Source organism: Salarias fasciatus, chromosome 1 (assembly GCF_902148845.1).
Source record: "Salarias fasciatus chromosome 1, fSalaFa1.1, whole genome shotgun sequence".
Classification (NCBI taxonomy): Eukaryota; Metazoa; Chordata; class Actinopteri; order Blenniiformes; family Blenniidae; genus Salarias; species Salarias fasciatus.
The window spans coordinates 11507882-11579970 of NC_043745.1; the positions used below are offsets into that span (position 1 = coordinate 11507882).

The window sequence follows — 72089 nt, forward strand, 5'->3', positions numbered from 1 at the left end:
CATCTTGCGTTATCTGCTGTTCACTCTACTCTATCCATGTTGAAGGTCTGTCGGTTCCCAGGGTCCTGGCTTCAGCTCGCCCTTCATAGCGTTTCTGTTGAACACTTTTAAGCTTTTTATTTTTTGTATATTGTTGCTTATTTGCTTATGCTATTAGTTTGTTCACACATCATTATCCTCCTGCTCTGACTTTGAATGATATCAGCCCAACTGAATATCTGTTTCTAGTTTGATGTGATATATGGTATAGTCAGGCCCACCTCTACCTAGACGGCTCATTGGGCTGTCGTCACTCGTCAGCAGTGTCCAACTGCAACATAAGGACATTTGAATTGAGGACAATGATGTCTGATAATTCTTGGTAATAAAAAGGAATTTATTTTTTTCTGTTAATTTCATTTTATATGCTTATACTAGTCATTGTTTACACTTAGATATTCATTTTCAATGTAATTTATTTAATTTTTTTCTTATTGTCATTTAACTTTCTTTTTCTCTTTATCATGGGTGTTCGATTGTGTGTGGAGCAAAGCTGCAAAAATATCTTTCTGGGATTAATAAAGTATTTCTTTTCTATTCTATCTAGAATATCTATTTTTTTGCAAAAAAAAAAAAAAAAAATCCCAGTCCATTTCCCATTACCTTTAAAGGTTTTACTATTGATTGTGAAAAGCTTCCTACACTCCGTCCTCCTGAAACCTTTGCAGTGTGATGTGTTTTCTGTTTTTCTTCCATTATGGTTACACTAAACACCAGAGGTCTCCGTGAGTTTTGTCCTCTGATTGGTTCATATCTGTGGGAGTCATGACTGATGACCATTTAAATTGGTGAAAATTTATGGTAGCTAATGGTGAAAAAAAATTGCTAAAGTTAATTATTGCAATTCCAAATAAGTAATCAAAACTAGGCTATTTTTACAGAAGACTGAGGTTGATGTCTTGATCTCAAGATTTGTTTCGTCATTACAGTCTTACCGTGCCAGGCTGTGTGCTTTGCCACGAAATGGCATTACTAAAATTCATGAGGATTTTTGTGTGTGTGTGTATTTGCACATTGTAATGTACAGTGGTTGAAATACTCTACGTCAGCAGAAACGAGCCAGTGAAGAATTAATGTTGCTTTTATAGCTTTTCTTCTAAAATGGCCTCGCTGCTCCCTCACTGAGCATACAGGGTGAATTCTTTGGGGTTGGCCTTGAGCCAGCTCAGAAATGTTTTATTGTTGTGGAAAAATTATTTTAAGCACTTGCTTTATGATGCTGCTGGAGGCATGCCCCTTTCTGCTGACAGCCCTCTGCAGCTTTTCTCTGGTTAAATGATATGCTTTACAAGATTTTCCTGAGTAAACACCCAAAAAGAGTACAGGCGTCAAGAAATGTTTGGTTTGGACTCTGTCTCCATACTCAGCTTCTTGTAATTCTCTGTGAAGTCACAAATGCATGAATCTTTGACTGCACCTGATCACTCCTTTCCAAAGCGCAATAATCTGGGACATTTTATGTAGAAATATTTGAATTAGTCGAGTATGTTGAGGAATTTTCTCAGAGACATCTTTTTCTCCTTGGTTGTTTGCTTGGATTAAGATGATCCACACAGAAGTCAAGGAATACATTTAGGCTTTGCACTGAACCCATTCAGTTCATTTTTTCAACACTTCACATCTCTGTGATGCTGTGGCGGGATGGCGGATCTGTAGGTGAAAGGTCATGGGCCTGTGGACAGGAAGCGTCCTTGCAACAAGACTCTCGCTGTGCGACACCCACAGCCTCTTCACTGGGGAAAGTGCTGCAAAATATTTGGGTAAAGCCTGCCATTGTTTTCCTGCTCGGGCCTCGGTCTCGCTCCTCGAGTCTAACGCCCAAAAGATGATACAGTCCTCTACTCGGTGCAATATAACCATAGTCTCTGTGACTGAACCTGAGCAGAGAGGGCAATTTCAAAGCTTGCTAAAACTATTCAAAACACCAGCGGCCCGTAAACGGCCCGGGATAATGAATTCCATGGCACTGAGGGGCTCTATGTGTGGGGAGACTTGGAGCTTAGCTAAATAAACCTTGTCTGGCTGAGTGGCCCCACTGGTGCCCGGCCCTATGGGGACGGGAGCGGCCCGGTCTCTCACAGGTCACTGGACGGACTCAGTGTAATGACAGTCTCATTTACCCTAAACTCACCGTGACATCCACTCGCAACATCCCACAAGTCACACCTCTTCTCCGTCACAAAGGATAGGCTACTGTTGGCAAGGGCATTGTTAGCGGCTCAGCTTGAAATGACAAACTGCGTCTGCAGAGGGTTCACAGGAGTTGTGCTGGTTGAGGCTGATAGCGGAGATCACTCGTCTTCCCCGTGGTGGCAGTGACAGGCTCTGATTTTTTTCCCCTTCTCTCTTCATTAACTATTCACATTTGCACCTTATGTGCAGATCACCATCGCCACTCGACATGAGTCCAAGCAGTTCAAAGGCAGAGTTGCTTGGAAGTGTGTGTGCCACCCCAGGAGTCGCCGGGCCCTGGACGCCTGCAGAGTGGTGGGTGCTGAGAGCTTGGGCGTGTTTGGATCAGGGACTGAATTTTCCTCTGAAGATGAGGAAAAGGTTTATGGCACGCTCCCATGAGAGTGTCTCCTGCTCTTTGAAGCTCCTGTCTTGGTGGCTGCTCTTATCTTTGGGAAAGGATTATTTTATCTCCCCCTGTTCCTTTCTTTTTCTTCTCCTTCTCCTTCTTCCCTTCCTCCCTCTTGCTTTCCATCAGCTCAGGTTTTTGTGTGTGAATCTCTTAGGAGATCTTCTCCTTGCCCTTGCTCTTTCACTCCGCTCATTTCCAATTTCCCCTGTTTCAGAGCACACCCACCCTTCTCCCCACCACCTCCAACCCCCACTCTCTTCTTTTTACTTCCTCTGTTGCACCCCACTCTCTTTTTCTTTCTCTCTATCTCCCCATTCTACCCTTCCAACACATGACAGACTGTGTAATTAATGAGCATCATAAACCTCTCTTTCTATTAGCTACCCATTAGTAAACCTGGCAAGCCTGTCATTTTGGACAAAAACACACAGCTCCTTCATTTGATCCCCACATCAAAGGGGGAACCCCACTGTTTTCGGCTGAATACACTAATTGTGTCCTCGTTCTGGATGGGGCTACACCCCCACCGCTTCAAAAAAGCAGCCAGTGCTGGGTGCAGATAGTAAAGAGAAGTACAGAAGCAGAAAGTATTGATTATAAAGGCCTAAATTTGGAGAGCTTTTGACGTTGGAAAAATTACCAGTCATTCAGCGGCGCGCCGGAAAGTCTGCACGTGCGTGTTTGTTTGCACACCACGCCGGCTCTCTTCTTCCACTGCCTCAGTGTGGACATATTTTGCCAAAAAAAAAAAAAAGAGAGAAAGAAATGTCAGTGGGCTACTGGCTCTGTTAGAGGTATTTTATATGCCGCTGTTAAGATAAAAGGAATTTTTAAGCAGGATGGTAAGGATTCCCCTATTTTACACTACAAACCAATGATGGAAAGTACGAGATCAGCAATCTTAAAAAGATAAGTCTTAGAAGATCCCATTTTGAAGATTTTTTTTGCACATAACTTGTATGTTTGCATATAGTGTTTCACTACCGACTATTTCTTTTTCGTAGTTTCATAAGATTTTATGCTGCATTGATTAAACTAACATTCACCCGTTTAATGCCAATGATTCTGTTTTGAGTGAATGTGTGTGCATCTGCCTGGAACCTCATTGATTAACAATAGTGGAGGGTGCTGAGCATTTGTACTCGAGTAGCTACCACTGTAGTTACAGTCCCTGCATTCTTTTCAACTGCAGGTAAAGTAGTGTTGTTATAAATATTCTTCTGAAAGTTCAAACTGTTTAATTGAAAAGCTTCTCATAGTCATGATACTTTTAGATAGAGTCGCGATTGATTGCATTGTCATCGCCAGATGTTGAGTGAAATGTGTCTGTCCTGAATATCCATATAAATAGGACCTTTCTCAGAAAATAAAGGATACCGATAATTGTGGAAAAAAACAATGCTGATCAAAACAATGCAATTCGTGTGCATTAGAGTCGTAGCACCTATCATCTATGAGTTTTAAAGTAGGGAAATAGATCACAAGGTGTAAACTGTTCTTAACTAATACTACTATTCCATGGTTATCCAAAAATAATACCTAATTATAATAAATTGGAGTATTTTAGACCAGTAGTGGAGTCGTGCTACGCTCACCTGATCACCTCATCATCAAGCACTGCAGAAGATGAATGGAGTATTCATGTAGCTTCCACCTTTACCTAAATATACATCACTGTCAAAAAATAAGACTGAGAGTCATTAATTGGAAAGGAGGCTATAAATTCTGTGTATGTACTGAGACACTGTATTTGATGACCATGTTCATGAGCAAGGCATTTTTTAATTCTGTAGCTTTGCAGTTCCCAACCGCAGTTTAGTTTCTGTCCTCAGACAAGGCAGATCTTTGCATCTTGGAAGCCACACAACAGATAAAAATGCTGAGGAATCTGTGGAAAGTTGTCAGATGTCAGAAAACAAGTTTGTCATTGAGCCTTTAAAGAGACAGGCACGAAGGAGCCTGTTTTCACTGGAGCTCCAGGAAGAAATGCCAGAGATGTAAAACTATGTTTTGATGTTTTTATATTGTAAAAGCTATGAAAATATCTTATAGATACCAAGTCTTCAAATAAAACATCAAGAGTAATTTTATAAAGAACTGTTTATACGGAATATATGCTTTCAGTGATTTTTCATGCCTTCCTAAAATGTTTTTATACATTTAGTGACAAATCTTAGTGCCACCTGCCATGTAATCTTAGATTAATGTGTGTAGCCATATTCTATGTCTGGGTTATTTGCATTGCTTCCCGTTTGCAGAAATGCAAACACATGCAAGGCTGTATTTCCCTCCCCGCAGACCCTTTGCCTGACACATCACACGCTGGGCCGCCACAATGGGCTAAGTCACCAGCGCTGCAGGAATCAACACTGTACTTCGGTCCCGATTGTCTTCTGCCCTTCACAACATCTACACCCTTTTGTTGCTCTAGATAAAGGCAACAGTCACATGTTCGAGCTTTAAGCGGCCAGCAGCTGCTCCTCTCTGCGTCTATATGATTCACATCCCCCTCTTCACCACCAGGCAGTATTCCCTCCGGTGGGCTCTCCAGGCATCAGGCCCCTAACATTGTTACAAGGACATAAACATGGACACACCATTAGATCCTCCTGAATTCGGCTGTCTGAATGCCCCCCATTATGCCTGTTTCCAAGGAGAATGCCCAGTTTTATGGTGGAATGAGCCAGCATTGGCCACCAAGGTAGGCACTCCCCCAGGCCAGTAAATACCTACATCAATCAGGCAGGTGTGTAAAGAATTTAGCTTTGTTCTGAGAGGCTGTTTCACAGTGACAAAGGACTATGCAGGAGCCAGTAGATATTTTTTTCCCCCCTGAATTTGACAAATGCCTCAATAAAACTCAAAAATCAAAATATCAATCAAAAAAAATGTACTTCATTTATTAACAGATTTGATAAAATGTCAGGCTAAAACAACTGCATCCTACGCTAATGGGGATTGATTGGAGGTTTGGGGGTTCATGTCCATGAAATGGCTTTAAACCCCCGCCACCTCCTCTCTCACAGGCATCAAAGAAGAAGCTTGGAAATAGGGCCCGCAAAGCCATCTCTCCGTTGGCCTCTTCAAAGGACAGGAAGTGTGTCAGAGGGACAGGCCTTCTTTTCCCAGCAAATTCAGGCGAGTTGCTATAATAACAAGCTCATCTGTGTGTCTGTGGCAGTCTAGTTCAAAGAGGAGCCTGATTCCTCTTGGTAAAACATGTGATGATAGAGTCAGGATGCGGAAACCACTGACTAGTAGAAATGTAGCTGGAGGACTGCTGTGGGGACATGTGTCCAGCGCAGAGTCATCCCCAAAGATGTTGAAGATCTTTCCCAGAAAAATGAGGCCAAATATACATTTTTGATCTTAGCATTGCCACAAAGCTCCTCAACCCAGATATCGTATCTGCAGATGGTATCTGTGGCAATTAGCTGCTTAGCCACAAATTTTAATGAATCTGTTTTATGACCAGCTGGTTTATTAAAATCTCACATTGCTACAGCGGTAAAAATAACTTGTGTCGCTGAATTGTGGTTCGAAAAAAACTGAAATAGCCATGTAAACAGGTAGATCAATTAAAAACGCGTTTCGATTTACAATGGGAACCTGGCATAAGCTAGAAAAAAACAAGACAGTCAAAAAAAAAACAAAACAAAAAAATAACAGCTAGACCCAACCATGGTAGACTGAAAAATGAAAAGACATGGAACAACACAACACACAAAATAATGAGGAAGTTAGACAATAAGGAAACACAACGGGAGAGCATATACGCCATGAAGATACAAAACAAGGCAAGATTCAACAAGCAAAAAGACCCTTGCTATGACAGTGCTGTGGAAATTGTGACAGTATAATGTTAAGAAATACTGCAAAATAGCTACGTTTTTTAAAATGAGGACCAAAGAAAGGCATCACAACGACATTGTTGTTTCAGCTTTTCAGACACCACTGAAGATGACACATCTCTGTTTCTTCTTCCCACAATGCAGAATATTCCGAATACAAGCTGTGCCATTTTTGCTGTCACGAGGAACCAGGGTTTCTGCAGTGCCATGGTATTTAACACATGGCATCACTCATCCCATCATGTTTCCAGTCAAGAATATCATAATAATCTGCACTTTGTAATCTATCCTGCGATCATCAGAAGGAAGGAATTAATTGAACTAAATTACAAGTACTTTTGATGAGCTGTTCTCATTTTAATCATGTAATAGAGTCTAACGGTGAAAGAAACATGAAACATAGTGTTCTAGAAGTTAATTTGATTAAACAAATGAAGTAGCACTGATAATAAATTCGGTTGTTTCATTCCAACTACTGAGTGTCGACTACAATTAAGTGTTCATGATTGCCACCAGTGAAACAAAGAGATATTCTATGTGATTTAACAGAAATCATCATCTTGTCTTGAATCTAATCAAATAATTTGGGTGATGTACCAATCACATGTGGGTCCACAGTGCTTCCTTGGAGTTGATGGTGGTCCCCATTTCTCAATATCTATTGAACAAATAAGTTCTGACATCTGTCATTCCTTTGAGGCTGATACTATTGGAAGTGGGGGCTGGTTAAAGGTCATACGATGCTTTCAGTGTGAATGGAGCATACTGATACTGAAGACAACAGGGAAGCAATTGTGGTTTAATCATTAACTCTGAAGGAAGGATCTTAAAACCAGATTTCTGCTTGTGAGATCTCATTGTGATGTTTTCTTTTCTTTTCTTTTCTTTTCTTTCTTTTTTTGTGGGAAATGACGCAAGGCACAGCATAAGTTTATTCTTTGAGACTCCAGTTCTATACATAGTTTGCATTTGCTCTAAGTCAAAAAATGCCAAGAATGTCAAATAAACAAGAATGTCTTGGTATGAACAAGTAAAGTCTAACAGGTGCGAAGTAGAGGCAGTGGTCAACAATACAATGATTTTAATTGTTCAGACTCTGGGCTGATATGTCCTTTCTTGGCTGCATGTTCTCCCTCTGCTTCAGTGGTCAAACTGTTTAAAGAACGCATGTAAGATAAAACTATGACTCTAAAGTGTTCATAGGCGTAAGTGTGTCAGACTGGGTGATTGAGTGTCTGTTTCATACAGAGCTTCAGGCCTTTTTGGTATTGGTTTAATTTTGGGTATGTCACTTTTGGGGGTGCCACTTGTTGGCCTAAACCTCAACCAAAACCTTTTTCTCAACACAGCAATTTATTTGTGACCCGAAATAATTGTGAGCTCACCTACTTCAATAAAACCTGTCTGCAGATGTTCTGCATGTTTTTTTTCCTGGTTCTTCTTTTTGTCATATAGAAAGAAATGTGTTTCTGACAAGAGCAGGTCTAATACTGAGTTCTGCATAAATGCTGAATATTGCATTCCCTGAGTTTAATGAAGACTGATTAACTCAAAAAGATTGCCAAAAAAATTGTCTTTCTGACAATTTAATTACTTACTTTGAAGAAAGAAGAGAAAGAAGTGTCTGTTTTTATGACTACGTACAGTGTGTTACAGCAGCACTACTGTGGTAATTGGTGCTGTTTTGCTCAGCCTTTGCCTTGTTTTCATGTTGTTTCTCTCATAGTTCCTCACATTTCAGATCCATGCCATAGCATCATGTTCCATATCTGTGTTTTTGTCTCCTGATCACTGGTTGTCTCTTTACATTCTCTGCTCTCCTCTTTACATTCTCTCACATAACACCTTCCTCCTGTTCTCTTCTGATTCTTTTATGCTTCTGCAGCCTACCCTTGTTGATTGGCCACACCCCTGATTGTTGTCAGCTATGCTTTATGTACTCGCAGATTGTGTTTATGCACCATCCTCAGCCTTGACAGTGTCAGGTTCATCTCTTTGTTTTGTGATCCATCATGTGATCTTTGTGTTTAGTTTACTTGTAACTCTTAATGTTCGCCACCTTGATTTAGGTATCAATCTTTTCAGGTTTTGGAATAATATTGCCAATAAAAAATGTTTTCCCCCCTCGAAATCCCTGTCAGCGTTTTGGACTCTGTCTACAAAAAGCATATATCAACAATAATACAACTATCTGCACGTCATTGCAGCTTACTTGATTTAAAGAGACAGTTCAAATGAATGATTTTTCAAAGTCCTACTTTTATTTTAACTAAGTAGCAAAGCAGAATAAACAGCTTTTAACTTTGAATAATGTACATAGCACTGTTTACAAACCCATTCAAATAAAAATGGGAACAGAAGTCAGATATAAAACATAACGCTGAGGCTGTACTTTACTTCCCTCTTGTTGTGTTTCACCAGTTTTAAAAGGCAGCACTCTGACTTGACTTCAAGTGTTTTGAGTTTTTTTTTTTTCTTTCCTCCAAGTGTCTTTGCTTCTGCGCAGTTTTAGAAATCCTGTAAAATTCTGAGTTGGATCAAAGGAGAAAGACAAAGATGTGAAGTGTGCACAAAACAAAATCAGGTTGTCTTCTGGGCTGTGTCATCTCAATGAATGAACTACATATTCCAGTATTTCAACTTGTGTGCACTCTACTTCCTGGTGTGCTGCAGACACAGTCGTACATAAAACCTGAACAGCAACCTTAAACATGCAGTCGTGTCTCCTGACTTCCTGACTGCAGGGGCCAGAGGTAATTTAGAGCACATTAAGAGCGCTTCAGCTTCAAGGTACATCTCTTTTCAGCATTATGTCTTAAAATTAAACAGCGCTCCCCCTCTTTTAGACATGAAAGGCCAAATACACCATGACACAGAAATGACAAGCAAAGACTAAATATAGATATTCTGCATTTGAATAAACACACACGCACACACACACACACACACACACATATACATACGCACAACCAGAAGCCAACCCTTAGACAACCCCTTTGATTCTGAGTGTGGATTATTCATATGTATGTAAGTGCCGGGTGTCAGGTGAAACCTTCATTCATAAAACTGAATTATAGCACATCGCCCACTTGCTTCTTGTCATTATTTCTCCCCATGTAACTCATCCAGTTACACATTCCAGTACACACTAGTTTTGTAAAAATAACCACGTCTGTATTTAAACCCATGCAGTTATTATTGAACTTTAACGATTCCCCATGTGTCAAAGGTTTGTCTATTTCTATGTTTTTTAGGTTGTGCAAACTCGATCCAAGAAAACATGTTCAGTTGTCACTTCTGTCTTTTGTAGAGCTAGCTGACGCAAGAAGAAAGCTTGCTCCCTGTCTTTTCAGAGTTATTTTTCTCAACAAATAAACAGCTAAGTTAGTAAAATTACAGGACAGGTTCAGTTTTGATCCATTCCAGAGAAAAAGATGTTGCCAATTACAGATATCTCATTACACAGTCTATGGGTTTAATTAGGAGAAAATTCCTAAATATTTCAACAATGTGGTCGATATCAGAGTTTGGTTGACAGCGATGTACATTCTTGCAGGAGAATTTCTGGACTTTCACTGTTGCTTTCTCACAAGATGTCACCCACTGTGTGTTATATTACTGTCACAGTGAGCTACTGGCAGCCAAATGGTGCAGTGGCTTCTGTTTGAAGACATCAAAAGAATCTTAGCTCGCCTTCATCTGCTGCCTCTGTCCAATGAGACCCTTTTTCTTATGACAGAAACCCCAAACAGGCAGGCAGAGCCACATACAGCATGATTTTGCCTTGATGAAGAAGCACATGCAGGGGATAATTGCAGGTTTATTATTAAAACGAACAGGGAGTTGTTGGTCAAGAGGGAATACAAACGCTCACTTCATGCTGTGTCAAAAACGCTCCTTCTAAATCATCGAAAAGATCTTTTAGTTGCAGCTCAGTGATGTTGGATGTTGGAATGCTTTGAGACATGCTAACCCGACAACGATGTTTAAAAAAGTAAATATTACAACCTATCATAATTTGCTTGTTCAGTTCTCACTGAAGTAAAACATCAGATACTCTACAAGGTTTATATCCTATGATTTCACTTTGTTTCCTCCCACAATCTAAATACATATATTTTAATTGCTATCAAACCACAGCTATGTGTGTGAGTGATGTCTTTGTATTAGCAGGGAACTTGTTTACTGTGTCTTTTGTCTTTCCTTTTATTGTAGACAGGCTAAAACTCCTATCAAGGCTGTTTATGCAGAATAGTTGAAATGCTGCTTTGTGGTGAAATATTTAATTACTCCATCTCAAAAAGCTTTAGCTTCAGAAATACAAACGAAATCTGAAATATTTCAGTCTTGACTCTTTTGCCAATCAAAACAGTCAACCCTGATATCATTATGTGAATAAAATTATCCACTCACTTTTTTGTAGTTACAAATACATCATTTTATTAGTATAATTAATAATATCACTGAAATAGAAAAAAAGGTTTTTTCCCCATATATATATTCTTTAAACCTTTTCATTCAAACTATGCAAGTTGTTCAAATTATAAGACATACTGAAATTAATCTATTTATGTCCATGTTATAAATTATATGTAGAAGTCATGAAAATTCAAAACAATGTATGAAACATGAAAGTGTTCTGTGAGATCTGAGGTTCTTCCACATTTGTTTTCCAGAGGAGATGATAATTACATCAATTAAGAAAAATCATAGCTGTATTTGCTTAAACGCCATTAATTTAGACAAAACAATTATATCTGAAATAACAGTAGGTTTTTATTAGTTTTAATCAGCTAAAAAATCGTAATAGTGACACATTTTTGCAGACTTTAAAGCGAAACATGAGCGGGAAAAGTGAAGAGTTGTGAAGGCATAAAAGTGAGCACACTTCCTGTAGAGATTAAAAGATCACCGTTTCTTTTTTAATTGAAACGAGAATGTTAGTTATTTCCGGCTTGTAAGACCAAAATCTTAGATTTATTTTAACAGTGTTTCAAACATAATTAAAATTACTGCTTGTATGATTTATTTATTTATTTATTTATTTATTTATTTTTTGTAGTTTTACAATTGATTATTTAAAGGTCTGTCAATGTTGAGGATGTCTACTTTTATGGTATGGGGGAGATATTTTTTCATTTTTCAACGCACTATTTTTCTTTTTAATGGAACTGTGTACTTTCGTGCATTTTTCTGGCTTTGACCGCGCCTCTTGGGCTCTTATTGTGAAGGAGCAAACCGGAAGTAGCTGCAGCTGTATCGGTGCCTTGACGTCGCGCGCCGGATCAAAGGCTCGCTCGCGGCTCGAGCGGCTCGAGCAGTCCTGTGCGGAGCGCAGTCTGCCCTCAGTCTCTACGGACGCTGCTCTGTCTGGATATCTCCGCCCGCACGTCTCTCGTCCTTCTCCTCTCTGGATTATACTCATCTGATGCTTTTTAACTCCAACTCGATGCATAGAAATGGGTAAACTGCACTCAAAACATGGTAAGCTTTCTTATTCCCAAGAGAGAAAAAAATCTCTGCTATAGTTGTTCTGCTGCTGCGATACTTTCGAGTAACAGATTCATTGTCTCCTGTGTGTTTTCTCTTCCACTCAAGCCGCTATTTGTAAACCGAGGGAGAGTCCAGAAGGTAGGCGCACTTTTGCTCCTTCCTCCTCGCCTGTTTTGTTGCATGTATTTGTGGAGATTCTCCCAGTTTGTGGAGTCAGTTCGGACTCTTTGAAGATGGAGCGCTCATGGAAAACATGAGTGCCGCCGGAGGAGGAAAAAGCCGTCGCTCCTCCGCCGCTAATAACGCGCCTGTTGTGTGTTCCAGGCGACAGTTTTGTAGTCAATGCTTGCTTGGCGAGGAAGGGGATCGACGACTGGCTCGTCAAGCAGAAATACTACTGCACGGGCTCGCGCCTGGAGCAACAGGACTGTCACCACAAGAATAACTGCGGCTTGACTGCACGGGTGAGTGTCTGACCGCCACCTCCACTTATTTATAGTGGAGCAGCCAGAAGGGAATGCTCGTTAAAACTCTTTGAAAAGTGGAGTTTCTACTATCCCTGGCGCTTTACTTTACCTGGTTCACCTCTCAGCACGAGGATGGACATTATTAGTCCTTGAAATTTACTCGTCCAAACTTTCTCGCTGGTGCATGAACTCTTTCTACAGCGGTGAAGGAAAGATGCACAAATATTTTGATTTTAATCTGCAACACTTGTCAAGATGTAGTCATATCTATCTCCCTTCTATTCTGTTGTCATTTTTTTGTCCCTCTGTGACAACATGAAACACTAGGTATCTTTACAAGCGTCACATTTCTTCAGTTGATCAGAACTTTCAGTACTGGCCATGAAGCCCATATTCATGCACCAAGCATTTAATGAAATTACAATATTTTGACAAGGGCAGAGTTGTGTAATTTTGTAGTGATATCAGAGAGTGATATCTTGTTGTAAACAAACGTCAGATCATGTAGACTTGTTAGTTTACTTCCCTTGTCTTTTGCTTTTTTCCTCATAATTGAGCCTCACATTCATGAAGTAATAGTTTGGTTTCTACTGCTATCACCAATACATACTGCTCCCGTGTTTGAGAACATTTTTCAGTTTGTCAATAGTTTGAATTCATCCTTCAGCTTTTACAAATTGGTGTTACTAACCTTATGACCATCAAGACGCTTAACAATCCAGAAATCTTGAAGATTCTAAAATAACGTATTTTTTGCAAACCACTTGGATTTGCTCTGGCCATGTCCGCTGCCAGTGTGGAAATGTGTCACATGGTTTTTCGGCAGACATGCTGTCAGGTTAATTTGATCCCGACTAGAGAATCATGATTGGTTTGTACGTAGACTTCGGCATGATGATATTCGTAAACCGCTCTTCTGATATGGAAATTTCTTTCTGAATCATCTCCTCGGATCACAATATTTCAGTCGACGTATTCACATGAAATATTTCCATTCCGATCAGGTTATTAACACAGCTAATGATTTGCTGATACTGCTTTTGGCGTTCCTCTCATCTGCTCACGTCGGGGACAGAGATTGATCTGTCAGCCTGGGCATGGATCTGGTGATCGGTTGTCTTTGTTTTTTCTTGGGGAGGTAACAATAGATCAAGCCTGAGTTGAAAGCATTGCCGTATGACAGTCTGGTGACAAGTGTGGATTGTAAAAGCTGAGGAGAAATGTTGGGGAGGTCACGCTTGTTTTGTATTTTGGCAGTGTCGTAAACGCAGCCTGTTGTTGTCAAGTGGGGAAATCCTTTGGAATTGCTTTAGAGGAGCCTTAAGCCTCTTTGGTTAGCAATGCCTTCCTCAAAGGCGGCATGTTTGAGGAACTGGAGCCCATCAAGACAAAAAGAAAAAAGAAGAGAAAATCACTTCCTCCACCCACGATCCAGATACTTTGAGCAGAACAACACTGTTCTATTGAATGCAGCCCAAAATACAGGAGCTGCCACATTTCGGAGCGCCTACCGTCGTGCAACGGTACGATGATCTGTGGTGTGAATTTCTTTTTGAAATACGCGACACTTGCTTTGGCGGTTTTGATGAACTCTAATCCTCTCATCAGTGACGTGTGGCTGCTTTGGTGTCGTAAACAGTCCCTTTTATTTTCCCTCCTCGTTGCCGTTCGTCTGCCTTTCATCAAGAAATTCCTGCTCCATTAGCACTCCGCGGTTCATGTGCAGAGTTCACCTTGTGCCATGCCTTCGAACCGAAGACACAACCGCATTCTTGGGAAAATGAGCCCTCGGTATGAGGAGCCATCAACACATGGGTTAGCAGTAGGCAAACAGAGAAATCAAGGGAGTCTCAGGCAACATAAATATCTGCTGCTTCCCGCTCTTCGCTGGGTCTAAAGTCCACCATTGTTTTTACGTCTGCCAGACAAATGTTTTTGATAGCGTTGTATTGCAGGATGGCTTATTTATGGTGGAGAGCAGAGGTAGAAATGTGAGACTTTGGACAATTGCCTACATGTTGCTGATCCTGACATGATTGTGAAGGCGGTAAACACGGTGTAAGTCTTCATGAAGTAGCAAGGCAATTCTTCCATCGGGCCCCCTGTCTACAAGATGTTTGTTGGGGAATGGCTTTACGAGAAATACTTAAATCCGTGTTTCTTTTCGAGAGCGCTAAGACGCTGCAGCAGCAGAAAATCCAACCAATTTACATTGTTGCCCATGTGTTGAGTGGGGTGCAAGCGCTTTGGGCAATTTAAGCATTTAAAACCACATCATTACCATGCAATTACCATAAATTATTACCATAAAAACAAACATTCATTACTTTGTTCCTCGAAAATTTCACCTACTCCTTTTTCCCAGCGATGGCGGCGTGTGTGAAGGTTTGGCCGTGACCGAAAGGGGCCCCTGCTGAATGGGTTGGATGTTTTTGAACAATTTCGAGTTAGCAGGGTTCAGCTTGTATAAATAATTCAAGTCTGGGCGCTTAATATCTTCTCATAACTCAGAAGAGAGAGGGGGGAAAAGGACAAAGGAGCAAAGGTGTTTCCACATTATTGTAGTAGATCATTTTCTTTTTGGTTTTGTGATTCCTGCAATGTTTATATTTCGAAAAAGAATTTATACTTGCACTTATTTATGTTTTAGCATTGACCATATTTCCACACATTTATATAGTTAGTAGTTTCACATCCAATTTAATGCTGCTCGGTTAGATGGCTTTTTAACATTTTAATGCGTCTTCTACAAAAATGGTACAAAGTGCCAACCTTTCCAGTGTGCTGACAGAATTGTACATTTTACACAGTAGAAAGGATTAATGATAAAAGTGATTTCTAATGTGAAAATTTGAATCATCACTCATTTGTGGTTTATTAGTATTTAATAAACAAAATAATTAAACATTTTGCCATTTTTATGGCGTGATAAAGTCTAAAAGGTGACTCCTGTGCTGTTTTCATATAAAACCCTTTACTTGAGAGAATCTGTCATCTCTCTTTGCTCCAAAAGTTGTCTTTATTGTGCAGGATACCTGGTGAGATAGTTATTTATAGCCGCTGTCTCTTAAAGCCCCCCTCCCAGCTGAACCAGGGTCCAGGATAATGCGGGTCGGGTGTCAGCAGTGGGGAGTCCACGCCTGGAATTCTTTTGATCCGATTTTTTCCAAACCAAATTCGTTGTGGTAACAATGCGGATTTTCAAGAAGTCATTGTATTAAAGAAGCGCTCACTTCAGTGGTTAGTTTTAATCGCTGGTGTTTTTAGCTACTATTATGCTTAAGAGCGCATTGAGAGATGGAGGTGTGAGGCGCTGCTCTGGGACTTAATGATGTCCCCCGTGTGCAACGCTGCGCTCATTCATGTGTTCTGTATTGAGATGCAGGGTTGGTCAAGCTGGAAGGGCAGCGAGCGAGCGAGTGAGCGAGTGAGTGGTGTGGGCAGGTGGACCTCCGTGTCTCAACATTTCAGATCGGGTCATGTGAGCCTCGGCACACTTTCTCCCCAGTGTACGGCACGGTGTCTACACCCAGCCGTAAATCTGATCTGTTATGTGGAGCCTGCAGTATTCTGCCGCTGACACACACACACACCAATCGGGTAAAAAGATTTTCACAACTTAGGACTTGGAAGTTCAAGTTTCTGGTGGCGGGTTGATCGGGTTGCTCGGCTTGGCGTGGATGGTTACATGTCAGGAGTGACTTAGAAAATGATCTCTTTTAATGGCTTTCATCACAAGTCACTCTTTCTACTCCTAACCCTCCACCCACCCTCCCCTGCTCTTGTTGGATCCTCCCCCCTCGCAGCCTCTCTCCCTTCCTATTCCCCATCTGCTGGCTGCGTTTACCCAGTGGCCCTGCGCTGGTTGTGGCTGATGAAATGGGACTGTGTTTGAAGTGGGCCACGCAGGGAGGTGTTTGACGTGACACCAGTGGCTCCTCCTTCTCTGCGAAGCCCAACCCTGTTTGTAGTATTTATATATTTAAAAAAAAAAAGACCCCCTCCTCCTCCAGTCTTCCCAAGCTGCCACTCTTACGTTTCCAAAAAGCTTTGGATTTTTCTTTTCCTTCAACTGAGCTTCCATCAGTTTGTATGCAACGTCGACAAAAAGCAAAGGTACATCTGACGACAGAGCCCGACTCAAAAGTGAATCACAGTGGAACGCCTGCCCCCAACCCCCTTGTCTCACAGTTGGCTGCTAGGTCTTTGATTTTTTTCTTCCTTTTTTTTTTTTTTTTAAAGTAGAAAGGTTTTTTTTTTGGAAATAGGCCTAAAGCTTTTAAACGCATTCCCTCAGCCTCCAAGTCTGATAAAAGACATGGCAGGTTTTGCGCCCCCTTCGTCTTCACTTGTGCTGTTGTGCTTTTTCTTTCCTTGTCGTTTCCACAAAGCGAAGGCTCTTGTCTGGAAGCTGAAAGCACCTTTCAAATGCAGACTCCTCTTCCTCTTTCTCTCCCCTCTTTCTGGCTTCTCCATGTGCGTTTTCTTTTCCCACCGGCTGGCCTCATGTGCGTGCTGCTGTGTGACGTATGCCCCCATCGGGCTCTACCCCCTCTGTGCTCCCAAGGGACCAAGGGCCTGTTGTTGCTCTTTGAAGAGGCTGGGAGAAAAAGTTTGGAGCCACACTCTAAAGAGAAGAAAAGCCCCTTGCCTCTGGGAGGAGGGGCAGCACCTGGCCATAGAGGGGCTCTGTGATTTTTCCTTTTTTTTTTTTTTCCCATGAGAAGATGCGGTTCAAGTCTTAGGCTGACATCAGTGTCGCTGGGGGACTGGGAGGTGGCTTTAATGTCACATTAGGCGTCATATGTCACATAAAGCTGGAGGAGTTTCTCCCGTGTGACAAAGCAGAGCGGGTAACCCTCAATTGTTAAGAACGGTGCCTTCGGTGAAAGAATGAAAGTGTTTTGGAGTAAGTAAAAGCTCCAGTGGCATGCAGATATTTGATTAGGTCTATCCCAATGTCCTTTTCTGGTTTGAGCTCAAGCATTTTCTTTTCTTTCCCACTGGCTTGTCTCTGTCACATACCAGTTTATTCACAATCACAAGACTGGACTGAATTACATGCAGAAGAAGTCTCTTAACAGTTTTTACACTGGTATCAGCAATGATCGCTGGCAAGCGCAGGTGTCATTAGAAATCAAGCAGTGTGTTTGGCAAATTAATAAGCCTGAATGAAATGCTCATGTGTGTGCATACCCGCCCATGCGTGTGCACGCAAGTGTGCAGAACGTCTGGAGTCAGCTGTCCGGATGCACTCCAGAGATCAAAGGCTTCTACGGGAATGTGCTCTGAATCTCAGGGGATTAGCAGCTGAGATTGTGCTTTGTTTCCCCAAATATATGCTCAGTTTAGAGCAGCGGATAGCTGTTGATCAAAGTGTCTCTCTGGCTGCAGGGTTTTGTTCCCCACTTGAGGGTGGCATTTGTATCGCAACTCTAAAGAATAGAGAGATTGAGAGGATGCTCAGGCTTCTTCTTTTTCCATTGTTTCCAAACTGGACTGGATTGAAATGATAAGCATATGCTTCACTCAAAGTAAAGACAGCGCAATGCTTTGAGCTGAGATCCATCTAAATATAGATCTTTTTCTTTTTTTCTCCTGACATCATCACCATCCTTGCGGTAATGGTCTTACATCTTTCGACAAACCTTTTGATGGCTGGATATGCCTTGCACATACTAATGTCTCTTAAAACCACCGTAAACATTTTCTCTATTTTTGACTCAAAGGAGAGCAATTAAGTGTAAATATTATAGTTGGTAGATAATTGCAGGCTGCGCGAAGGAACTAAAATTTGTGCGTGAGAGGAAAAGGAACCATTTGCAATCGGTTTGCATTGTCCCATGTGACAGCATTTCTCGATTGCACTGTGCTGTCATGGCTGGTAGCGTGTTAGTGGGTCTGAGAGGAACGTGAGGCGGCTGGGGCCCCTGTGACATTGGTTCAGAGCTTTCCTTTGGAGCTCACTGCCTTCTTTTAATCACCCACTCTAAAGACTCTGCTGAAGTGGGTGTTTAAGTGTTTAAACTCGGAATAATTCTCTGTTGTTTGTTTATCGGGTTCCCCCTGCGGGTTGTGCTTTGGCCCATGCAGTAAGTGCTGAATAATTTGACTGAGCGCTCAACAGTGGCTCTCGAGTAGCGCAAGATCAACATCTGCATAAAACTGCTATCAAGCTCTCATGAGATGCACATGCACGGGGAGCGTGCGCAGAGATATATACAAATGCACGTTACCCGTGTGCTTAGTCTAATATGTGAATTAATTTATCACTGCCAACGCAGTCCCAGCATGCTTCCCTTCCTCTTGTTTGTCTTACAAACTGGATCTCGGGAAATGCCAGTGATGGACTCCACAGCCTCCCCGAGCCCCGCTGGTGTGTTCATCCCCCTTGTGTTTGCGCGCTTCGGTGACCAGGGCTCTAAGGCCACCTGAGGTGGGGAGAATGGAGGAAGTAGATTTAGGTAAACAGAGGTGGGAGAGCATTGTGCCTCTCGCCGACATAGGTTCCAGGGCTCTTCGACTCTTCCTGTGGCGCCAGGGCTGAAGGAGGTCTGGATTGTCTGTTAGGGGATGTTTTTAGTGGAAGGAAAGCTAAACAGAAGATCAGCCTCGCTGAAAGGAAAGCTGTCCTACCCCGGTGTGTTTATGCTCCACAGGTGCCAGAACCTTAAAGAGGACCTCACCCTGTAGGTTTTTCAGCAGAGCAGACCAAACCCTGCGTTCTCCATCTGGCCTGTCTGTCAAACACATCGCTCCTTCGCTGTATTGCAGACGAGTTTCAGGAAAAGTGTGCGCATGAGCTTGATGTGGCATTGTAACTTCTTTTGGTTCACAACCCTGTCTGATGATATTTTCTCTTGTGTCGGTAAATAATGAAGCACAAACCTTCTCAACATGTGTCCATATTGTCATAATACGACATTTTAACACTTTCCTCATGTTTTTAGCTGTGTAGCAACTCATGATGCTTGATTTTTAGACTGCTTCACGGTTTTGAATTACACTTATTTTCTTGTTGTTGCTCATGTGAGAAAATTGAACAAGTTGAACTAAGTCTGGCTGAACTGTGAGTGAATCTGTCAAAATTTTATTTAAGTTCTAAATTAAGATCATTAGTATTCTTAAAATGAAAACTGAAATTTGTGGCGTCTGGCCAATTATTAATTTGTCTTTATTGGACTTCAGCACCCTCATCACCCATAACTGAATGTATCTCTAAATTCCTAAAGCTGATTTTTTTGTTTTTGGTTTTTGTTTTGAGTGCGACACTGGCAATAAAATTGTGTTTAACTGTCAAAAAGAACCTTCATAAGTAATTGCAATGAATTATTTGTGCTTTCACATGAAAATAACACTTACAGGGTAATCTAAATTCTTTCTCACTATATCTTTGCAAAATTTATAAATCCAGTTAGTTCTTGACGTTTGCAGATGATGCAGTTATTTTACACATAATGATGGAGGAAGTACAACGTTCAGCTGTTGACTAATTTTAAGAGCTGAGGTCAGAAAGACAGAAAACTCTGACATTGGGCAGTCTTTTTAAATCAATTGTTTCCTCTTCTTGTTGATTCAGTGTATTTACCTTTGACTTCAGATTTCCGTATTAGTTTTCCAATGGTGTAACCTGGCGAGTTCATTATGGTGAGCAGTGACACAAGCCACTAATTCCAGTCAGCTATGAATAGAAACCTGCCTCTGGCACCAGTGCACTTGTATATAGTAGTTGACGTGTCTATTTCTGCTGCTGTGTTTACTTGCAAAGTTGAAACACTCTCTGTAATTACCAAGATTTTAAGTCCACAGTTAAAAGGTCAGATTTGAGGGATGTTATGAGGTAGTGGCTTGTGGCTTGCAGGATGTCTGCTGCAAACAAGCTGTGTGTATGCGTGTGTTTCTTTGAGGGTTAGTGTGTGTATGGGGGCGTCACGGTGTATGGATTCATGTGTGCACAGGCAGAAAAGAAGAATGCGGCCACCTTGGTGTTGAGGTCGGTCCCATCTGGTGAACATGCACACGTCAGAGGTTTTCACAGCAGCCACCTACCACATGGAGATACTCTGCTGATTGCAGCAGCAAAGTCTGAGTCAGCATCACCAACAGCAGGCATCTGCAGAAATGGCAGAAACCGAATTCACAAAATGACATTTCAGGAATTTCCCCATCTACAGGTCTGTGAAGTAGGGATGAGTGCCAGCTAGACAGTTATACGGTTAAATGCCTGCTGCCATGTAAGTTGGTTAGTATTTTATTCATGTTCAAGGCATCTCTTAACAAAAAAAACCCTGCCATTAGTTGGTGTTGCTGCGCTGACGAGCCTTCATCGAGAAAGTAAAAACTGGCGAGCATGTAGCAGAAAAAGAAATGGCATAAAATGACTCCACTGGAGCAATCACAACCATTTTCAGCTCAAGTGTTTGTGCATGGAAAGGCAGCTGCTGCTGCTAGCAGTGATAATCATGCTCAGCTTAATTTGTAATTGTTTAGGCTCCTACCCTTATGGTCTGAGAAGATGCAGGTGATTGCTCCAATGCCCTTACAAAAAAGATTAAAACAGAAACATTTTATTGTATAGAGCAATCCCCTTTTGAACTGTAACAAGTGGATCAGAGGGTTCAAAAAAAAAAGAAACATCAAAGACAAAATTGTGATTGGAAGCAGATGACTACCTTTTTTAAATGAAGATGAAGATTCGGCAGTTTGTTCAGCAGATCAAATCATTCACATTTTCAATGCACCTCTGTCCATTGTGGGATCCTGCCGGATTAGTGGCGTCGCGGTGATTGTTTGCTCCTCTCTGAGAGCCATACTTAAAGTGCAGCCACTGACATGACAGGAGGTGTCTCTTCTCGTTTGGCCCCGGTAAAAGGCTGAAGTGCCTGTCACTTTCCTGCTCCCCTCAGGGTAGACTTCCTGACTAAAACCCGGTCCCTCCTACACTTTGCAGCACTTGAGACCGGCGTCTGAAGCCACCCAGACGACTGAAGTGCTGCCTTTCCTCAAAGAGCGCGTTGACTAATTACCAAGAACCTCCAGACACGGCGTAGCGCGCTGACTGTGACTCTCCGTCGTGGAAGCGGGCGCGTTGCCAGCCGTTTGTCTTGAAAGCGCACGCCGTGAGAGTCTGAGAGTGATGATCGACACACGTGCACACACTCTGTAAGCTCATGTCACCCCAGCGGGGCTGCTCTGCCTTGTTTGCCAAGGAAGTTCGAGGTTCCAGAGCAAACTAATTCCCTTTGGCGAGTGTGATATCCAGTTGCCATCCTCACCACACAAGCTTTTGGAGATGAAGTTTGTCATTTTGCGCAGGACACCCTCCCCTCTCACGCGCTCCCTTTCCTCTGTTTTTTTTTTTTTTTTTTTTTTTTTTTCTTTTTCTCGTGGACCCTGGCTTTGCTCTGAATTCTGAGGGCCATAATGTTGTGATTTGTTACTCTTGGCAGGCGTTGACCACCTGTAAATCAAGGCCAAGCGACAGGCTGTCTCCATTCCCTTCCAAACCATAGCGTCCATTTTCGGAATGCAAGTTCCCAAAACGAAGCTAGTTGATTGGTGTGGAGCATGTTTCTTAAGGTGGGGAATTCACCTGGTGCTGTTTGGTGGCTTGTAAGGAAAACGCCGTCTTCCCTTGATGCCTGACTGTAACTGTTTATGAGCGCCGTTATCTACGTGCTGAACTGCAGTCATCTCGGCGGATGAAGACTCAACGTGGCAATAATTAACACACAGTGAGAATAGTCGTGTTGTTCTTCAAGAGTTCTTCTCACTGCTGCGAGTTCAGAGCAATCTTTTGAAAAATCCCGTCTTTCACATTTGTTCTGTGCGTCAAAGAATAATGCCTTCCTGTTTTTCCCACTCAGGTGTCTCAACTTAATTTTTAGAAAAAGTGAGAAAACTTCTGAACGCGGCCTCACGGTTTTGTAGTTGTAGAAAATGAAATGAAAGCACTCTCAGCGATGGGGTTCTGGAAATCGCTGGAGGGGCGATCACGCCGTCAGACTCTTGATCTTGACACCTTGTATCCTCCCTCCCTCTCCTCTCTGGTGAGATACGGCTTTGATAAACAGTGTGATAAATGTTAATTGCTGTGGTTACATATTTTTCAAAAGCTAATAAAGTCGGGTACCTTGAGTAACAGGTAGAGTTTAGTGCCCGAGGGGGCTGGCTGAGTTGTAAAAGCTTATCTTTGCAGGTGTAAAAGTTTTGTAAATGGGTCATTAAAGTGTTGGCCAACTTCACACATAGAGCACAAAAAGAGCAGAGAGGGGGAGGGAGATTACTTCAGATCAGCATGTTTCTGAAGCATAGAGATGAGGGCTGTAAATCTCTGCTAATATTCCACTGAGCCTTTCAGGAGGCAGCCTTTGATGTGGGTGAGGTAATGTGACCAGCAGTGTTTGCAATGTTAATCTGACGTGGAGAAATGACTGGTGGCTGCGCACTATCGCTCTACAAAGAGGGAGGCGTGCAATCGCGGCATTTATTTGTCCTGTAAAAAAAAAAAAAAAAGAATAAAAGCGCTAACAACAAGAGATAAAGCAGCCTTGTATCCAGCAGTCTTCACATACGTGGAATTTAACTTCATATGCAGATATTTTTTTCAGCATGTGTGTGTGCTAGTGATGCCAACGTTAACGCGTTAACCCTCTGGCATGCGCTTCCAGCTTTGTGTGTTTGCTGACCACGCACACTTTAATCACAGAGCTGTTTCCTCCAACCTGCCTGCCGATGGATCCCCACTCCACGGTTATGATTTCTTTCCTGGGGTGCAGAAAGAGAGAGAGAGAGAGAGCGAGATTGGTGGGTGTGTCGTGAGCGAAGGGTTGTCAGGCGTGGGGCCGCTGAGTCTGCACCGAAGGTGTCTGTCTTCAAAGCGCTCTCTCAAGATGTCAAATTACATGTTGGCACTATTTCAGGACTTAAAATTGTCCAGTTATTCATCCAGTTTGTTTTCCACCCAGCTCAAGTATTTGTTTTTCTTTAGGTGGGGGCAGATGAGGAGGTTGAGGAGGCGTTTTATTGGGCAGTGTTTCCACAGAAAGATTTAATGTGTATCCTAAATGCACAGCTGGGTATTTCAGAGAAAAAGTGCACACATGCTGCACGTGGAAGGCCCAACATGTGTGACCTCCGGAAAAGCAGCGAGTTTTCTTATCACAGGCATTAAATTGCATTGTAAAACAGCATCCTCCACCCGGTCATGAGTTTTGCGCATTCGTTTCGCTCGTTGTAAAAAGTTTTTAGACAGCCCAAGTGTCTGTCCTGCTGGAGGGAATTCAAACAACTCCCTTAGTGTGTCATATAATGATGAGCCTGATAGCCGCATGGTTCAAACAAAACAGTCTTATCTGGTTTGGCTGGACAGAAACGCAGAGACATTCATTTGCCATGGCTCTCCGGTCTGCACTGGAGGTGCCGTCTGAAATTGGCCCCGTCTACCCCCGTCCTCCATAAACGGGACCGTCTCGCGTTAGCTTTGCTGTGCCATATGATTATCTGAGATCTTTATTTCATGTGTGAAAACCGATCCCCTTTGAAGCCTCAGTCAGAGGCAGCGCGGCGCTTCACTACCTCACATCAACACCCCTCTATCTTGGCTCCATCTCGGGGGCGTCGTGTTTTACTGCTACGTGCTGCTTCGAATGAGCCTGTTAAACGCTGCTGGAAGGTGGAGAGCACTCCCAGCACAAAAACTGAAAGGGAAACTCGGACCTGAGTCTAAGCTGCTGTTTGATGATGAGTGGTGGTCCATTTTTTGGTGTTTTCTTCTTCTTTTTTTTCCCCCTCACGCTCGTCAGGCTACACCGCATACACTTCACACTCATCGCAGGATAGGTGCTGCTCCAGATTCCAAGAGTTGTGCAGCTCTTTCCTTTGAAACTGCCTCCAGTGTATCTCAGTTTACTCTTCGGGATGGTGGAGGGGGATGGGTATTTCCTCTCTTGTGGTCTTCTGCGAGTAACACTACACCTATAAGCTAATTTGCAGCTCTAAAACTAATAACACTTTTTTGTTGTTCCTGGTTTTTAGCTTTGGGGCCATATGTGTGTGTGCATGTGAGTGTGTACTGTGGATTTTTTTTTTTTTTTTTTTTGGAAATTTCCAAGCTTTACAGCTGTTTCCACTATTAGTTATTCATAAACTTTTGCTGATGGCTTCAGTCCAGGTTAGATGCAATCATTCATAATCATTTCATCTGCCAAGTGCGCCAGATGTATGGGACAAAGTGCAAATACGTGCTGACAGCTCTGGTCTGTCTGAACACACTTGGTTTGAAAGCATTCATGTGTCACATGTTTTGCATTGCTTTTCTGTTTTTTGAGGAATCTCTGTGTTTTCCAATCCAGAGAATAATGCATTTTATAGATATGTCGCACTTGAATAGAAGATGCAAAAAACACATCACAGTGAAGGAAAATGCAGTCGCATTGGTTAATAAGACACTTTCTTTTTTCCTACCCTGACGTAACTGTACCATCGATAAACTTCGGCCAGCAGCTGCTGTTGGATAATTCGTCTGAGAATTTGTTCCTCCAGTTTTCTTAACTGTGGTTTAGACTCACGATTAGCCTTTGTTGTTTTCTCGTCACACAGCAGTTTCTCCGCTTTGCTCCAGTCTCTCCGAATGTCAAACTTTTCTGCTGCTATGGTCACTTTTTTTTTGTTTTTGATTGTTTGTTTCAATTTTGCAATGGAGCTTGATCTTTTTGGTGACATTTTGTAAATGATCTCACTTAAAAATTGCACTAATTGAAGTTTTTCTCTTGTATTGTAGCAGTTTTCTGTTGTGCCATCTAGTGGTCTGAAATGGTTCATGTTGGGTTTTTTTTGACATGTAAGTTGATTCTTAATTGAAAAAAAAAAGTACCATGGCCAGAGCTCAACTAAAATAAATACAGTCTGGGACATACTGTATTTGCTCTGGTTTCCCCAGGTTCATTCCCAGTTTATTACAAACTTGACTCGACTACTGGTCTTAAATTGACCCCTTATTGGGCTTCAATATCAGGGTTTTTTTTTTCCCATGTCCACTCGGTGAACAGAAATATCACTGTCTCTACATAGTTCTCAGTGGCACCACCTGTTGTCAACAAAAAACGTCAAGACCTTTGCCTCCTTGTGCTCCGTCAGATCCATTCCCGTCCAGCAGCAGTGGCATGCTGAGTATCTCTGCCATGCAGCAAACAGGGACTGAATGATGGAAGTTGATAGGCTAATAAAAGTGAAATCAGCTCCACGCTTCATACTGTCGGTGCTCTGATCACAAAATGAGCTCAAAGTGTAAAAAAACATAAAAACCTTCATCGGAAATGTTGCCCACTGTGTCTGACAAACTTTCAGAGGAGGTCCTGATGTAAAGGCCGTTACGTCCCAGTGAGAGCAGGCAGACTCGGAGGAGGTTCGCCGCTCGTTCCCACTCTGCCTCGCTCTTCCCGTGTCACTGCTCGCTGTCATGGCGGCACGGCCGCGCCGAGTCCCGCAGTGCCCAAGGTGTTTTCTCACAGCGGCGGGGGGACGGGACGGAGCAGGAGGCGCCCAGCCGCAGTTCTAATGAGATTTTTCCTGGGTTTTGATGGAGTGCCAGTAGTGCAGCCATCGCTCTGGAGGCCTGCCTCCGCTGAGCTCTGGCGTGCGATCAGGGGGAGCTGTCGTCGGCCGCATAAATTGTCAGCCTGTGCGGTGGGTCATGGAGGCAGACAGCGCAGAGACCAAGAGGCCTTGTGGGACTTTCCCACAATCACATACAAGTGCGTATTACTTGCACTCTAATGTACCCTTTCATTCAAACACAGACACTGTAAAAAACAAAAAACAAAAAGAAAAACAACAAAGCATAAAAAAACCACAAAAAAAAAAAAAAAAACAGCCCAGCGGGTTTACTGTATGTGTGAGGATGACGCTAACGGCAACTTTCTGTCTCAACTCACCAAGTCACTTCAGTGCCAGCGTGTGCTCCAAGTCGCTCTTACTCGTACTCAGTCTCCTGCTGCTTTCAGGGGAATGAGACGAAAACACAACAAGAGATGCCAAATTGAATGTCAAAAACTCTTCATAACCTACGTTGCCTCAGTGGTGCCCTCACTGAGTGGAGCACTGCTTCAGAGCTCATCATTTCATGATCCATGCTTATCAGATTGAATATTTAACGTTATTCCAAGCAGTTGTACTGTGTTGTTCGGGCGTCTGCCTTTCAGCGTGAGCCAAGATGGGGAAATTCCATGCTCTTTGTGCCACCGACTCTAAAATTGATGGCAATATAATTCACAGCTTTATTCATTTATTGGCCAATTTTATGAAGGTCTGTCGAGAAAGCAAGACTCGGAATTCCCAAACTCGCAGGATGCTACTTCCTTATGAAGAAAAGTTTATTAGGTAACAAACACTAAGGACACGTCCAATATAGCTCTTTGTGTTTCAGCAAATAAACACATTAAACCAAATTTAATGATAAAAATGGGACTTCAGATGCACAGGCAACACAGTAGCAGAGCTGCATGAACTCTGTTAAGTCACTGAAATGATGGGAAAACGTGTACATGCTGTGAAAACAACTATATGCCAAAGTCTCACAGTATTACTTCCACCCCACATCACTGAAAATACCATGAAAACACACGGATTTAACCATTTTAGCATTGATGCAAAAAGACACGCTACTTTTTTTTCATTCATCAAGAACTGTTGGTTAGATTACTGAAAAAAAAAAAAAACATCCTTCTCCATCACGTCAGTGAGCGGATAGTTTTGTGAAGAAGTCCACCACCTTAAGAGGGGTTGACTGGTTACAGTTCTGAGAGAAAATGTGCCGTATTTATCCAATAAATGTTATTATTGTTTTAAATGTGCACATCTGAATCCATATTTCCAAAGTCGCCATTGATGAGGTTTGCCGAACGGCTCCCATGGCCAAGCTAAACAAGGCTTGAGGCTGGCGGGCCGCGTCGATGGGATGTTGTAATGAGGCCAGCACACTATGTTCTGTGTTACAGTCTGGTAATAAATCACTTTCCGTGAAGGGGATTGAACAACTTTAAAACACACTGGGGCCGTGCAATTCCTTGTCCTGAAGGCCCGTCGAAGAAGCTCTGAAGGGTCTGGCTGCGATTGAAAGCAAAACGCTTCATGCTTTGGTTTCCACAGAACATTTAACATCATGTCTGGAAAATTATTTTAGCCAGTTCCCGAGTGAAGGCGAGAGATGCTTGTTTGTGCCTGGAGGCCTGCGCCCCTGACCGTGTCCTGCAGGGCCGCGGGGAAGTGACTCCTCACTGTAGCTTTCAGCAGGTCGGACCTCAGGCTGCGAGGGCGAAGAACAAAATGACCAAACTCCGCGGCAGCCAGTGCCGAGTGGAGTCAATCGGCAGTACAGCTCTGTCACAAAGGGTTGCTTTTATAGTGGCGGCATTGTCTCCACGTTTGCCACCACACAAGTTGCAGTGGAGTCAGTGGGGGTAGAAGGCCGAGGTGGCCTCCCCTCCTTCCAGAGCTCTCCCACAGTGACCTCTGACCTCTGCATTAGCGGGAGTCACATAGAAACCCCTCAGTGACTCTTGCAGGGTGAGAAAAAAAACAAAGAAAAGCTGGATGGCCCTTTTGTGGTTGCCGTTTTACATGCACATAGTTCTGAGGATCACTGTGGACACGTACCCTGTGTGCCAGGCTTTAATGAGAGGCGGGTTTTCTCATTTCTCTCCCTCTCAAAGCTAAGTGTTTGTAAATGTTGCGTCAGTCCGGCCTCGTCTCCACTCATTAGTGGAGGAATGACTCTAGACGGAGATGACCAGCCACACAGTTTTGGGCAAGTCCATGCTGAGCGTTTCCATTTCAAGCTAAACTGAAGGGAACGATAACAAGGCTTTTATTCTCTGTGGCTCAACAAGCTGGACTGGTTTCCTTTCGTGTCTTAAGATCAGCCACAACTGCTTTATCTGTAATACTATGCCGAAGATTTTCACTGGTCTTTTTTATCAGTCCACCCAACTGATTAGTGTGTGTGTTGAAAATCACATTAGGCCTGTCAAACATTCTTAATTTGAAATGATAACTATGTGAAGAAATATGTTTCTTTCCTGTTAGTCATGCTGTCTTCAATGAACCCAAGTTTTTAGCATTTTAGTGGAGTTATTCATTCAGATCCTGAGTGAGAGCTGGATCTAGCAGGGAATCAGTTACTCAACTAAACAAGGAAATAATCTAGTGTTTTGTTTTTAATTTAGACAGGATTGAAGATTTATATTTTTCTTGTAGCTGTGAATAGTAAGTCCAAAAATATTGTTTTCGTTATTAGAAACCCTTATTATTCTTCACCATCACACACAAAAAAAAACGTTCATTCATCAATCGTTTCATTGTCTTGGACCAGTTGGCTGCTGGGAAAAGCAGGAAACTGCTTATTTTTAGAACTTGTTCAGACTGTTTTGTTGATCTGATCAATCACTGCCAAAGCATGAAACAAAAACGCCGCGCTCAAAAGTGTGTGTGACATTTTGCATGACGAGGGAAAGTGGGCCTACAAGGAACGATGAGAAATAGTTGTTTTGTTTTCCAGCATAAGAACAATTCCACTGACTTTTTTTTTTTTGCTGTTGTGTATATCTATTACCGTGTGGTAGTCAGTCTCTTCATCAAGGGAGGAAGTGTGTGTATGTGTATGTGTGTGTGTGTGTGTGTGTGCGTGCGTGATGAAAAAAGAAAAGGAAGCATGGGATACTTTCTTCATAACACTGACCAGAGCAAATCCCAGAGTGACTCCGGCGTGCTAATAATACGGCTCTCATCCATCACCACAGACAACAACCAATTAGTACATTCCTCTTCCCCCGTTTTCTCATGTTCTTGGCTAACCCCTCAATAATTTTGGACCATTCATCAAAAAAAACTGAAACACGGTCCAGAGTGTGTGTGTGTGTGTGTGTGTGTGTGTGGAATCAAAGGAATGTTTATTATGGAGCGATTGTATTTTCTGTTGGGCTCAGTGGAAAAAAGAAGAGGCCAGTGTCAGCGATACCATGATTTAATTTACACACTGATGGATGATGTCCGGGATGTGTCAGAGCGGGTCGGCACGCAGCAGCAGCAGCAGACAACGACTCCCCTCCGTGACTTTCCTTCTGATCCGGCGTGGAAAGAAAAGTGAGCTGGTGTATTGACAGGAAGGGAAGACGACGAGATGGAACTTTGAGTAACTTTATCCAATAATTACGCCATGTTGTTCTCTGTAATTCTTGGGTTTACTGTATCAGTGCAGCATTGACAACTAGTGATTAACCTGTGACAGCTGCCTCCAACAAGAACCTAAACTATGCGTCGGCAAAGCCTTTCCCCAAGAAAACAACATTTTACAAAGCTTATATTTACTTTTTCATCACAGTTTCCATCACAAATGTGGGCTTTTAAAGAAAACTGCTGAAAGTTTTCACCACTGTGCATCAACATGGTCGGGACCATTACAAGGGCTTGTAAAAGCAGCCGCCTTCTGTTTAACTTTGAGGACTTTTCAACCTGTGGAGGAGTCAGTTAGGCCGGTAAATGAAGTCCTGCTTAAATTAAAGGTGCATTGTCAAAACAAATCATCTGTTCATTTTTGGCTTTAATAACTAGCATAATCTTTCAGGTTTTTTCCTCCAGTAGGTGTGAGGGGTAGCGGAGTTCTGGAGGGTGGTTTAACAAGGTTGTATGTGCAAGTTCACTGGTATTGTCAAGTCAGCACTCTGAGTCCCTGAGCAAGTCAACAGTGCACCTGAATGTCTCTTCTTTAACCACATAGGTGGAGCACTGGCTGCTGCTTGCGCTGATAAATGTGGCAATAGCACCAAAACATGATTGAGGCTCTCGGCTGAGTGATCTTTCCTGCTCAGATGAGTAAACGCGTGAATGTAGTGAACACAGATTATATCACGCTTGTTTTATGATGTTTTGGCCGCCTCAGGCACTGCTTATTGTTGTAGATGGTCGATGTTATCACATCGACAAGTTAGAAGATTTACATTGAGGTCATGTTAGAAACCAGAGCAGTATCTTTATGACAAATGTGACATGGAGCATAGCTCTTCTTTTGTTTGTGAGCTTGTGGATCTGGTATCTTTTTTTCTTGAGTCTGTTCCTGAGGCGCTCTGGTGACCCTTTTATCACTCGGAAGCCGAGCAGTGGCAGACCTGCCATTAAGCCATATTGGAATGCGTGTTGACCCGTTTACACTATCAGCAACCACAGGTTTATCTCGGGGTTCCTGTTTTTGGGCATCAGTCTGGCAGTTTGCTGTATTCTCTTCCCGGGGCCACCCACAGCGTCGCAGTGGGGTTGAGGAGGGAAGGATCACGCCATCTGACCTTCTACCTCTGTGGATTACACTAAGACCCCCTCTCATGCTTCCAGAGCCTTGCTTCTGACACTTTCATGACCACACTTTTGTGTATGAGTAATAAAAACGTATGCTCTCTACTCAGCCGTCCACAAGAAGACGCTCTGTGACATTAACCATCACCAGTCATATGTTCTGTCTCTGCAGGATCTGTGCTGTTTGTCTTGTTTTGGACTCTTGGAAATTCTTTCCCAGTAGTTTGCGTACAGTGGAAAAGTTGTGGGTGGGTCTGTGAATGCGTGTGTATGTGTTGGACCGTGTGTGTGTGTGTGTGTGTGTGCGTGTGTGTGCGGATGTGTGCATGTATGTGTGATTGTCAGTCTGTGAGTAATGGTTTTTCAGCCAGATGAATGTCATGCCACATGGATACCTGAGCCAGACTTTTTCCGTGGCGGGGCTGGGGATCACATGTCCCTGCAGTCTCTGTGGTATGCACTAACAGACAGGGCTGCCAGGAGAGGGGTCCCGGGTGAAAACGGCCTGGGATTAAAAAAGAAGAAAAAAGAAAACATGCCTCTGGGTGTATAACTTCAGCGACAGAAAATAGCGCCACTACAGACCATCTTTGCCCGAATCTGCTCCTCAGCTGGGGGCAGTCATTTAGATTTTTCCTTTCATAGTCTCAAATCTGACCGTCTGTCGTCTGCTTAGTGTGTCGCTATCCTGCAATTACAGTCCCTTTAAAGTCTCTGCTGCAGTTTGAGCTCGGCGCACAGTTGTCAAACTTCATATATAGATGTATAAACACTGTAATTTCAACTCAAGCTTGTCACACTGCGCTGCACAGCAACGGTGTGGATTTGCATCGTTAAACATGTTTGTTTTTATGTGACAAGAATACGATGATCTCTCTTTTATGTGACTTGAAATTGATATACTGTATGTGACTTATTTTCTCTCTTTTTTTCTGCTCGCAGGACTCTATGGATGACACATGTGCTCAGGGGATTGGAGCAGAGCATTATCGCCTGGAAGGTAGACCCGGTGCCTTTTTATCCATTTTCCTTCTTGATGAAATGATCGAATCTGTTGCTTCATTTGAAAAACATTTGGAATCAGTCGTAATGTGTATGTGTGGCTCTTTGATTTAGCGGTTCATCCTCTCCCTTCAGTTCCACGCCCACTCTAAGCCCCAGCAATGTGCTGATGAGGTCCCCTTTACCTTCCCTCCCACATCCCTGCCTTCTTCATCTCTCATCCGCCGACCCCCCCCTCCCAGCGGTGCTCTGCAAAGTGCCTCCATTCCCCCATGTCTTCCCCCCAATGTGATGTGATCCTGGATTAAGAGCTCTGGAAGGAGAAAGTCTCTCCCTCCCTTTTAAAGACAGGATTGGACGTGAGGTGCAGGCAGAAATAGGGAGTAAAAGGAGATCAGCCAAGAATTTAGGAGGAAAAATGACTTATATATTTTTTTTTTGCATGAACTGATAATATCGGAGTGGAGTTGATTTTCGGTCCCTGGGCTGAGCCAAAGTATGGGCCAAGTGTTTGCTAATCAGACCGATTTTCTGTTGATTCACTGTGATTAACTGGCAGAAGCTTAAATAACTTGCCTCAATGGGAGATTAACTGGTGAATGAGTGAATAGTTTGACAATCCTACTCAGGAAATGCTGCTTTTGATGAGTTTGGCCTGAGGGTAGGCACATGTGAGTGTTGGTTATCCAGCTCAAGTTGTTTCCTTATTTTTCCTTGAGGATGTTGCTGCGGTCATGTCTCATTGAGATAAGACAGTCTTAATTCAGGAAGGCGTTTTGTACGTCCTCGGGCAAACTCAGTCCCAAATGAAGACAGCTGTGGGGGATTTATGACGTCCCCTGGCATCGGCTGCTCTCGGCTCTCTGATAGATCTGTTGTCCGCAGATCCCCACAAATGGAGGAAAAGTATCCGAGAGGAAACAGGAAAGGGCAAACAAAGTATCACAGCCAACACAGATGAAAGCCGTGTTTCGTCTGTGTGTATAGACACACATCCAAATATGTTGTGTGGGATTGAAAGTCATTTTACTGCAAACATTTTGGAAGCGTAAAGAAGAGCTTGACGGTGATGGAGAGTTGATGTAAATAAGGAAGTAATCTAACTCAACAGCTTTACCATCAGTGCCTCGTGTGGTTGCAGTGATGGGGCAATAACAGCCACTCTGCTAAATACTAACTACCCCCCTGCTTATTGTGCTGGTCAAACTGTTTGATGACAGCCAAAGCAGCCCTCGGGTCAATCTGGAAAAGCTTTTTGATGCTCCCAGCAGGCAGCTGGTTTTCTTCCACAAGTGTAATCGGAGCTGAAAGTGTGTCTGTGGAATCTGATCCCCACTACTATTAATTATTTTAGGTGCGTGTGCTGTTTGTGAGTGAAGTTATTTATGCTGAAGTAGTAGAAAACATTACCTTCATCCACACAGACGGTCCCATCCTGAAATCACTCGGGCATCCGGCGTTTTGTTGTGAAGCGGAGACGGGCCCAGTTATGTGTAATACAGTATCCTCGCTAAGCCGGGTGTGATTGCTCGCAGTGTGTGGCAGCTTTCCCAACCTGTGTGTGTGTGTGTGTGTGTGTGTGTGTGTGTGTGTGTGTGTGTGTGTGTGTGTGTGTGTGTATACAGTGTCTGCCTGCACGTGTGTAGCAAGGCTGCTGGAACAGGCCTGGCATGAAGGGTGCCAGCCTCGGCTGCCCTCGTCTTGCCCCTCAGATCTGATGTGCAGCCAAGCCCCTGGCGGCGGCTTCACTCATAAAGAGCCGGCTTATGTCTGCGATGGGGAGGGGGTCAGAGGGGGAGGAGGGTGATAGCAGATTACTGTTACTCCTCCCGGCATTTCATTAGCTCCGAGATAAGCATCTCCCCACCATATTGAGCCTGCTACGGAACAGATTTGCCCTCGCACACAATGTTCCCTTTGAGCACCTCAGATGATCAAACAGCGGGACCCCGAATGCTGCTCCTCTCCAAAAAGTTGGTAAAAGCTCCCTGGGATGATGCCTTTCATTTCTGGCATTTTCCCCTGCCCAGGGATGAGACAGGTCCGCTTTGATCTGCTTTGGATCGGGAGGAAAGAAATTGGGCTGTTGTGTCTGCTCCGTTGGCGAGCAAACAAACACTGTTTCAGATTTGACTTGGCTTAATTAATTAGTGATTCTGTTTTACAGCCGGTCTGATCCTCTTCCAAAAGGTTTGAGAATGGAACTTCAAAGTGTGGCGGGAGGAGAGCGGAGCGAGGAGGGGAGGGGGGAGGAGAGGAAGAAGAGGGGTGTGGTCTGTGTGGCTTTGTGGGTGTGTGCAGCCTGCAGGACTTTGATTGGATTTGGGGAGTAGTGGGGGGATAGCGATGAAAGCTAAACGACCAGAGGTGAAACACGGCGGAGGGGGCGGGGGTGGGATGAGGCAAGAAGACGCTCCACCGAAAAAATAATTCACAAGCGGCGACGTGTCGGGGTAACTGTAACTCACCGTGGCTTGTAAAGGAGCCGCCGCGAACACCTCCCAAATCTCAGACGCATGTTTGCGTGTATCTGCGGTCTCGAGTGTCAAACAAATGCTGGATTTCAAAGCAGAGAAGGATATCCGCTGGCATTAGATCTGGGCCTTCATCCAGCTGTGAAACTGAAACATCCAACCAGACAGCGACAGCTATTTATGTCCTGAAGGGTGGGCAAGCCTATGAAATAGAGCAATCCTAAAAACACGCCACTTTTAGCTGTGACCGCCAACCATGTGATTTCAACAATATCTAATATACACACAACTCCTTCACACATTCCAACTTTTAATCTTTCTAAAATAGTAGTTTATGCTTGACAGTTGTAACAAATTCTTCCTAAGGAAGGTAGAAGTACTTGTAGCTCAGTACCTGCCATCTATGAATATTGCGTACGCCTACAGTGCTTCATTGTGATTGATATTTTCTATTTTACTAATATTTTTCTTCTTTCTTGAGTGATTTTACTTCTTTTCGTATCTCAAGCCTTTTTCTCCATTTTGGTAGGGCAGATAGATCTTAGATATCAGGACATCATTCTCACTTTGAAGCTTGTTTTGGAAAACCGGTGTTCAGTTTATGGAAACAACGATGAATGAAATCCACAGGAGTGGATGTGGCCGTCACTTTAAAGGGGTAAAAAGTGCATGTGGCAGAATAGATCTCCTGGCGGACTTCCTGGCGGCGCTGTACGTCTGGATGGTAATGTACGGTGAATGTCATTCCAATGAAAAGATGAGCTCTGCTGCACTGCGCCGCCGACTCGAGGGCCTCCTATAGACCTTTTGATGTTCACATGCTGTTTCAGTTCCACCACTTATATTCGAAAGCCAATTGCCATATTCCGTCATGTTTTAGGCATGTTAAACCTTTCAGATTCGTGTTTGACATCCCCGCTCTGTGAGAGCCCATTGGGATGTGCACATAATAGCTTTCAGCTCCAAACCGCTACGATGGAGCAGCTTTTGTCATTAGAGAATTAGTGCTGTCACAGAATCAGAGGTATTTCTCTACACTGCATTGACACCTTGATTTCAGTTTCTGCCTTGAAGTTGCTGGTTTGATTTTATTGTTTCTGCTCTCTGGAATATAATGCAGAGATGATCGGATTTTTATTTGTTAAGCTTAAATCCTTTTATGGTTAAGTTTTCAGAATGTCACCATGTACCTCAGCAAAATGTCTTTTTTAAATTCTTTTTTAAAAAAATTTTAAGTGTGGGAGTGCGTTGCCACGTTCACCCTCTGTACGCCCAGACAGTAAATAGAAGAAAAATAAAAAAAAAAACAATAAATGGATCCAAAATCTAAATTATGACTTGTGATGTGCAAAGCAGTGATGCTTTATCGCTTACACTGAACTTATCAGCCTCTGTGTGATATACTGTTGCGCTTAAAGATGTTAAAACAATTCCAAAAACGCAATTTCAGAGTGAGGAAAACGAGCGAATGTGATCATTTCCATCCAGAACCACTAGAATGTGTAACATGTCTTAATTGCGTCTGCCAAACCGGGAAGTCAGGGCTTACAAGAAACACTTGAAGGCGACGTCGTATCCTCAGGTTATGACTGCACCCAGTGTTTCCATCCTCAGGCTCTCTCTTTTATCTTTCTGTGTGTGTGCGTGTGCGTGCGCGTGTGTGCGTGTGTCGCTGCAGTGGCTTTACCCCCGGAGAAGACAGACAGCTGCTGTGTGGAGGAGAAGATGCAGGAGAGGGACAGCCAATCCCCCGCAGGGCCGCAGAAGCAGCTCCAGTTTGAAGTGAGTGTCAACACAGAACGGGACGTTTATTACACCCCCTCCTCCCCCGCCCCCGCCCCCCTCCCGCCGGGTGAAAGTAGGCCAGTGGTCGGATAAGCAGGAGACACACACACACACACTCTCCCACGCGCGGCGTGACGCCGGGATCACTGTGCTGTTTCAGGAGCTGGAGTGCGCCGTGTCCGTGGAGGAGGACAACCGACAGGAGTGGACCTTCACCCTCTACGACTTTGACAACAGTGGAAAAGTCACCAGAGAGGTAATCACCATCTGCTCCCAGCAGGGATGAAACTGAAATGAGCTAGAAAAAAAAAGATTAAATGAACAATAAAAAGCATAATAGAAATCAGTCACCACAGCTTGTTTTACATTGTATTACTGTTGGTTGGATTTGCATCAAGGCTCCACAGTAAATGTGAAAAGATTAATAACTACAATGAGTTATTCACAAATAAATACCGAGCATGAACAGAGACAGTTTATTCCAGTCCATGTTCAAGGTAAGATGACACAAGTTGCTCAAACACTTTGAATGAAGATTTTACTGTCACGGGTGGATTTGTCCGTTCATAAGGGACAGTTAACGTCAAAAATGGTTTTCTAGATACTTTTTGTTTTTTAGCAGGGAGAAAGTCTGAAAAAAAAGTTGAACGAAAGTTGTATCTTGTAGTGCCAGTAGCAACAGTAGCTGCTAAAAAGGATCATGAAGTGTATGAGTATCAGTATATATCCGTATATATATTTGTAATTTTTAGTGCTGTCAGTTTTAATCGCATTGATCACAATTTAATCGCATTGATCGCAATTTAATCGCATTGATCGCAATTAATCGTGATTAATTCATGGAAAACTGTCAACAATTAACTTTTTTTAAAGTAGAGATTAATCGCAATGAAGAATCTAATCCTCATAAATCAGTCCCAATGTCAGGAAAAACACTATTATCCTCTAGTTCTTTTCTTTGACCCAATTGGCAGACCTCAATGGATTAATCGCGATTAAAACTGACAGCACTAGTAATTTTACATTTGTGAGGAAATATTTTTGATATTTTGTGTTTGTCCAGTGACATATCCTCTCAGCAGATCCTGGCATAGCCAAATCTAGCTAAATACACATGTTGCCCCTTAGACGTTTCTCAAACTCCGCCTATAAGATGCACTGGAAAATGGATTGGATCCAGTGGAACAGTTAAAAAAAACACATTGACTATTTTTCAGTTGCAAGATTGCAGGTTCGATCCAAGACACTGAATTGAAGTAGCATGTTGGTTCACTTTCTCAGGTAAAACAGATTGAAATAATATCCAGAAAAAGTTGGTGAAGAATAAACTCAGTTTGTGTGTGTTTGTGTGACGACGGTGTTTGAAGTACATTTTCCACGGTACAGTGGAGCAACCTCCTGCCATCCTCTGGAAAAGAATCGGTAACTTTCCCGTTTGTTTCTTCTGGTTTGGCCACACCCAGAAGAAGAGCAGAGTAGCAAAAGCTCCCACGCCAATCTCGCTCATTCGGAACCGAATCCAGCAGCGCCGGTGCATTTCCGCTCCTGCGAGGCACCTTGTGGCTTGTGTCTGCCTGGTACAGATCTGAGGAAACATCCAATGTTTTTTTGAGAACAACTTGAAACGGCTGAAAAGAGACTGGAGCTGTCCTCTGTGTGGTTGGCAGTGCAAGTTTTTTTGGCGTTGCCTGCGGCTCCGCGGCTCATGAGACGGCAGGCGGCGGCGGCTTGGAGTGGGGGGCGGGGGGGAAGAAAAGCTTTCTTCTCCAACTTCTTCTTCTTTTTTTTTAAATCTCTTCTCACAAATAAAAAGAGGAAAACCAAAAATGACACAGGAAGCTTTTATTTTATTTTATTTTTTAATTTTTTTTTTCCCCCCCCCCTTACTGTTCGTCTGCGTCTAAAAGCGGTATGTGGAACCAGTCCCCGAAGAATTCATAATAGTCCCCCTTTTATGAGTCAGAGTGGTAAAAGTGTGTAAAAATCCTGCTGTTGCGTTTGTGTGGCTCGGGCTTAATTCTTCTGTCAAAGGAGCTCTTATGGCGGCACTGTGCTACTTCCAGAGGTAAACCACCCAGGACAGCTGAGATACAGTACATGACATGAGTCAGTGCTTTCCACTTCCATACCTGCTGAACTTTTTATGGGCAATTAGAGTTTGATTTGTTATGAAAAGACCCAGAGCATTAGCTGGTAGTCAGGAGGGGCTCGTAAGCTCGGCGCGGCGCAGAAAAAACACTCATCGGTGCAGAATGTGGCTTCGAAACGGCCACAAGAGACGAAACATAGACTGCCCTCACTGATTGGAGGCTGAGGTACCAAACCTGGACGATTCAGCAGAAAACACACTCCATTCTCTGCTCTGGGTTCACTTGTCTTTGTTCCTCTCCATTTATTGACGGTGCAATTCCAGATATTCAGTAGAGATTGGGGGATTCATTGGAGAAAGTTCAGAGCTCACCGCTGTAAGCATGAGTCCTATCAGGCCTGGCAGCTCTGCCGTCCTCCTGTGCTGCTACACACACGTTTGTTTTTATGGATTTATAAGTTTACGCCCCGTCTGATTGCTGATGTCGGTGTTCCTCTGTTCACTGTTCTCTGAGTCACTTCTCTAAATTCCTCGCGAGCACGCCATTCATTATGCATGCTTTTAATGCATAAAACGGCAGATTCTAGGACTCATGGAGGGTACTCACGACAGTACTCTCCCTTTCTTTTTACTCTATTCTTTTTCAGTGCTTCAGTTCAGTGCTTTAATGTCAGTGAACATCTGAAGAACTGCGATACTTTGTCCATGCACTAGATAGTGAAGCTTCTCAAACATGAAGATAAAGAATGTAAAGTAGTCTTTCTTGGAATAATTAAATAAAAATCTGCAAATGGGTTAACATTTAAATAAATAAGGACTTTTAAGTAATAAGAGATCTATAAATTAGCTCCAAAATCTCAATTTTGAAGTGTGAAGAAGGTGTGATGTGAAGGAGGGATTAGCTGCTCAGCTCTAATTTAGTCTTTACTAAGCTACTCTACCGATGGATCACGCCAGAATTAGTCAAGTATTTTGTTCATCTTTAAAGTCTTCCTTTGCATTTTTCCAGCAACGTATTTCTTACTTGAAGAAGATTACAAATAAAGTCTTTTTTTTATGTAAACAGAGGTAAAAGCTGAGGTTTTATGGTCCATCAAGTGTCTATTCAAATGCTCAAATTGATCTTGCCAACCCAAAAAAGAACTCACGACTTCTTCTCTATTTTTTTTTTGTATGCGCACAGAAAAATAAATATCTCGGTGAACAAGAAGGGATAAAAAAACGTAGTATGATTCCAACATTGTGGCTGAAATATTGCATTGGCCTCTGCATGGCTTTTTCTTTCATAATGATGTTTTCCACTCAATTATGTTTCTTTTCTGCCAAAATCGAGTAAATGCCACACAGGCATTTGCACGATCGAGTGGATGGCACTCATTTTGTGGTGATACGCATTCCTTTTTTTAAATTTTTTTTTTTTTTTTTTCTTCGGACTGGAGGAATGAACTCAAATGACTTTTTAGATATTCTGGTGCACGCTGAAACATTCTCACTCATTTTCCCTTTTTGAGGTAAATTTGAAGAAATGGTTAACAGAAGGTTCTGGAAACTCTTGCCAAGGTTTCAGGTGAAGCGGGATGCTGTGCTCACCTCCTCTCCTCTGCCCTGCAGGACATCACCAGCCTGCTCCACACCATCTACGAGGTTGTGGACGCCTCCGTCAACCACTCGCCCGGCAGCAGCAAGACGCTGCGGGTCAAGCTCTCCGTGGCGCCCGACTCCAGCCAGCGGTGGAGGAGCTGCACGCAGGGCGCGGCAGGTAGAGCCAGCGTCGTCGCCGCCGCCGTGGGTGGGAGCGGAGGAAGGGGCGGGGGGGGCCGAGGGCACTCGGGGGTCCCTCTTGTGTTGCCTGCTGTCAGCTCACCCAGAGACGTGTTTGTTGTCGTGCAGAAAGGCGCCTGCTTCAGGCCTGTCACAGCTTTGTTCCTCGCAGTCTCGGCGTCGCTCCATCTCTCCCACTCAATGGGGTTCATTTTTAATGATGGGGGGTGTGACAGAGCCAAGAGAGGGGGTCCCCCCCTCCCCTCTCCCTCAGCGCCTTCAAATAGTCTGAAAGAAACCTTAAGAGATGTGCCGAGTCCTTTTGATAACCACAGCCATTTTTCTTTTCTCCAAAGTTTCCTTTTCTTCCCCCCTCTACTCTTCATCCCCCTCCCTTCTCAGAGCTGCCGGGAAAATATAGCTGCGTTCAACTTAACTTTTCTCACTGACGACTTGGTAAACAAGTAGTCAGGGAAAAATATCTCAAAAAGTATATATTCCTGCGTGTTTGGATCCTATTGTTTTGGCTATAAATATCTGTCAAGAGATTCAGACAGAGCAGGCTTTGAAAGTATTGCTGGTTGCCTTCATGCTAATTTCAAACTGCATCAGATCTCACGTCCTTAATGAACTATTTCTGAAGTCTGCATGTTTTTTATTTCATTCTGCTCCTTATAAGAGGCTGAGAGTTGAAAATAGAATAAATGAAGCATTGTTGTTTTTCTTTTTCTATAGATCTTCAAAGTAAAACCCCAAAACAAAGGTTGCTTTCTTCTGAGTCTGGAGCGACTGTTGTCGTGCATGCCTGCGTGCACGGGTGTGTGTGTGTGTGTGTGTGTGCGCATGTGTGACTCCTCTGTGTTGCTCTCTTTGATAATAGCCTCCTGTCTTTCACACATACGCAGACTTGCCCCACCCCAGGGAGAAAAATGACAAGTGCATCGAAGACCTCAAGACTGCAGACAAGAAGTCTCGAGCACTCCTAAGGTAAACCCGCCTCCTCTGTACACTCCAGTCTCTGTTGTGTGTGTGTGTGTGTGTGTGTGTGTGTGTGTGTGTGTGTGTGTGTGTGTGTGTGTGTGTGGTGCATGCCTGCAAAAGCGTGTTATTTTTCAGTTTTATGTCACATTCACTCTTTTTTAGCAGGAAAAAATAGATACTTGCTGTTAAAATGTGTCAGCGGCGGCGGCGGCAGTTGTTTAAGGAAGAATTCACACTTGGGTTTTGTAATAGTCTCTCCGTCTTTAATTAGCTTCGACCAGCTTGACCTCCGCGGCACTCAGGAGGAGTAAACTCGAGGGAGCGAGTCTGATCTCTCGCCGGCTCGCCGTGCTGCGGGAGCTCTCCCAGCCTGTGATTTTCCAATCACGCTCGCACTCCTCAATTACAATTACTCGGCCACTGCGTGATCATAAGGAACACTTGTTTTACTTTCTCCAAACACTGCCGTAGCGACGCTCGCCGGCCCGGACCGCTACCTAATGAGAGGTGCCGCTTGTGTCCGCAGGCGCCACCACAGCGACCACCACACCCAGCCTGGCTGCCAGCGCCACTGTGTGGATGAGAACCTGGAACGCAGGAACCACTACTTGGACCTGGCAGGGATCGAGAACTACAGTTCCCGTTTCGGAGCCGGTGAGTGGACCGGGGCCAGCGGGGAGGGAGGCTCGCAGACCGGGGCCCCTTTGAAGCCGCGTCCAGGGGCCCTCATTACTGCGGCACCTGCTTGTAGCCCATTAGGAGGAACTACCGGCCCACTGCGGCGCTTGCCAGTACAAACATCTGGGCTCAGGCGAGCACAATACATCAAGTGTTCGAAGCTAAAGCCCCATCAACAGAACAGCCTGTTGTGAAGTGAAATATTAGGTCTAATAAGCAGCAGCCTTGATCTGGTGCTCCGTGATGACATGTTATGGTTTTAATGTTGCTTTTGTCAGGAAAGTGCGAACAGAGATCTGTTATCTGGGTTATCTGCCTCGGAGAAAGATGCTAAAATGAGTCTGGTGGTGTCGTCACATCCAGGCTTCGAATAAAACTTTATTCAAGAGTTGTTGGTTTACTAGTTTGCTTAACTTTCAGGTTTTGGCTTTTTCCCCTTTAGTAAGATAATGATTACAATATGTGTAGCATCTTATCCAGCTCAAGGTCATGAGGTGCTGGAGTCAATCCCAGCTCTCTGTGGAGGCAAACGAAGGTCACCAGTCCATCAACCTCATACATTCACACCTCCAGACTATATCAAGTGGTTTAGACTGTGAAGAAGCAAATACAACCTCACATTCACGCCGTCTGTACGGCAGTTTTAGAGTCACAATGATTTACATGATTGTTATTAATATAATCTTATTCATCAAACGATCATCACAAGGGTTTCTCTGCTTGTAATCTGCTCCCCAGGATCAGTTTTGAGGATAAAAGCCCTCCGCTCTGCAGCCGTCTGTTGTTTTAAACATGCACCTGTGTCTCCCTCACAGCGACGACAGCCGAGCCGGCTAAAGCGGAGCCTCAGACGCGCTCGTCCAACCAGACACGTTCTCGCTCCCATGAGCCGGAAAACGGCCACTCCCATTCCCACCACCGCCGCCTGCAGCCTGCTGCGGATGCCGGCGCCACCGACGGCCCCCACCCGGTCCGGCTACGAGGTCAAGACTCAGGGAAACACGGCCTGCGCTCGCCCAAGAACCACAGCCGCACGCCTCCGGCGCAGATCAGCAGCAGCAGGGTGATGAGGAGTCGGGGTGCCCCCCCTCCTCCCGCCCTTCCCAGCCAGACCCCGCCCCATCAGTCCGCGGCGCCCTACCGCAAACACAAGCAGCGCTCCAAGGAGAGCCAGGGCTACCGGGCCTTGGGCTCCCTGGCCGCCGCAGGACCCGTGGTGGAGAAGGAGCAGGTGAGGGACCTGCCGAGCGTGCTGCTCTACGAGGGGGGGCTGGCGCAGGTGGTGCAGCGGCACGAGCACCACCACCACCACGAACACCATCACCACTACCACCACTTCTACCAGTCCTGAATGTCCACCCTGCCTGGGACAGCCCGGCACTGCTGCAGCCCCCCCAACACACACACACACACACACACACACACACCCACCCAGCACACGCTGACCGCAGGACGACTCCTCCACAAACTCTGTGCAGTGGCATTGAAGAGGACACGGCCCGGAGGAGGGGAGGATCATGGGAAGGGGGTGGGGTCAGAAAGCAGTGTGTGCAGCGGGGCTCGGGATCACAGTGACACTGGAGAGGAGGCGCAGAAGGATGAACGCTGCGGAGCGCCCTCCCCTCGCTGACTCCGTGATCCTCGGCCCGGTGAAGTCCACGGCTCCAAAGCAGCTCCGCAACACTCAGCCAGAAGGTTTCCACGGAGGCTGGAGGAACACGAGGAATCAGACTGTGATGTGCAGAAGAAAAAAAAAAACACATGAAGGAATCCAGATGATAGAAGAGCAGCGTGTGAGGTGTATGTATAAACAAAAAAAAACAACTAAAAAGGTGTGAATGTGTGAGCGTAGCAAAGATGTAGGTGCGTGTGCGTCTGAGTGTCACGACACTGGTGTCTGTGGAAAACCACTTGAAGTGCGCTCGTGGGTGCATGAGTATTTAAAGCAGGATGTCAGGCGGGCTTTTGAAGATGAAAATGAAGATTCAAGCACACAATACCCCATCAGCAAAAATGGGAAAACGAATAAAAAAATGACATGAAAGTACATGAAAAAAGAAAAAAATCAAAACAATAGAAGAGAGATCCCAAATCCGCTGCTACCTCTAATTTTATCCTAATTGTTGTTGTAATGGTGACTTTGAGAGGTTATTTTGAAATTACTTCTAATTCTGCAGTACTGAAACATTGAAAAGCTCCATAGACATTTATTGACTAACATTTTCTGTACATAAGGTATATATTGTTATCAATTTTATAAGCTTTATTGATAATGTGATATCTTTGTATTCACCATCTGAAAGCAGTTTTGTTTTGTTTGTTTTTTTCCTCACGGCCGCATTTATATAAAGACCACTAGGAGCCTCATTTGTACCTTAAAGGACACACACACACTCCTTCATTTCAGCTTTCTCACGTCAGTGTGACGGAGTGACTCAATGACTGAATGAACCCAGCAGTGCTGCTCAGTCGCTCCGCTTCATTCATCAACATCACAAAAACGGTGGTGATTGTATATTTTTAACAGCGTGGGTTAATCCGTTTCATATGGCGTATATCCGTCGTCTTTTTCTTCTGGAAGAAGCTTCTGCAACATGTCTGGTTTGTGTTTGTAGTAAAGGTCCCTTTTCTCCATAATGCTCCAACCACCAAACTGCCACATGGCCTCAGTCCCCTGACGTTGCTCTGAAGACAGTGAGACGTGTTTCATTGGTCCAAAGCGTGTGGCACAAGTGCATCTAACATGTCCAAAGTTAATTTTCCTTTCTTATTTTTAGTTTAACGGCATCTTTTCTCTCTCTCAATCTACCTTACACCTCCTAATGTTCTCCTAATGAGGGTTTGCCAGTTGGTGGAACACAGAAACAAAGAAACTGAGGTTTAGAAACTGAATTTTAGATCCAGCCTGGTGGAGGTTGCCGTGGTCGTTCATCATAAACACAGTTTGGCCTTTAGGAAACCTTTTGTTTAACTGTAATTTATGTTGGGAGATGTTTCGCTGAGCGTGCAGGTCATTTCCTCCTCTATGCTTGTTCTCGCGTTGAGGTGCTGCCGCCTCGTTTCTTTTACGCACTTTTTGTTGTTGCTCTGCTCGTAGCTGCTCTGTTGTCCTGGCTCAGCATCAGAGGGTTGCTCCCTCGGTTTCCATGGCATCTTCCCATCCCCCCCCTCCACCCCACCCGCCCCAGCTGTCAGCAGGTCTTTCACCGTGCCGCCATGTGGCCTCAGCGCTCAGCCAACACGGCTCTGTCTGTGGTGCGGCAGGGGCCAGGGCTCCTTTCAGCTGTCTCATTCCTCCGGTGCTGGATGACACTGGGCCCGGCCGGCCGTCTCCACCGGACCCATAACTCACCGCCCGCCGCCGCTCTCCTGCCAGAGACCGTCCCGGCCAGGGGATCCAGGGGAGGTCGGCTCGAGAACGCGCCTGCCTAACAGCACTGTGGTGTCACTTCAACCTGCCCTTGTGCAGCTGTAGTCTTCTCTAAGTGCCTTGCTCAAGGGCAGTCTGTCTAGAGGAAGTGAGCTGTCAGTATGTGGACCGTGGGCCCATCTTTGATTGCGTTGGTCCTTGATGAGGAGGAATGCAGCGCATGCCGGCCCCGGCCCCGCGCCGTCCCCCCTTCGCAGCTGCAGGCACCAGTCAGCCTGGACGCGTCGCCGGGCCCGGCGGGGAACCCGGCGTCGTTCCCCGAGGAGAGAGGGTGAGGAGGGGTCACAGCTGCGCTCCATACCTCGACTTCCTCCGGCTGACGCGACCGAGGGCGGCCCTCACAACGCGCCTTTTTGTGGCTGCGTTCACCTCGGAGAGCAGCCTGCGGGCGGAGAAAGGCGGCGTTGTGTCAACGGACGGCGAGCGAGGGACTGCCGGTCCTGCAGGGTGGTCTCTGAAGGAAGCTCCGTGGACCCTCGGCCTGCGGCGGTTCTCAAACTTGTTTCCCTTTTAAGCAGCTTTTCTGAACACAGAGAGTTACAATTCATTACACCTTTCCAGACTTTCCTGAAAGTCCTACTGCGAACCTGAAACCTGCTCCGTGGAGAACACCTCCGCAGCGTCAGCTGAGGGTTGGGAGAGCAATTCCTCCTCTCTTTTGTTCCATAGCCTTTTCGTAAAGGCGCACGCCGGATTCAAAAAAACCCTCATCCTGTTTCCGCTGTCTCTTCCATCTTTTACCTCAGTAATATTCAGTTTTTTTATGAGCAGTAAAAATAATCTCAGTGCTTCTTTTTGTCACTTTGACAGCAGCGCAGTCATCAACAATCCCTCTGAAACCACCAGAATTTATTTTTGTATTTGTCTATCTGGCAGGTTTTTATGTGAGCTTCAGCATAACCTTAACATTTTCAAACTATCACCCTCTGTCCTGTTGTAGAGGATTATCAGTATTCACCTCTCCATGTTATTTCAGTATCTAATGCACCACTAATTTGCTGTGTAAAACCCATTTATTATTATGTTGTTATTGGTTTTTTGTTTTTTTTTTAATCTGATGTATATAGTTGACTGCAGAAAGATTAAACCAGCATCATGTAGAAAGAATATAAGGCTTATTTATAATGAAATAACTTGTCGAGCTATCTAACTTCGCCTCCTGTCAGCTAGCATCCGCCACGCCGGTCTTCTCTTAGCAGGGAGGAGTAATGATCTGTCTCTTCACACACGCAGACACACAGTGTTTGTTGTGAACCTGTTCTCCTCCTTATCCTGCTCCCGCTCCCTGTTTCCATGACTTTTGTTTAGTTTATATTAGATTGTATTTGATTAATTGCTTTATTTATTTGATAGCAGATCTGTGCCAAGGGAAAATGCCCTTTTATTAAAGTATGAACCTGTTCCTTAAAAACCGGTTTCTGGTGTCATTATTCGATAACGGGAGGTGTGGAGGATCGTATGAACAGGACTTTTACAATAAATTCTTGTTCAATTATGGTGACATTTTGCTACTTTTGAACTTGAAGTAGGGACTAGAATTTTCACGATGAGAGACTGAGCCTTTTCAAAAGACTTCCAGAAATGGTAAGGTGCCTTTCTTTAAATGATATTACATATTCTAATGAAATGCCAGTTAATCATAATTGCACATCACTGCCGATTATTTTTATTCCTTCTTTTGAGTTGTCACCAGTCCTGATCCCACTGACTCAGCTGATTCGACTTGCTTGTAACTTTATTTTCTGAGACGGAGCTCAGGCTGATGGGACAGCGGCTGGACACCGAGGAGGAGATGAGATCCAGCAGGCATCGCTGACGGTGCTTGACACACTGAGGAAAAAATTACTTTGAGAGAAAGGGAAAATACGGTGAAAGAAATAACAGCAAAACTTTGATCAGTTTTCTATTTTTTTCCTTCTATTTCATGGGTGTGTCCTCAAACTTCTTGATTGCACCACATAAGTCAGTAATTTTTTTTTCTTTTATTGCACATTTCACAGATTAAAATCAAAACGTGCTTCACAATAAGACGCAATACAACAAAAAGTAAGTTCATTAAAAGCTCTTCTGAATAAATTGTCTTCAGCTACTTTTTTGAAATAGTAGTCTGTTCTGTGTCGAGACAGAGAGAGAGAATTCCTCCTGAAACACTGGCTGGCCATGACTTTTAAACCGAATGTGTTGTACTAATGGCAACTTCTGATCTGTTGACCACAGAGCAGAAGAAGAAGAAGAAGAGGAATATGGTTTCAACAGGTCAGAGATATATTGTAGAGCTAGACCCTGAAAGTTGAGATTAAAATTCTTAAAATGAATTCTTGTGACTTGGAGCCAGAAAAGATCCCTCAGGTTTGCTGTTTCATACGTGACTTTAGGTAAACACTAGAAGACCGTTCAGTTAGATGGGATGTAAACCTTTTTAAAACAACCTCAGTAATATCAAACAAATCCTTGAGCCTCTTAATTATGATACTGTGATCAACAGTAAAGGTACAAAAATGATTTTTATAACATGTCTCTGCATTTGATACTGTGAGATGTGTTTTGACTGTTTTTTTTTTTTTTTTGTTTTTTTTTTTTTTTGGAAGAGGGAGCTTTTAGTTTGAAATTTTGGGAGTTTGTTGACCTCTAAAACTTCCTAGGTATAGGAAAGTCTCATAACAGATTAGTAAGTTGGGACTAAAGTTGGAAAAACGGGTGACAGCTCCCAGTGAAGAATAGTGTGAGAAGAAAAATCCATCTTCTAGCATATGGACATGTGAACATTTGAAAATAGTTAGATGTAGTGTCTTAAATGGGTCACAGATATGCAACATCTGGCTTGTATAGCCTGCAGCTGGATCAGTTTTTGTTACATTCTATACCAACAAAGCACCTCTGATATCTTCCATTTGGTTTCATGTCAGCAGAATGGTGGAAGTGGAAAAAGTACAGCGGAGAAAACGAGCTGGCAAAATGATGTAAAGAGATTTAAAAACAAGAAAAAATGCAGCAGCACAAATAGGACTCCCAAACAAATGTGTACAAAGAAGTGAAAATATTCCTTTGATTCTCCTTATCTTCAGTATGTGCATGTGATAGGGCACAGTAGTAATGGAAAAAGAAATTAAAGTTTTAATATCCTAATAGTATTTTTGGACTTTAGTCCAACTTTTGAAAACATTTAATGAAATTTATGCACTTTTCGCGAAGTCTTCGATACAGTCTGATTCCTCAGAGTATGGACTGTGTCTTAAACTATATGGCCTTCCATTGTACAGTGAGAGGGACACAGATGGCCATCGTCACAGTCAGAAACATTTTGTTCTGACAGTGTCAGAAATGTGGAACAAAAAAGTATAAATGAAAGATTTCATCTCGAAAGACTGCTTGGAGAATTCTTTTCAAACAGATTTGTTCCATGTTTCCATGAACTGACCAATAAATATTGTGTGATTTAAAGTCAATATATTCTGATAATTGGAAATTAAAATGTAAAAAAAAGGCAAGTTTTTGTTAACCGTATTTAGATTTGCTGTTTGAGGTCAATTAGACCTCGACACGTCCTCATCATGAACAAATTGGGTAACACTTTACTTGAAGCCCCAGTGTATAACACATTATAAGTACATTATAGCACTGTATAACTATAGTTAGAAACACTCATAAATGATCACAATGGTTTATAACATCAGGACCCTAACCCTAATCCTAATCTGTATAGTGGGTTATAAAGCATTGTGATAATTTATGAGTGTTTATAACTATAATGTGTTATACGGGGGCTTCAAGTAAACTATTACCAAATTGTGCACAATTCCCTCCCACGCTTCACGGTGGTACAGTGGTTAGCACTCTCGCCTCACAGCACAAAGATCTAGTTGAAATACTGTCTGGGATCTTTGTGTGTGGAGTTTGCATGTTCTTCCATGTGAGTTTCCTCCACAATCCAAATACATGCATGTGAGGTTAAAGGTACTGTAGGCAGGATTCCGCATCTCCGGCATCTTGCTTAGGCTTACCGAAGCAAGATGGTGATTTGACCCATCTAAGATGACGATTTGAAACCCAGCACAGCCAATCCTGTCCTGTTTTCTCCGACATCACGCCCTTATGCAAGTTAAGCCCCTCCCACAAGAACGTGCGACGAACGCCCCTCGACCAATCACAGGTTAGAGCCTCAGTGGCTCTTCTGATTGGTCAAAGATACCTGGAGCTGTCGAGATTCCTTTTCAGCTTAGAACAGAGACAGATGGAAACGCTGCGCCCTCGCGGTAGTGCAGTTATGCTACACTCCTAAAGGATTATCAATGGATACTCTAACATTTAATCCAAAGAAAACACAGAAAAATTAGCATTGACTAGCAAAATCCTGCCTACAGCACCTTTAATGGGTGACCCCTAAATTGTCTTGCGGTGTTAATGTGTGTGTGTGTGTGTGTGTGTGTGTGTGTGTGTGTGTGTGTGTGTGTGTGTGTGTGTGTGTGTGTGTGTGTGTGTGTGTGTGTGTCACCAAACTGGGATTGGCTCCAGCGCCCCGCAACTCTGGACAAGATTAAGCTGGATAGAAGACGGATGGACAGACAGACGGATGAATTTCCTCTCAGTTCTGATTAAGTTTGAGTTGAAGGCTTGGATTTCGTTGTGGTTAGTCTACTTTTTAAATTACGAGCAGTAAGCCGGACTAAGGAGGGCGTGTTTGAAATGTGACGTAAAGCCCCTCTCCGCCACGTCCGAGCGGCCGCTGTCCCACACGCCTCCCAAATCTGGCCGGCCGCAGCCAGCTGCTCGCCGTGCCACGCTCTCGACACGAACACACTCTTTCATCTGCAGCTTAGCAGCTTATCTCCGGCCGTGGCAACTGCAGAGAGTTTGCCTCTTGGCAATGTGATACGGCCTCCTGTCACGAAGGCGACTATTTGTGTGTGGCGAGCCAGGGGGACCTGCCGAACCGCTATCACGGTTACAAATGGTTTCTTTCCCGACGCAGCGCGCCAGGTTATTATTACCGCCGCTTTACACACCGCAGCTATTAAAAGCATTAGGCATCCATATCAAAGGTGTGAAGTAAATGACCACAATTAGAGCAACATGAGCCACTCAAAGGTTATAGTAAAATACTATTAGAAAGCTGTGAGTGTAAAAGATGTCCCATTAGTTGAGTGAAAAACACAATAAAAAGAACAACAACAACAACAACAAAAACATACACACACACAGGGGTGGGTTCAGAAAATACCAAGGGTTTAACTTGACATACATACATACAAACATAAGAAGGCTGAACGGCTCCAAACTCAACACCAAGTTTGTCATTTCCCCTTGAAAACATTGGCTTGAGTATAAGTGTGTGTGTAATAAGTGTGTGTGTGTGTGTGTGTGTGTGTGTGTGTGTGTGTGTGTGTGCACGTGTGTGTGTGTGTGTGTGTGGTTGTCTGTCTCTGTTTGCTCTGTGATGGACTGGTGACCTGTCCAGGTTGTGCCCTGCTTTCCCCCATTGTATTCTGGGATCTTCTCCAGCGCCCCGTGACCTTGGACTGGATAAAGCAATATGGAAGATGGATGGAGTTTTCAGTTTCCTCAGATTGAAATCTTATTTAACATCATTCACATGGATATATTGGTACTGATGAAATTGAAATTAGAAATTCATTTTAGTTTTTTGGTAAGATTGTAAGTAAGTCAAAAGTTGCTCATCTGAATCAGGGAAACAATAATGTTGAGGCTTTTGGTTCAGATGTAGTCATGTGATCATGTGATCATCCTGAAAGTGGTCTGAGCCTGTGATTTGGAAAAGTCTTCCTGAGCAATCTAAAAGAAAGCCCAAACTAGCTTGGGTGATTCATAAACATGAATATGGCCTACTTAGTGCAGAGTTTTGATCCACTAGGAGCCCATTAACTCGATGTCAGATCCAGTCTGTCTGTCCAACCAGCCTGTAGCGTGTGCGTTACTCTCCAATAGACTATTGAGTGTTAGTATTAACAGTACACAGCAAGGATTATATTGGGCTAGAGATCAGAAGTCCAGCACAGTCTGGTGCACCAAGCTGGAGAGGGGACCCCCAGAAATGACCGATACTGGCTCAATTCAGTGACAATATGATGGATCCCCTCCAATTGGACACCATCTGCAAGAACAGTAATATGGAGGGGTCTGTGGAAACAGAAACAAACACTAAACAGCTTCTCCAGTTGAAGCCATGCTTTATCTCACTTTGAAGAAGTGCAACCAGCAACAGATCACTGGAACATTCAAACACGATGACTCAGAAAGATCTTCAAGTGCACTTTCATTTATATCAGATTCACTTTTAAAGCCAGTTCCGATGATAAGACAGGCTTCGCGAGGCTCATCCTTCTTATTTTTAAATGTCAGAGATGGAGGAGCAGCCAGTGTCGTCCTGGCCTGCTTTGTGTTATCAGTTACATACAAACGAAAGCCACAAGTTAAGGAAACTCCCTCCAATGTGTAGCAACCAAGGAGTTGCTGTTTAGTCAAACAGTTTAGTAACTAATGCAGGATGCCACTGTTTACTGGAAGAAAGACACACGATTGAGTTTTAATCAGTATGACATTCAATTATTTGTCAGTCAAAGCAACAGCCCAGACAACACAGGAAACAAATCCCTGCTCTTTTCTCACTAATGGAGCATCAGCACAGTGTGAGCTGGTGGCTGTTTGGTCCAGCAGACAGAGAGATACCTCTGCTCCTGCTGTACTTCTCCAGCCTCCGGCCCCCCGATCCTCTGGTGGCGGTGGAGCTGGTTAACACTGCAGCCGGAGTCTCTTTAAGCTCCGCTGGGATAGTTCTACTAACACGGGCAGTCTCCCAATGCACACAGAGACGGACGACTCCAAGCCTATCCACTAGCATGGGGAAGTGACTGCGGACAGACAAATAAACAGACAGGGACAAGACTGCCGCAGCCAGCTGTGCAACTGTGGTGTTGAATCTGCTACTGTTCAGTATATCACTGAAAACAGAACGGTATTTAATATGATGATAGCCGCAAACAGAAATCACTATAATTTACTTGGCCCCTATGTAAATGTTCACAATATTACTGCACTGATGACTTACACTGGAGTGGTTCGAGCAACGGTCTCATACATCGGCAACATTAATGTCAGGAGTTGGCCTCTATATACTAGATGTGCACACACACCACAGAACTGAGTCCCAGCAGTCTGGTGTGTGTTTCTGACACTCCTCTGAGGAACAACAGAGGTGAAACAAGAAAAATAACCCTGTGACAAACCAGCTTTGTAAAGGAGGATGGGTAGTGTACAAAAAAAATAAATATATGCCAACAAAATCTTGCAAAGCAAACCAAAACAATGAAAAAAGTAAGTAAGCAATAAATAAAGTAAGCAGAAAAACAAAGACAATGATTCTGGAGGCTCAACAGTTCATCTGTATCTGAATGGAATTGTAACAGACACTTGCTCATTACTGACACCTGAAAAAGAATCAAAGCTACCAGTAACAACTGAATCTTTTTTCATCAAATTCCTTAACAATTACAAAGTAAGAGGTATGTGGGACCACACACACATGCACACACCCTACTAATGATCCATTGTAAAGAGTCAATACATTCTAGGAATTAAAAAAAAAATGTTTCAAGAAAAATATGCCAACAATTTCAGAAATGTGTGACAACAAATGAGAAAAAAATGATAACTTCGACCACGTGAACGTCTCGATTCATTTACAGGATGGTGAACTGGCGACATGTAGTTTTGTTCTGAAAACATCACTACAGTTTCCGTCCTTCGCAGTGATTGATGTAAAAAAAGAAATGTTGAAAAACGTCTTTCCGTGCATCTTCATTTCATGTCTGAGATGCCGTATAGCTGAAGGGGCCTTTTCCTACTGTATCCTCCTGCATCATCTCTTCTCTGCAGCCTGGCATGAAACTTCTTCTTTTTTGACATTTGCTTTTTTTTTCTCTTCTTCTTCTTCTTCTCCTTCTTTTTTTCTCTTCCTACTCTGACTTTGATCTGAGCTCCTTTCAACTCTTCACATATGTTGGTAATAGCCTTGGTGTTCATGGAGATTTTCTTCTCTGCAGTGCAGAGCAACGGTTGGATAATGCATTCACGCCTTTTGAAATGACAGCGCTGGAGACAGTGTCCTTCCTCTCATCTTTAAGCCTGTCTCTGCCGCTCAATCTCTTTGGTTCAGCAGTCTTCATAAGTGTGTCCGGTAAAAGAGTTAAGGGGGTAAAACATGTTTTACAAGTTCAAACAGAAGTTTGCTTTTGGACTTCTGAAGAAAAGTCATCTATACTTCCTCATACTCTATTAACCCTTTCATTCTGTGGTTCTCTTCTGCACTGGAAATACAACACTTCTGGTTTCTCTGTATAACGTCTATTAGCCATATTGGACCCAGATTACAATTCTTTGTTTCTTTCAGTACCCACCACTGCTGGCTCTGATTGAAATGGTTAACATAGCTGATTTGGTATATTCAAGGTGGAACCCAAGAGAACTGCTGAGCCCTCGCTGATCTCTGATTGGCCAAAACATAGTAGCAAAGCCAAACGCTGGCACAATAATCAACTTTCATCGATACATGAAACCAGAGACCTTTAAAATGACGCTATGGTGATTTTCAAGCCAATCAAAGCTGACTGACACTGAGCGAAAGGCGAGACACAACCTGTGTAGATCGACATTCTATCACAGATCCAACACATAACCACTCACAAACACTGAAGACCAGTTTAGGCCTCATTTTCAAGGGAAAACAGAAAACTTTTGTTGGTTTTGGGTAACTACTAACATGATAATGGCACTCAGAGCCTCAGAAAACAAATTTTTGAAAACTGCTTCCACGGTGCAGGTTTTTTAACACTGCTCATCACGCGTTTGTAGTAAGTTCTTCTGCACGAGTAGATGGACAATAACAACAACGCTGGTCTCCAGAGTAGCGTGACTCCAGGTCAATACCATAATAGAAATCCAACTTTGTTGATTGTCCATGCAAATGTCAGTGCTGCCTGCACACACCTGTGCGATTTCATTACAAAACCAACCAACAGCAACAGCGTCTAACACGCTAACCATAGAGTTTTCTCCCGTTTCCATGTGAACGGACATTGTTTTCGAAAAGTTTCTGTGTAAATGGAACCTTTTCTGAAAAAAAAACTTTCACTGAAAAGAAAACTTTCACTTGAAAAGTTGTCGTGTCACTGGAACTTTAGTTGTCCATCGACCTACAATGCTTTGTTAGCAGAAAAAATCCAGCTGTGAAAGTCATTATCTTAAAGTTAAGCCGTACTGTAAGCCAACACATCGCCACACGGGTTTGAAATGTGAGGCACTACTTGTAAAAGTAGAGGGTTTTTCTTGTTTGCCTGTATTTAATCGGGTGAGTCTCATTGAGATTACAGGATCTTTTTCAAGGGAGCACTGGCCAAGACGGCAGCAACGCCAAGTTTGAAAATTTAGACAGATAATGCATCAAAATTTATTCACGCCTATAATTCTCTCTCTTCATTTCTATTTTCAAAGACAAGCTCAAGCTCAAACCCCAGAGGAACAGTTGGTATAGATGCTATTCAAGCTATTGAGCATCAACGTTAAAGGTCCCATATCATGCTATTATTCAGTCATGTCATATCGGTCTCAGAAGCCCCAAAACATAGTATTTAAGTTTGTTCACCCTAAATCCATCCTATGTTCGGAGTTTTAGCAGTCTGAAAAGTGGCTCTGAGGAGCCCTCTTCAGAACAGGCTGTTTCTGGGCCTGCTTTCGGGTATGCACATGAACGCATCTGTCCACGCCCACTCTCTCTCACACACACATGGTGGGGGTACAGTCAGGGCAAGGAGATAAATCTGCTTATTTCAGGATAAGCGGACCCAACTCAAACTCGACCGTTTTGAGCAGGCATTTTCACAAAATGTGGTGCAGCAAGACAGGGAGGAAACAGACAATTTTCAAATTTGAACGTCATAATGAGGCAAAACATACTACTATAAGAAACTCTTCACAAAGTGAAAAAAAGCATAATATGTCCCCTTTAGAAAAAACAAACCAAAAAAAAAAAAAACACAACTTATCAACATTTGTAGGCACCAAAGAAGTCCCACACTGTGTCAACAGTAAACACATTACCAGTGTTTACTGGGCTGCGGGTTTATTACCCTGATATTGTATCTTCATATGCTGTTGAAAACAACATTTAAATATGTAAAGTTCACGTGTAAGACATGTCTTCACTTGTGATGTGAATGACATTAAATATTCATACCAATAGCCATCCAGCCTCCTAGCAGGGAAAGTGCCACCCTTGGCACTTGTCATTTGAATATCATCATATAGAAAGTAACCCTTCATTATTTGCTATCCCCACCATACTAACACTGCTTCCATGGTTGTTTAAGAATTTACAGCTGACTGGATCAAGTCACCAACAGCCCCATTCACCCTGATATTCCTGTGTCTATGTCACGGTTCAAAACAACACTGGATTTAGACTCGAACAATACTAAATCCCTTATTAGCCTCTAAAGACTTTCCACTCTTGCTTTCCATCCTTTCTGATTGTTTCCGTTAGTTTGGTTGATTTCAGTTGGCAGCTGCAGGACACTGCACGGCAAGAAGCACGCAGCAGATGAAGACGTCTCATTGGCTGGATGCATCGTTGACTGACACCTTGTTCAGGTGTTGTGCTGTCGGAGAGCAGCTCAGCTTGACGGGCTTCATCACTTCATTGATTTGCAGCCAATGAGAAATCAAGTGTTGGAGGCTTCGGCCGCGGCTTTCAGCGAACGCTGAGCTCCATCATAAGCACCATCATAATTTTTCGGTTTGGCTGACTCGATCTCGGTGTCATATGACTATAGCAGGTTCATATTTTTTCCATTGCTGACAGTTTTGACATCTGCTGGAAACGTGGTAGTTGATCAAGTCTCGACAGTTGTAGCCACATGTGATGGATGACTACGCATTAAAATTGATCAAGCGAAAGCTGAACTTGATATGTTGTCACAGACCCATGGCAGGAATCTCATTTTGAGAGCTAATGTAACCTGCTCGCCTCTGCCAGATCGTCTTGAGAAATACAACTCAGCAAATGGTTCTGGAGAATTTTCACACAATCTCACTTTATTACGATACCGTGTTAGATGTAAATGCATATAATTGTTGAATATGACAAGTTTAGTGTTTCAGATAGTTTTCAATTCAGAGATCAATCAATAAAAGCAACTGTTATATGTGTGAAGCCCACAAATCAAATCATCTGACCACACAGATAAAAAAAAAACGGACTCCTCCTGATGTAATGATGACAGTTAGATGTCTGAAAATAAGTTTAATAAATCAGCATGTACACGTTTCAGCTATTGGTTTAAATCAACCTTTCATCCATTTACGTATCTTCTACATTGCTTTATTCAACTCATGGTTGCGGAGTGAAATCCAGCCGAACGAAGGCGAGTTACACCCTGACAGGACACCAGTCCATCACACAGCAAACAGCAGCATCAAACAGCTATTTCTCTTTTAGACATTGCATTTGTAGCGTCTGTGTTTCTGTCCCTCTCCTAAATGTTGCACCACGGGAAGGTTCACTCCAAGAGCGCCACGTCTTGAGTTCTCAATACAAGGAAGCACGTGGGATCGATAAGCGCTGATGGATTTCTTAATTCTCTGCGGTAAAGTGAGCAAAAGGTCAGCGGCTTACAACAACAGAGGTCTGAGCAAAGGTCACTCAAAGACTAACTCTGCCCGCCGCAATTACAGGGCGCAATTGAAAAACAGCTCACACAAGGAAAATAAAATGCAACTGGAGGGGAGTTTTCCTCCCTCATTACCCCTCCCCACATCACAGAGGTATTTAAAGGTTCCATTCATTTTCATTCTCTCTCACTCTAATAGGTCTGCTGGTGCCCAAGAGGATATTAATTTCTTCTTTGGAAAGTGAAAATTGTCTGGTGTAATTATAGATGATGAGCTACATTTTGTTTCCTCTCGGTAATTTGTGACAAAATGAAACATGATTTATTTTACGTTCTGTTTAATGCATTTCATCCGAGCATAAAAACCACATCTGTAGTGTTTCCATATTTGGAGCTATGAAAAACCTGGTGACTGTCACAGAAAAAAAAAAAAAAACTCATTTACTGGGGCTATAATAGGATAAACCTCCGCTGTGCATGTGTACACTTATTGTATTTGTGTTGCAGGCTAGCATTGGGAACATGGAATGGCCTTTTTTGGTAAAAATAAACCCTATCTCTGTGTTGCCAATGGCTAAAAAAAAAAAAAGAAGAAGAAAACCCCAGTGATATTGACTTAAATATGGGGAAATGAGAGGCTGCCATAATATGTCCTGTGTGCTTTGTTTCCAGCAGATAGGCAGCGAGCTTTGAAGTGTGGATTGGCACAGCAGGGTGCGAGCTTCTGTAAAGGCAAGATGCTAAACGCTAAGGGATGAGAAGGACATGAGGTAGTCTATTACCAATACAGGAGCAAAGAGGGGGAAAAAAGGCAAATCCAATGATAATGTACATCTGTTCCAGCGAATTTATGAGCTTTGAACATTTTCTCATGTGGGATAAGTGGATCCTTTTTCTTACAGAATCTCAGAACTTCAAAGCAGATTCGCTTTGGATAATGCAAATGATCGGAATATGCTGGTTCCTGCCTACTCAAGAGCATGGAGGAAAAAAAAAAAGAGGGGGGTGGGATTAAAGCTAATTGCCAAGGCAGTCTTTTATGTGCTGAAAGAAGGGCAAAAATAAAACACTTCAATTATTGTCAAGTTCATTCAATTAGGAAACAAGCCGACAAAGTGCTGAAGTTCAGTGTGCCTGACCCAGCAGCCATTTGCATGAGATGTGGCTTCTCACTGTCGACATTTCTTTTGTTATATCTGATGAAATTATAATTAGCAGGATTAAATTCGCTCGTAATGACTAAACTGCTGTTGGAGAGAAAGGCTACTTTGTTCAGCTCTGAAGTGGTGGTGGCCGCCGGCCGGGGATCTGAACGTTATTTCTTCACTGGTTCGATATTTTTGCCCTTCATGTCGGGTACAGTACTTGCATCATTATTCCCTAAAGCCCTCCAAATATATCCACAAAGCTTCTTCGTGTCAGAAAAAAAAAGTGAACAATATGAAAGTGACTTAAGATACGCCTTCAACAAAGAGCTTTTTGAGAGCTGGAACTTATTAGGATTCTTTTGATCAAGGACCACAGAGGAGCCTTTTGTGTCTTGGAGAGATTTTCTTCTTGCTGAATCTTTACCAACAATCTGAAGCTTATATCCCTGATGTGTGGACATTAATATATACTCTTCAAAAACTTCATCTTTCACAAGAACAAAATCTCTATGAAACATAGTGGGCAGAAAAAAAATTCTTCAATTTAGTGTGAAAATTTTAGCATTTCATTATTCTGCCTTAAAAAAAAGATCTGGACGGACATCATTTCACATGGAAAAGCAGATCATTGTAAATTTGGGCAATAAAGCGTCAACATCATCCAGCCAGTGCCTTGAATAAAGTTTATAGGAGTAAATGTGAGTGGGTGCGGTCGTCTGTCTGTGTGTTTTCCCTGTGATGTGTCGTGGAATTTTATTTAAAAAAGTATCCTAGGCCAGTCACGGTGCAAAAAACCCCACAAACATATATTCCAGAAAAAACGTAAAATCCTCAAGTATATCCACTTTTGGTTCTTGAAGTCTTCCATCGTAGTTCTCCTCAGAAAAATCAGGCAGAGTCAGAGTCAGAATGCAAAAGGAGGACTTTATTCCCAAAAAACCCTCCTGGCAGCCAGGTTGACCAAAAGAACTGACGCGCCGATCGCTCTCCGCTCCATCTATTTATACTATTTCTTGGGAGTTTGTTGCTTCTCAATTGATTCTTCGTCAAGACACAATCACTCAAAACCATTCGTTGCTTCTCAGTTGACTCTTCCCCCCTCCCTACAAAGGTCAATGTTCGTGACCCCTTGGGAGGCCCTCTCAGCCTCCATCAAGTCTCCATCAAGTCTTTCCAAATGCCAGGTGTTGTGCAACAAATCATAGTGTTACATTTCTTGTCCAATGAGCCTCATTTACACCAGAGGGAGACAGAGAGACAATTGACCTGTAGTCTTAACTTTAGAAAACAAAAACAAACTGTCCAGCTGCCAAGAGGCTGCCGTAAAAATGAAATATGACAGGCTGGCGAACAGAAAAAGGATACATCTCTTTTCTACGCCTGTGTCTACTAGCCTACTATAACTAACAGAGACATGCATTACATGAACAATAGTAAATAACATAATATAATAAGCATGATGTACAGAATATTATAAAATTATTCTACAGATGGACTGCTCACCTGTCCGTTCAGCTCCAGTCATCTGGACCGGCTCCAGTCTTCCTGCAGCCTTCCTGCTGCTGAAGTGGTGACAGACAGACTGAATAATGTCAAGGTTCAAATAGAGCACTGCCATCATCAAGAAAGAAACCTTAAAAGTGAACACGAGACAGTTCATGGATACAAATTAAAACTAAATATAACAAAACGACTGTAATTACAAAAAATAAAATGCTATAAATACAGAGCATGACATCGAGCAACGGGACACAGTTATTGCTTGTTAATTTCTAATAAGTGGGCATTTGTCACAGTGACTGAAAAGCAAACATGGACGACCGTATGAAATCTGACACGTTCATATCTCAATTACTGTATGCCGTTTTGTGAAACCCCTTTATTCATCCCGTATTCATCCCGTAAATAGCTTTAGTCGGCACCAAGAAAGCTTGCTTTTCCTTATACTTTCTTCGTACCTGTGACTAAACCTCCAATCTAAACACCATCACAGCAATAGAAAACTACAGAAATCTCTTATTTTTCTTTTATATTTATTTTGCAGAGTCGCGCTTTTTCAAAAAAGCCAAATTCTGCTGTCTGGACTTCTAGAGACTGACTCCAGACTTCTTGAGATAGCAAATGAATAAAACAAGGCTCCAGAAAGTTGCATTGGTTTTTAGCAGATCATTGGAGCTCTTTCTTTTTGCAGCATCAAAGGCAGCCGCAGCTCTTTGATGTGGCAGCATGCTGTTTAAGGTACAGACTGAATGGAGAGATGTCAAGCTGCAAGGTGCCTCTGTAGTTTACGATGAGTGCTGCAGAGAGCTGCAGATGAAAGGAGCAAACAGAGTTTGATAATGAATGTCCAACAAGTAGGACCCATCTCAGACAGCGCGCACGCAGCAGGGCGCCCGTGCTAACCTTGAGCGCAGCACCCCGAACCTCGGGCAGGCGCTGGAGACCAGACTCCTTCAACTTGGCTGCTCCGGCCTAAAAAAAAAAAAATGCGGGGCTCTCAGATGTGAGCTTTAATCTTCTTGTCAATTAAATCCTGATTGACACACTCACCCGTACACACATGGTCACGCACATGTGCTCTCCTTAACCAGGTGCCATGCACTTCCTGAATGCCTCTCCGTCTGGAAAGGCCTTTCCTAATTATATATCAATGCCCGCAATGCATGAGTCAGTATGTGGCTTGAATCCGGGCACTGCCACTGTACTGCTTCACATAGTGATCCTCTGGCAGCTAATGTCTCTATTAGTCAAATGAGGCAGCCCACTTATATCTGCCTGTGTATGATTACAGGTTGTCAATGCACTGTATAATTTTTTTTTTTGCTTTTCTGCTTGATACCACAGACACTGTGGTTGCTATAGTTGCGATTGTTTTGTACACTAAAATGGAAAAGCTCTCTTTTTGTTTCCGTGCATGTTAAAATATCGATTTGAAAACATGGCTTCAAACTGCAAATGATTATGTTACACGGAAGCATTCAAAATATGTTAAATTAAGTAGAACTGGAGCTGCATGCAGTTATAATGTGGTCTAAACGCTCCTCGCAATTCAGACCTGATGCCAAACCGACCCAACAGCCGTAAAATGAAGTATTTAATAATGTAGCCTTCAGACTTAATATGGAATATGTTGTTAGTCATGAGATTACTTTCATGTCTCGCCCAATGATTGATCAAGGTCAAATTTCTGAGGACAATTCAGACTTAAGTATTTGCCTTTGCAAGCTGTTGAATATTTATCTCCCAGCATGGTTATGATTATTTTCTGGTGAAATATGGAAAAATATTAATGAAACACTAAATAACAGCTGCACTCGCTGAGCTGGTCCCAAGTGTTTGCAGAACTATCCCTGCTCTCACAGGCTTTTATTCGCTACAACTCAGTGTCCTTATCATAACCTAAAGAGTTGTGTCAACGCCCAGTTCAACGGCACATCCCTAAAATCTAAGCCTTTTTCTAAACTTATTCTGAAATACATTTCAAAACACTAAATCCTTTCGATAGGGAATCGTTTGAAGATATCATCCAGACAATGTATCATATTTTATTTGTAACTAAATCATTCATGCCTTGCAGATCTTCACTTAACAGCATTGAAGACCGTTTACTTGCGCTGACATGGCGATGCAGCCACTTGACATTCAACGTAAGTAAAAAATTACATTACAAATCCAGCTGGGATTATTTCTTTATTATTATAAAAGAAAATGTGTGTGCGCAATCGAATACAAAATGAAAAGAAATATCTTTAGGAGAAACAAGAAAACTTGATAGTTTTTTTTAGTAGAATATAAAAAGAACAAAATGATAAATTTTGTAAAATGGTAAATAAGAACTAAGGGTGGTTACTCCGTATTCTTTATGAGACGACTTGGCTTCTTTGTGAATTGATTTTTTGCCCTGTATAGTGCATTTTACTTTTTCATCCATCATTCACATACCAGTGATGACAGATTCCGAGCGATGTGCTTTCACAGCACTTCAGGAAACCTGGGCTCAGGGTACGTTAACACCCGGACACGGCGAAATGGGGGATCAAACTGTCTTCCTTCATGATCCACTCTTCCAACTGAGCCTCAGTGTAGTCACTCAGTCTATGTTTTTTTTTTCTTCCAAATGGGGTCTGTTTATAATTTGCTCTGCAACCCTCACCACCTGCTGCAGGTCAGTCTGAACATTTCAGAACCAGACAAAAAAAAGTAGGTCAGAAGGCTTTCCTTGCCCAATCAATAGAAACAAAAACAAATCTGCAGGAGATGAGGAAGTAGACCTTGCTTCAGTTTCATGAGGAACTACAGTCTCTTCCTTGACTGATGGCAAATATTTGTACTTCACTTTAGGTACGCTGTGCATCAAAGAATTTGAAGCTTTGCACCCTCTGTATTTTATCCTTCCCTTTGTAATGCTGTGTGTCACTATGGGGCTCCAGCCGTCTTAAAGTTTACACTGTCTAAAAGCTGAGTGCTCTCAAGATGAGATGTGCCATTTCCTTCTGGGAATTATGAGTCTCTGGCCAACCAGTCGGTGCACGTACAGTACCTCAGTGCACCTGGCCCGGCACTGAGATCACTACATGTGCTTTTGATATCTGCACAGAAAGAATGCACAGCGTTTTAAAGGGCTGCTTGCAAAATATTCCGTTTCTGGTGTGTGTGAGAGAGAAGGGTCCAGAACTGTTATTCACTGACTGTGTGGAAGGGATTTAATAGAACTGGACACACGTCGTTGTGGAACACACAGAGCTGAGCTACCTCCATGTGGACCAAGTGCTTTTTTTTTCCTGCATGATAAGCAAAATTTATAAGAAGACCTGCCTAAAGAAAAAGTGTCTCATATCATAGCCTGTGAAGCCATCTACAAGCCCAGTACCGTGACTTACCACTTCCAAACATCTATTCATAAATGATGGAAAACTCTCAAACAGTCCCAATATATGGCACTGGAAACATATTTTCCATGCATTTTTTTTTCATTCTGTTGTAACAGAGGACAAAAACACTAAGGTATCTTCTGGGATTGACAGTATTTTTTTCTCTCTCTATTGACGATTTCTTACCTTCTCTCTTATCCGTCCAAACATCTCTGGACCCCCTGCTGTGATTTGGATGACAGAACCCCACCTTCGAGCTTCATGCAGGATGCCTGACAGAGAGCACTCTGCGTTGCACTCCCCTTGGTGACGCCGCCTGTTTCTTTGACGAGGAGAAGAAGAAGACAAGACGCTCTTTTTGAAAGTTTTATTCCAGTTTTTCTTTGATTGCTCCTGCCCTTGTGCGTTTGAGGCGTTCCCCCCACAGGGCGTGGAGGAGACACACCATAAACTAATCATATCACTCAGGAGGGAGCTGGAACAATAATGATAAATCACGTGGTTGTCCAAAAAAATCCTTCTTGTGCAAATTTCTTGTTGACATCAAAGAACACGAGGAGCCTTATGAGCTGTTTTAGGGGTGTTTTATGTGCACATGTTTTGAAGTTTACATCCAATGCACAGCATGCTGCTTCAGCTGCAGCTTTTTAGTGGTGAAAATATTGCCAGCTACTGTTCCACTGCTGTTCTAACCCTGTAGAGGTGCCACGCTAGGAAAGCTGTATCGTTAGTTCTCCAAATCTCTTGGGAATCGCCCCTCATCCTGATTTCATCAAAGAAATTCTAATTAAACCAGGGCACCTTGCACGCAAAGACATGTTTGGGATGACAGGAAGGAGACAACAGTGGAGAAATAAGAAGAAATCAATCTTTAAAAAAAAAAAAAAAAAAGTGACAAAAAGCGGAATTCAGAAATGTGCCAAAAAGGTAGTAAAGTCAACTTAGTCCTGGCTTCTGGGTAAACTGACTTATCAAAGCAATAGTTCCATCAAGTGGCTGAAACACCAAACTGCAGCTACAATCATCTACTGACCTTTTTTTTTTTTAATGAATTTCTCTTCATTGCCAGAGCTTCTGTTTTTGAAAAACTTCAATTCCTCTTTACATTGTTGAAAATACAGCAGGTGTTTTTTTTTTCACAATTCTTGACAGAGGCTGCAGAAGTAATATGACAATAAGTTAATGAATTTTTAACAAATGAAAGCAATAGTTGTAGTACAGTTGTGTTCTTTCTTAAAATAAATAAAGGAAATGATGCTGGCATATAGTGCAGTATGTCAGTTCCTGTCCATGCTTGAGAGGTTTTGTTTCAGTGAGAAGGAGGGACGTGGTAAGAGAGAAAGGTTGGTTTCAGTTGTGGAATGAGGAAGAGGTAAGTTGAATGTTTTTCTGTCTGAATGACACATGGACAGACGAAAGCTCTCTGCGGCTCTTATTCATTTGTGAGTGTTATTTTTACTGTTTTGTTTTTCTTTTTAAAAAATAATGTCTTTGACTGTGTTTTTAATGCCTTTTATGCATTTGTGTCTTTTCTCTGAAGAATAGTGCAACACTGAACATGCAAAATGACCAGGGTGTGTGTGAAAAGAGAACTGCTCTCGCGCTCTAGTGCAGTGACATGTGGGTGTTAGCTGTCACACTGGCTCTTCCTCAGCATGGCCATGCATCGAGCATGTCTGACCAGGACTTTGTGCTGAAACAAAGGACAGAGATCCTGCACGCCCTGTGCAGCAGCGGGTCAGCTGAACCTCTGGAAAAGATTCTGGACATACTGCTCTCCCAGGGCGAGCTCACATGGGAGGACTACCAGAATGTGCAGGTACCTGGGAGACCCCTGTACACCAGCGCCAGGCAGCTGCTCGACCTGGTGTATATAAAGGGTGTGGATGCATGTGGATGCTTTCTCTCTGCTCTCCGAGAGGTCAAGCCAGAAGCCCTGGGAGCTTGCCCCTCATTCACAGGGTGCAGTTCAGCTCTAGAGGATACAGGAGAAACTCAGGGCTCGTCTGCGCAGAACCTTCTGGCTCAAAGGCCGAGCCTTGTCAACAAGCTCCAGGGCTGCATCGATGGCGCTCTCGAAGCTTTGCTTGACTCAGGCTACTTCACTGAATCAGACTGTAATGAAGTGCGGCTCCCTCTACACACTCCCACACAGCAGGTACTGTAAGTTTCACACGCAATAAAATGTGGCCTGACAACTCCTCATTATTCTATGTGCCGGTTTGAAATGAAGCTGACACTTAGTTTTTGAATTCCTTATTGGTGAAATGTCTGACGGGAAGTCCCCTATTTATGTCAAAGTCTGCACTGCTTGTTTAAGGATATTTATTGTTATCCAAATATTTATTTTGCCTGTGTGCCCATCAGAGTTGGGTATGTAACGACAAGTAACGAACGTTACAAGTAGTTAAATTACCTTTGATGGGAACGAGTAGTGTAACGGCACTATTGGTAGTTGGTAGTTAAACTAGCGTTACAAATGAAACGCTATGATCGTTACTTTTACAATGACTGCAAATAGAGCAAACAAAATATTAAGCGGAGTTCTTTTTTAATACCACCAGTAGATGGAACGGTGACCATACGAGGAGCTGCTCGATATGGCTTCCGGGTCAGGGCTGATGGAACCGTCAAATTGGTTGCCTTATATACATTTTTATATAAATTTGTGCCCCACTGACAACACTGCACTCTCTCCTACTGTAAATGCCGCTTATAAAGGAACACTCCGAAGATTAGGGGCCCACGCCCTTTCCCTAACCCATTGACAAAGTTAGACAAGCCCATAAATACCTTGTGTCTCTGGTCCGGCTGGTTCCCAGCTGTTAGCATACGCAAGTGGACAAAATACTCCTTCCAGGGGACGGCGTATTAGCACATGAAGTAAATCCGAATGGTATGAAACATTTTAAAAGACGTGTTTTCTTTTCAATAAGTTAAAATAACGCTTTGATACAAACAGACCTGCGCATGCGCAGTGCTCCGCGGAAGAATATACCGGAGCACAGCTCCGCGCAGCACTATGCAGTAAATGAGTAGTGTAACTTCTTTACTATTTCCATGGAGTAATCAAGTAGTGTAAGGCACTACTTTTTTCAAAAGTAACAAGTATCAGTAACTCTTTACTTTTTTGAGTAACGGACCCCAACTCTGGTGCCCATTGAAATTTGAAATGTACCGATTTACCTTGATGAATACTACTATTCCTACATATGCCATAAAAAGATACTGAGCAGTAGTAAATGAAAACTATTTACTTAGCCAGCAATTTTCAGAACTTTCTGCAGATCACTGATTTTCAGGAATCTTCTCAGGAAATTATAAGTTATGATGTTTCATTGATTTAAAAATGGATTTAACCTGTTAAGTAGTGCAAACCCAAGCACCATTATGTTAGTTATCTATTTATTAAGAAAGTATCAAACTGTATGACCTTATTTAATACATCCAGTGGGGATGATAGTCCTGCTTAAGGTTTAAGATTTAATTAAAATATTTTTACGTGAAGCACTTCAGACTGACACTCTTTCCCTGTATGGACACCTGACCACGCTGTTGTTCGTCATATCGAAACTTGCGTGTATTAAACTTTCTATTTCTATTCCACAAAAGCAGCATTTCCACAATGAAGTGCTGCAGGGACTATATGTTTTATGTAAGCCAACCTTTTACGCTGAATCATATTAAATCATTTAAAAAAAAACAAACTTGACTGGTTTTTGTTTTGGACTGATGAATTAAAAAAAATACTTTCACAACTTTGATGATTAGATACAAGCAGGATATATCCTTTAATTGTGGCGCATGTCGTCAGATCACCACCGCTCCGCTCACAACCTGTTTCTTGATTTGGCTTGCTCACATCTTTTATAAATGTCTTTTCTCTGCACGTGAGCTTGTAAATACTGATAAATACTAGATGGATGTAATAGTTTTACAGTCTGAATTTAACAGTTTGCATTAGTAGTGTAGAAAAAAGCCATTTTGCAATGTTTCATGACTGTAGAGTTCTTCTGTTTGATGATTCATCCTACAACAAATCTGTTGTCATAAATCCATCAGGCCAGGTGTCTTCTCGACCATGTCAGATCGAAAGGTGAATCAGCAGCTACAGCTGTCCTGCAGTACCTCCAGCAAAAAGAAGAATGTGGTTCCCCAACTTTTCTTGACAACGCGACTCCTCCCAAAGGTCTGTTATGAACACAGTGATTCTGAAACCTATGTGATATTATTTCAAAGAGTTTTATTAGAAGTTATCTCTACACAAACTCTTTGACCTTTGCAGGAATTCTTCTTGACTGAAACATTTCACACATTTCCTTGTAAAATGGGGAAGTGGTGGAGCTCCATTAAAAGACTTTGATTGAAAAAGATGCACCGACAGTTGATTTTGTTCAACATTATTTGTTGTTTTGACACTTTTTCCAGAGTTCTTGAAGTACCAGAAGAAGCTGAGCAGTTCTGTGTCTGCACAGTCCTGTTTTCTCAGTACTTACGGGAGGACCAGCCACATGTCTCTGGATGACATCTACACTGAGGGCCATCTGGAGTTCGCTCAGGACTGTGCTGATGCTCACGTTCCTTTGGGCCTGGAGGGCATTGTGGGTAAAGTGGGGACAATAAATGAGGAGGCTGACACGGTGCTGGTGTCCGGTGAGGCGGGCAGCGGGAAGAGCACCCTGCTCCAGAGGCTGCACTTGCTTTGGGCCCGTGGCGTGGCCCTTCAGGACTTTCTCCTTCTTTTTCCGTTCAGCTGCCGCAGATTAAACTCTGAGGAGAAGGAGCTGTCTGTGCAGGAGTTGCTGTTTCAGCACTGCTGCTGGCCCGACAGGCAGCAGGACGAGATCTTCCAGTTCATACTGGACCATCCCCACCTCATCCTCTTCACATTCGACGGTCTGGATGAACTCAAACAGAGCTTTTCAGACGAGCACAGGCTCTGCTGCCCCACTCAGCGTGCCCCGGTTCATATACTCGTCTTCAACTTGATCCAGGGTTCCCTGATGAAGGGCGTCCGCAAAGTTGTCACAAGTCGCCCGGAGGCAGTTGGTCCAGTGTTGAAGAAGCACCTCAGCAAAGAGGTACTTCTAAAAGGATTTTCCTTGGATGGAATTGACTGTTTTGTAAGAAAGAATCACAGTGACCCCGCTTTAGCTGCTAAAGTTTTAGCGTCCCTGCAGGCAAACACAGCTTTACTTGGACTGTGTCATAGTCCAGTTCTCTGCTGGATTGTCTCTCAATGCCACAAGGAGCTTCTGGGCTGTGGGGAAGGCAGTCCACAGACAATCACAGACGTTTACCTCATGATTTTGCAGCACTTTTTCCAGCACCAAAGCCCATTGAGGAACGGCAAACAGGCAGGGTGGCTTGAGGAGCACCTTGAAACAGTGGTGCACCTGGGGCAGCTTGCCTTTACGGGGATATTGGCCACTAGCTATATCTTCTCTGTTACAGACCTAGAGGCATGTGGGGTGACTGAATTCGATATCTCTGTAGGCTTTCTCCTAACAAGCCAAAGATATGTCCTTTACCAACAGGAAGCAGTATGAATTCCCTCATATGACAATCCAGTGCTTCTTTGCTGCTCTCTATGTTGTTCTGTCCAACAACTCTGATCGCTCAGCAATCCCCAAGCTTTTCGAGCCTCAGGACAGGGAAGTAAACAATGAAGGACCTGGCGTGTGTTTTGGAGTGTGCGTGCCTCCCAGAAACCAACAAAATGTTGAGGATGCCTCAAGAGCTAAAACACCAAACCTGCAAATCACTGCCACCTTTGTGTCTGGACTTCTGTCGAAGAGACACCAGAACTTATGGCTTCATTCCTGCTCCAGTGCTGTGATCTGCAAAAAGGGCCAACAGGTGGCACGATGTCTTTCCAAAGGCATGCAGAAACACTTCAGGTCCATTCCTCAGCCTGTGCAGGGAGAGAAGAAGAGCATGCATGCCATGCCAGACTTTGTGTGGCTGATCAAATGTATCTATGAAATGCAGGAGGACAGGATTGCGAAGGATGCTATGAGTAAGCTGGAGGTGGATCACCTGAAACTGACATACTGTAATATTGGACCGGTGGAGTGCACCGCACTTGCCTATGTCCTCCAGTATTTGAGAAACCCTGTCGGCCTTCAGCTGGACAACAACTCTGTCGGCGACGTTGGAGCGGAGCAGCTCCTGCCCTGCATGCACATCTGCAGATCCCTATAGTGAGTGTGATCCTCCTGCACGTTTGGTTTCGCTTTAAACAGAAAGTATGATCAATTCAGACGACTTGAGAAACTGACTGCTGCTGTTTAATTGACTAAATTAAAAAGTAATGAAATTTGTTAAATATCAGCTGAATGTGGAGTCTACCTGTTCCCATTAAATACAGAAAATTCTTCCAAAATATTTTTTTATTAAAATTAAAATTTGTTATGCGAAACTGATTTGTAATGATGTGCAGCATCATTTCTCAGATGATGTTTTTCTGCTAACAAATCTCAATTTTATAAAAAAAAAACACTTGATTAGAAAATTGTTAAAAGGTCAGGTGTGTAAAAACCCTCCATCATCCAGAAAAGATTTGATTTACCTTGTCAGACATTGTCAATCAGTAATATATACATTTTTCTTACCTTCTGTATTTGAGAAGAGATTGCACTTTTTAAAATCTTCTTATAGAAAAACGATGAAGGTTTTTTTTTAACTAAAGTTTGAGTGCGAGCATCTGTACTTCTATTGAACTAAATAATGAGAATCTTTTCTTTTTTCATAAAATCAGAGTTACAATTAGTTCATTTTAGAAAGCAAACTATTGTCAGCTGATAAGTTATTCTAAAGCTAGTAAATATTAATTAAAAAATTCAAACTAGTCTTTGTTTGGAAAATTACATGAAGTTTAGTGATCTCTGTATCATACTGCAATATTAAGCTGTATTTACAATGATAAATGAGCCGTAAAAAAATAAGTTCAAAAAGAAGAAAAATATGCATAACAAATGAATAAAACTGAAAAATTGCTTAATATGACCTGTCTTTATTGTTCCTTCATCAGCCTCAGAAATAATAACATCACAGATGAAGGCATCCGGAAGCTCATCGCTAAGGGGATCGACTGTGAAAACTTCCAGAAAATTGCGTAAGTACTGTCAAGATGCACTTCAAAGTCCCATTTTATCAGTTACCTTTAATTGAACTGCTTCCATTCAGGCTCTTTAACAACAAGCTGACCGATGTTTGCACGCAGCACTTTTGTCACCTTCTGAAGACCAGGCAGGACTTCCTGTCTCTCAGGTCAGTAAAACATGAAACAGTGCCACACACACGTAACATGTGTCTTCAGGTGAAAATGAATATGGAGCTGCATGGGTCTTTGAATGATGCATAGTTCAACATTTCTTCCAGGCTTGGAAACAATAATATCACAGCAGAAGGAGCACAGTGGCTTGCAGAGGGACTGAAGTCCAATCATTCACTGCAGTTTCTCGGGTACAACTTCAACTCCAAATATATATTTTTTTCTGTTTAATTGTTAGAGTTAGTCCAAAAAGTAACAACTATATTCATATTCCCAGGCTTTGGGGCAATAAAATAGGCGACGCAGGAGCAAAGGCTCTTGCCAGTGCCTTGGAAAACAGCAAAACTCTGGTTTGGTTCAGGTAACAGCTGGTTTCAGTAATGCCATTCATTCATCTTTATTGTATCTGTAATGTTTAACAGTGATGAAACAAAAACACTGCTGCTCATTTGGGTTATTAATTAAATGTATTCATGTTGTTTGACATCAGATTAATGTAATAGTTTTTGTTGTTGTTGTTGTTGTTGTGATGTAGCCTTGTTAGCAATGGCATCGGGAGTTCAGGAGCGCAGGCCCTTGCCAACATCATCAGGAAGAGTCCATCTCTAGAGGAGCTTTGGTGAGTATTGGAGAAAAGTATGGAACATGGAAATTTTTATTGACTGCTGGTCAAAATATAGAGAGGAATAAAAAGTATCAATTAAAAGTGAAACTTTGATCATTATTTTCAGCAAGATACTTATTCCAGGCTCAGTGTGAAAGGTTTAAAATATCAATGAAGGTCCTGGAATGGTCATCCATCAGCAAAAGAATTCAAGAATCGTTAGGTGAAGAGTAATTTTGTGGATTTCTGTCATTCTGTTCTTAAAAGCAGTATCCAGTTCGGTGAGATTTTCAGGCGGTCTTGCTTGTTCAGCTTGTTGTTGGAAGTCACATACTTTCAAAGATCTTTAGGTTAGCAGACCTTTATCGGATTATCTAAGTCTTCAGCTGTTTACTCTTGAGGGTTTTGGTGTTTATCGTGGCATTATATCTGCAGCAACTAAAAAGTTCAGTTTTACATATTTTCAGTTTTTAGGACTTCTTTCCAAAGTGCTTATGTTTAACTGTTTATTTGCACATGTTTTATGTTTGATTTTGAGTCAATAATAACTAAAATTAATAATCTGAAGAAATCAGATTATTCTTTACATCAAAGTAATTCTGAAAATAATTCTTCTTTCTCTCAAAGCTAAAGATAAGCTGTGATCTTACCTTTTTTTTTAATTGCAGACACTTTAATATGCAATTCTCCAAATATTTTAAAATATTAATGTGAACACTTGAAAGTAGTAATTTTTTACTTACCAATTGAAATGATGACTCACTTATTCTTGAAACCAAAAAAAAAATTGCCCCTTAAAATTAGGGCTCCTTAACCCCCTGTGCCCCCCCCCCCCACCCCCATTGAGAATCACCGCTCTATAGTGAACCCACTTTACTGTAGTGCTTATGTCGCTCCACTCTCTTGTTGTTGGTCGAAGGTTGACAGAGAACTGCATAACCAAAGCAGGAGTGGAGTGTTTGATTCAAGCCCTCAAACGCAACACTCAGATGAAGTCCATATGGTATGTCATGGCCACACTCCGCAGCATCTTTCTTTGTTTCATGCATGCTTTCACATGATGTTAGGATGCAGTGTACTGCAGTTTCAATGTCAGGAAATTCTCTCTATTAAAGTTGTGTGTCTTTCAGCTGCAATGAAGTATCATTTTGACTTTTCATATTGTTGTTGTTTTGTAATTGCTGCGACATTGTTGTTGATTTATTTTCATCTTTTCTTCTGGATTCGCAGGCTGAGAAACAATGACCTCACTTTGGAAGAACAAGAAGAAATGACAAAACGTGAATCAAGATTGGTCTTCTGACTCTAGGTTTAGTTGGCCAGAGACTTTGCAATGATATTTATTAATGTAAATATTGCCCGTCAAAATGTGAGATGTAAATTATGTGCAGTTAAATGTATTTTTAATTTTTACTTTTTTTTGGAGCCCAACTTTCTTTCACTTTTGCATTGTACTCTAATTGTGTTCAAGGAGATGGAAGTATATCATACCATAAATATATAAATATAGCATTAACATACAACTATGCCAGCAGA

At 42.9% G+C, this 72089-nt stretch overlaps 2 protein-coding genes across 2 annotated transcripts in view; both read left to right on the forward strand.

Moving 5' to 3' along the window:
• The first annotated feature begins 11809 nt into the window (after positions 1–11809).
• nkd1 (NKD inhibitor of WNT signaling pathway 1) lies at positions 11810–46024 on the forward strand. The gene is made up of 10 exons (XM_030092658.1): positions 11810–11958; positions 12073–12105; positions 12292–12431; positions 31719–31776; positions 35931–36034; positions 36198–36293; positions 39738–39885; positions 40793–40874; positions 41395–41522; positions 42362–46024. The coding sequence occupies exons 1-10, from the start codon at positions 11934–11936 to the stop codon at positions 42895–42897; spliced, it is 1350 nt and encodes a 449-aa protein (XP_029948518.1). The 5' UTR covers positions 11810–11933; the 3' UTR covers positions 42898–46024.
• Positions 46025–64068: 18044 nt separating this feature from the next.
• nod2 (nucleotide-binding oligomerization domain containing 2) overlaps positions 64069–72089 on the forward strand; it is an 8138-nt gene continuing 117 nt past the window's right edge. The window contains 12 exon segments of the mRNA XM_030084480.1: positions 64069–64115; positions 64214–64831; positions 66736–66862; positions 67102–68180; positions 68182–68876; positions 69707–69790; positions 69862–69945; positions 70057–70140; positions 70227–70310; positions 70485–70568; positions 71473–71556; positions 71784–72089. The exon segment at positions 71784–72089 is cut by the window's right edge and continues 117 nt beyond it. Coding sequence (XP_029940340.1) covers positions 64292–64831; positions 66736–66862; positions 67102–68180; positions 68182–68876; positions 69707–69790; positions 69862–69945; positions 70057–70140; positions 70227–70310; positions 70485–70568; positions 71473–71556; positions 71784–71856 — 3018 coding nt within the window. The 5' untranslated portion in view covers positions 64069–64115; positions 64214–64291 and the 3' untranslated portion in view covers positions 71857–72089.

Coding starts and splice junctions, on each gene's coding strand:
- nkd1 (XM_030092658.1), top strand. CDS start 11,934: ATGGGTAAACTGCACTCAAAACATG. Junction 11,959..12,072: donor TAAACTGCACTCAAAACATG/GTAAGCTTTCTT, acceptor CTTCCACTCAAG/CCGCTATTTGTAAACCGAGG. Junction 40,875..41,394: donor AAGTCTCGAGCACTCCTAAG/GTAAACCCGCCT, acceptor TTGTGTCCGCAG/GCGCCACCACAGCGACCACC.